The sequence below is a fragment of the Bos grunniens genome, chromosome 21 (genome assembly GCF_055505025.1).
Source record: "Bos grunniens cultivar Pamir isolate PY7600 chromosome 21, Bosgru_T2T1.0, whole genome shotgun sequence".
Lineage (NCBI taxonomy): Eukaryota > Metazoa > Chordata > Mammalia > Artiodactyla > Bovidae > Bos > Bos grunniens.
In genome coordinates, this window is record NC_141185.1 from 50,741,609 (window position 1) to 50,811,434 (window position 69,826).

General features: G+C 49.1%; 4 protein-coding genes, 2 long non-coding RNA genes and 2 pseudogenes across 10 annotated transcripts in view; 6 read left to right on the plus strand and 2 right to left on the minus strand.

Annotated features, from left to right (window-relative positions):
- Positions 1-4,403: 4,403 nt before the first annotated feature.
- Positions 4,404-11,999, plus strand: LOC147349720 (myeloid-associated differentiation marker-like). Of its 2 annotated transcripts, none has more exons than XM_086364648.1 (2): positions 4,404-4,538; positions 9,707-11,999. In XM_086364648.1, exon 2 carries the CDS (start codon positions 9,854-9,856, stop codon positions 10,838-10,840), a length of 987 nt encoding a protein of 328 aa, XP_086220774.1. In that variant the 5' UTR covers positions 4,404-4,538; positions 9,707-9,853; the 3' UTR covers positions 10,841-11,999. The 2 variants fall into 2 exon arrangements, with proteins under 2 accessions (XP_086220774.1, XP_086220776.1); XM_086364650.1 differs by lacking the exon at positions 4,404-4,538 and adding an exon at positions 5,363-5,434.
- LOC147349721 (uncharacterized) lies at positions 4,893-40,018 on the minus strand. The gene is made up of 2 exons (XR_015150090.1): positions 39,916-40,018; positions 4,893-5,206 (listed from the first exon to the last, which is right to left on the minus strand). It is a non-coding gene; the product is annotated as an uncharacterized LOC147349721 (long non-coding RNA).
- On the plus strand, positions 27,121-28,689 carry LOC147349722 (myeloid-associated differentiation marker-like; annotated as a pseudogene). The gene has a single exon (XR_015150084.1). The product of XR_015150084.1 is annotated as a myeloid-associated differentiation marker-like (transcript).
- A 386-nt stretch (positions 40,019-40,404) lies between the features above and the next one.
- On the plus strand, positions 40,405-42,537 carry LOC147349723 (myeloid-associated differentiation marker-like). 2 transcript variants are annotated; one of them, XM_086364644.1, is made up of 2 exons: positions 40,405-40,781; positions 41,044-42,537. In XM_086364644.1, exons 1-2 carry the CDS (start codon positions 40,700-40,702, stop codon positions 41,646-41,648), a joined length of 687 nt encoding a protein of 228 aa, XP_086220770.1. In that variant the 5' UTR covers positions 40,405-40,699; the 3' UTR covers positions 41,649-42,537. The 2 variants fall into 2 exon arrangements, with proteins under 2 accessions (XP_086220770.1, XP_086220769.1); XM_086364643.1 differs by having other exon boundaries at positions 40,405-42,537.
- Positions 42,538-55,106: 12,569 nt separating this feature from the next.
- On the plus strand, positions 55,107-56,297 carry LOC147349724 (myeloid-associated differentiation marker-like; annotated as a pseudogene).
- A 1,264-nt stretch (positions 56,298-57,561) lies between these two features.
- On the plus strand, positions 57,562-62,862 carry LOC147349725 (uncharacterized). Its single transcript, XM_086364641.1, has one exon. The coding sequence runs from the start codon at positions 57,680-57,682 to the stop codon at positions 60,728-60,730; it is 3,051 nt and encodes a 1,016-aa protein (XP_086220767.1). The 5' UTR covers positions 57,562-57,679; the 3' UTR covers positions 60,731-62,862.
- On the plus strand, positions 57,562-62,862 carry LOC147349726 (uncharacterized). Its single transcript, XR_015150089.1, has 2 exons — positions 57,562-57,609; positions 61,077-62,862. It is a non-coding gene; the product is annotated as an uncharacterized LOC147349726 (long non-coding RNA).
- A 3,236-nt stretch (positions 62,863-66,098) lies between these two features.
- The window catches only part of ISG20 (interferon stimulated exonuclease gene 20), a 17,271-nt gene continuing 13,543 nt past the window's right edge, over positions 66,099-69,826 (minus strand). For both annotated transcript variants that reach the window (XM_086364664.1, XM_086364665.1), the window contains 2 exons: positions 67,509-67,709; positions 66,099-66,313 (listed from right to left, as the gene is read on the minus strand). In XM_086364664.1, the coding sequence (XP_086220790.1) occupies positions 66,227-66,313; positions 67,509-67,709 (288 nt within the window). In that variant the 3' untranslated portion in view covers positions 66,099-66,226. The remainder of the gene's footprint in view (positions 66,314-67,508; positions 67,710-69,826) is intronic.

Here is a 69,826-nt window from a genome sequence, read left to right on the forward strand (position 1 = left end):
GTGAACACGACACATACGACCTCTTGTAACTGTTGTGTCCACAGCAGCCCCGCTGCAGCCCAAGTCCTCAGGGCCCCTTTCTCAGCCGACAGAACCTGTGACCTGTCACCCGAGGTCTCTTCTGGAGCCAGGCTGGGCTGGTGATGTTTGCCCAGTTGGTATTTTCTGGGTCTCCTTCTGACCAGGATTGGAGAAGTGGTGGGGCTGGGGGAGCTTAGTTCAAGCCCATCTCCTCACCCCCCACTCCAACCAGCATCTGATTCCATAAATCCCTCAAGTGCTTGGCCCATCAGCCCAAACCACTGCCCCCAGTAACACTCCCATTGCTAGTGTGGAACCACTTCTTATGCAAAACCCTTAAAAGAAAGCCTGGTGTTCTTTCTGCTACTTCGGGCAGGAAATGCTTCTTGAATAGTCTGTTCCTGGAACTTGTCAGAGGCTGGCAGGACCCCAGAACCCTCCATCATCTCTCGGACCCCCTGCTCCTCTCTCACAGGTTTTGGCTCCCCCATTTTCTACTCCCCCGATCACATGTACTCTGATCCAGCTTTGTTCATGTGTCAACCACAATGTGCTTAAATATAGGCACATAAGGACCTCGTCTTCTAGTATCTTCAAACAAATAGGATGGCTCAGCCACCAGCCCATTAGTAGGAAGTTGTTACTTTTGTACTGAAACAAGTCTGATATGTTAAGAGTATATTATTATGGGGTATTATAAAAAGGAATACAATATCCCACGTTTACTTTCATGGAAAACACGAGGCTTCAAAGATAAACTCTAGAATATAGATCCACAAAGCAGAGGTGTCTTGTCCTTTGTTCACTGAAGTTTTCCCAGTGCTGAGAACAAGGCCTGGTATGTTGCAGGAGTTTATTGAATAAGTATTAACAGGAGCTTACGACCTCAGGCTCCTTCCTGCCTGGACCTCCTGACCGGGATACATTTCATCCTTTCTGCTTTTAGGGGAAATGTTGAAGAATCAGTGATTCCTTTGTTTTCTCTTTTAATTCTCCCAACTTTCCCATGGCCTTTTATGATGAACATCTCCAGGGAGAACAATTGAGAACCTGAACTTCCGCCCACCTCATATTTGAGGATGTCCCCATCGTGTGAATCTTGATGAGAAACTGGGCCTCACCCTCAATAAGAAACTCGAAAGGTCAGGTAAATATTTGACCTGCCGCCATGTGAAGTCTGGACACACCTAAGGAGCAGGTGATACACAGACACCAGGTCAGATCGGATTCCTATTGCTGGGGCCTGAGTAGCATCCAGAGTCTGCTGCCAGGGGCCATGGTGGCTGGACCAGCTGCCCTTGCCTGTGCCCCAGCTGCCCAGCACCCCTCTTTCCTGGTCTAAGCCTGCTCTCAGGCCCGTCTCTCCCTAATAATTCTCTAGCAGCCTTCTAGGACAGTTGTTCTCTGCCTAAGTTGCTAGAGGTGTTTTCTGCAGGATGCAAACAAGAATCTTCTCCTTTAAAAACTGGTGCTATCTGTAAAGCAATTATCCTTTAATAAAAAATAAATAAATTTTTAAAAACTGGTGCTATTATCTCCATTTTCTGGATGAGGAAACTGAGGCTCAGAGTGACGTTGACTGAACACAAGACTACTATGTTCCAGGCTGAGTTCTGGTCTCCATTCAGGGTTGGGGTGTGTGTAGACATGTAGCAGGAAAGGCCTTGAGATGACCAAGAGGAACTGGAAGTAATTCTCAGTGACTGGAGGGAGGGAGGTGATGAAGCTAGAGAGGTAGAAAGGGGTGCAAACATACAGGGCTTTGCAGGTGATGTTGTGCGGTTTGAGGGAGCAAAGAAAAGCGGTCAAAGGTAACTTAGTTTGAGTTCAGCCCAGGCCGACTTTGAGGGAAAGAATGGAAATAGAGGAAGCAGTGAGAAGCTCATGAGGGGGCACAGGTGAGAGGGCTGGATGGATCTGGACCAAGATCAAGTGGATGCTCTAGAGAGGAGGAAGAGTGTGTGTGTGTGTGTGTGTGTGTGTGTGTGTGTGTGTGTGTATTCAAAGTATTTTGTGAAGCACATCTGTGAAGGTGGTGCCGTCAACTGAGATGGGAAAGACAAGGAAGGATCTGTGTGTGTTGGCGCTAGGGGGGTTCAGGAGATGGGAGCAGACATGGCGAGTGTGAGGCGTCCTGAGACATCCAGAGGGAGAGATCCGGAGGCAGTTGCATATGATTCAGGGTCTCTGTAGAGATCAGTCTGGAGGCCAGAATTGGGGAGTTATCATCATACAGCCAATTCACTTCACTCAGCTCCAATGAATCAGAATCTCATGGTGAGGGGTGGGTCACATCCATAGAGTGGCCTGACCTCCAACCACCTAAAATAGCAGCCTCGCCCATCCCTGCATTCCAATAACTCTCTTTTTCACCTGTTTTCCCTTTATCATAGTATTTATCACCCACTGACCTGATATTCCATTCTGAAGGAGATCAGCCTTGGGATTTCTTTGGAAGGAATGATGCTAAAGCTGAAACTCCAGTACTTTGACCACCTCATGCAAAGAGTTGACTCATTGGAAAAGACTCTGATGATGGGAAGGATTAGGGGCAGGAGGAGAAGGGGACGACAGAGGATGAGATGGCTGGATGGCATCACTGACTCGATGCACGTGAGTCTGAGTGAACTCCAGGAGTTGGTGATGGACAGAGTGGCCTGGCGTGCTGTGATTCATGGAGTCACAAAGAGTTGGACATGACTGAGTGACTGAACTGAACTGAACTGACCTGATATTACACATTGGTTCTCAGATTTTCCATCTTGTGTTCTAGAGGATAAGCTCCATGAGGGAGGAACTACTGGTTATCTTCTCTGCTCTCTGTCCAGTGTCTAGAAAACTGCCGGGCACACACTTGGTGCACAGGCATATTTGTCAACTGAGTGGAATCTTAAAGCCATCGGACTGGATGAGGACGAGAAGGAGTGAGGGTGGGTAGCTAGGCATCGGGCCTCTTTTTCCCGATAGAAGGGAGTTTATAGTACATCTCCCCTTTAAATAAAAAAAAAAAATTCTGAAGGTCACTGATTCCCAATGGGCAAGAGTTCTGAAGCAGAGAATTTGTATCCTGGGTCCCACCTGATGCTCAGCCTCACACTGGCTGCCTAGAGGGCATCTTAAAGGAATTTGGGATAACTTCCACCCCCAACCAATCTCTGGAGAATCAAAAAAGGAGCTGGTGAAGAACCCCAGGGACTTGAAGACACAACCACGAACGTAGGGCTGGCTGATGCTGATACTGGTGGGGGCTGCTGATGAAGGTGATAATGAGCCAGTCAGCATAGTTCTCTGGCTTCCTGAGCAGGCCTGGGAAGGCTGGCTTGAACCAGACCATGCCTCCAGGCTGGATATGATGCAGAACGCTTCAATGGCATAGAGTACAGCAGCCACGAAGGCGAATGTAGTGGCAGTGATGACTCTGTTTTGGGCGGAGCCTGGAGGCAAGAACTTGATGTAGGTGGTGCCAAGGATGATGGTCGTTGAGAGGCAGGAGATGGAGAAGTAAAAGGTGTGGGCGCAGAGAAAGCCGTCCCAGGAGAAGGGGAGGCGGGACCGGAGCCCACAAAACTCCCCTATGAAGATGGTGAGGGTCACGGTGAAGCAGACGCACCAGATGAACATGCACCAGTTAATTACGTCCCCCTTCAGAGTGTCCTCACTGGCCCCCAGCGAGAAGGGCACACAGGTGGAGAGCAGCTGCCCCAAGTGGAGGAAGAAGTCCACGATGGGCTTGGTGCCCAGGCCTGAGGTCGGGCACATGGTGATCATGGTGGTCAGGCAGGTCAGCAGCACCAGTTTGTAACCTTGCTTGTTTCTCAACCAAAGGCTTATGAATAGTTAAACAGAGTTCATTGTTTTCTAGTTTCAGTTTTGCTTTGCCCGTTAAGCTCTGTTTCTGCCTCAATTCTTTTTTCTCTAGAAAATAAACAATCACTGACCCATGGAACTGATGTGCTGATCTGAACAAAGCAAGAACCACATGTTCTCAGCCCAGAAAGGCTCCTGGTGGATACTGTAAAGTCCCCCAAAATAGAAGCACAGCGCACGCCCAGCATGCCGCCTACAGCCATTTCCTGCTTCCCTCCTCGTATAAATCCCGGCTGAGCCTTGCAGTGCTGGGAGTTGATTCTTCTGGGCAGTAAAACACCTTCTTGCCGGCTTCCTTAAGATAAAGCTACTTTGCTTAAACCCAAGACTTAGCTCTCTGTATTGGCTTCTTCAGCGACAAGCAGCTGGGCCTGACTTGGGGGACAGTGTTGAGCGTCCAGGCAGGAGTCAGGCCCCCAAGTCTCCAACCCCTCCCTTTCTTCCTAGAACAAGGTGCAAAGTGCCACTGGGAAGATAGGGTGGAGTGCCAGCTAGTCCCAGGAAGATCTATAGGTCTTTTCCAGCAGCTGCTGAACTTGCTAGTTTCAGGAACTAGCCCTGCCCCTCCCCAGGCCTTGCTCACAGGGTGCTTTCTCTTTCTGTTAAGAGAAGGAAACTGGCCTCTGAAGGAGCACCGAGCTCTTGACTGAGTGAGTAGAGGGGTGTGGGTCCCAGGAGCCCCCTTCCCACCTGTTCGTGTGTATTCTTTGCTGTTTGGAACTTTGGGGCCAGTTGGACACTGCAGAAGTGGGAAATGGCTTGTTTGTGACTCTGTACCACTCTCTTCCCAAGGAAGAATTGCTTGTTTGTTTGAAATCTGTTCTGGGGGAGCCAGTGAATTGGGGGGAGGGAACCTACATCCATCCCTTTTACAAGTCCACTGGCACGCATCTTGGCAGACTGGCAAAACTAGAGGTATTGTTTCAGGAGGAGGGTCCCTTTCCAGGGCCCGAAACTGTGCTCTTGTCTAACACTCGGAAATGAATTGTCCGAGGAGACACATGCGCTGACAAAGCAAGAGATTTTTATTGGAAACGGCGCCGGGGCAGAGAGCAGGAGGGTAAGGGAACACAGGAGAACAGCTCTGCCGCATGGCTCACAGGCTTGGGTTTTATGGTGATGGGATTAGTTTCCAGGTTGTCCATAGCCAATCATTCTGATTCAGAGTCCTTCCTGGTGGTGCCCGCCTTGTTCAGCCAGGATGGATGCCAGAAAGGATTGTGGAAGGTGGTCAGACACATGCTGTCTCCTTTCGACCTTTCCTGAACCCTTCCGGTTGGTGGTGGCTTCTTAGTTCCGTGTTTCTTACCGGGACCTCCTGTCGTAAGACAACTCATACAAGTGGTTACTAGGGTTCCTGGCCAGGGTGGGTGGTTGTGTCAGTGTGCTTCCCCTAACAGTATGACCTGTAATCAAGAAAAAAATGGTTTTCTACTTTTAATACAACCTTGCCCGTGTATGTCTTCAGTTGTGAAGAACATTGTTCCTGCATGGATCTCTAAGTTATTCCAGTATTTTGCAGTTGGAGCTCTTTTGTCAAGATCTGGTAAGTGGGAGGGAACTCCATGTGCAGGTCTCCTGTTACTCCATAATAAGGATTCTTCCAACAAGGGCACTAAATTAAAGGTAGAAAGGAAACGAAACTGTGAAAAGCCTGCCACGTTCACAGAGGAGTCTGCAGGCAAGGGAGGGAGAAGAGGGGTCAGCTTTTTAGGGAACTGAATCCAGCCCCAGCTCTGTGGTTCTGGTTCTGATGCCCGAGGCAGGTGCTGCCAGGGCATCTGCGCCCCCCTTCCCCCAACTCCAGTCCCCGGAAGGAGGAGGGGTTCTAGTGTGTTGGTGGGACACAGCCTTAGATCACCACAGTGTGAGGAAGAAAGGAGGTCTGAAGCAGTCTCTCCTTTTAAGACGGGTCAGATCACTTGATTTGGCCAGAGTGTGTCCCCTGGGGTGGGGGTGGGGTGGGGGCATGCCAAGGGTGGATTTCCACTGAGACGATTCCCTGCAGGAGCTTTCAGTGCAGGAGAAGAGTCAGGGGCTGTTATTGGACATACAATCTTTTTCTCACCTCAGACCTACTAAACTGGAAAAAACCAAATCCTCCAAGTTGATCCACAAAAAAAGGTAGAAATGTTTATTAGTATTTTTTTCAAACCACCGTCCAACATGGGCTGATGCACAGACGTGAGCGATGATTGTGTTCACAGTGGAGGAGCGGCACCTCGTCCCAAGCAAAGCCCAGCACTCATCTCTCGGTATTTGGCTTCTTGAGGGATGACCGGACAAGCCAGAGTTTAGTAACATGGGACAAGCTGAAGGGCCTCCAGAAGCTAAAAGACGCAAAGCGGGACCCTCCCCTGGGGCATCAGAGACAGCAGCCCTGCTGACACCTTGTTTCAAAACGCTGACCTCCAGAACTGTGAGAGAATATGTGTCTGCTGTTTTAAGCCGCCAGGCTTGTGATAATTTGTTGCAGATCTAGGAAACCAGATTTAATTTCCAGAAATGAAAAATATATTCTTTGTCATATTTTTTAAAAAATTTCTCAGAAAAACTTGCTGACCTCCTGCACCAGAGCATGGTGATCACTTGGATCCCAGGATCCCTTGTCCCATCCTATGTCCCGTGTCTGAGACTCACAGGGGAGGGTCCACTGATGCCCAAGGAGCCAGGAGGGAAGGAAATAAGGGGATGGAGAGCACTAGGATCCCTGGAGAGGACCAGCTGCACCTGTCTGGGGCGGTGCAAAAGCAAGATGCTCTGGGAAGACATGGTCTCATGTTGACAAAACAGGAAAAAGATACAGATATTCCCTACAAACATGTATGCATGTATGTACACACATGTCTACACGTGATTTCACTGCATTTGAAATGTATTGAAGGCTGAGGTTGAGGACATGGATGCTCCCTGGATGGAGGGGTGGACACTTCTGTGAGCAGGCAGGAAGCGTGGCCATGCCGAAGACGGGAAACCAATCACAGGAGAGATGATCATAGTCCTGCTTTATGTCAGTTATACATGAGAATGAGAGAAATATAGAAAATACTAAACAGAGATGAGGATGGAAAACAATATAAAGAAAAGAGGCTAGCAGCTGCTTATCTCCAGCAACATCACTGCCACGGGAACCAAACCAGGTGACACTGTATTTCCTGAGGCTTGAAAAGGAGCTGTAATCCGAATTGTCACGTGAAATTAAAACAATGTGCAGCCACCAAACACTCAGGGAAGAAATAGTAATGCTAGTGATACCACATATTTTTTCATGAAAACACTGTGATGGAAAACTGAACACATCAAGAGTTCACCTGCAGTGCAAACTGGTTTGCAGCCCCTGATCTGCAGCAAATCAAGCTGCATGTGCTGATGTCCAGAGCCAGGGCCTTCCGGGTCCTCTGTGAGGGGGGTAGGGAGGTAGCTGGCACAGATTGAGGGTTCCATGTGACAGGCCTTCTGATGAACCCGTCACATGCTGTTATTCATTTAATTGACACAAAGTAGGTATAGAGACATTGAACAGAAGGGGAAACTGAGGTTCTATTGAGTAGCTTGCCATGATCATCCAGCTATGAAGGCTCTACTCCTTGTCACTCTGAGTGTCCATCCCATCTCACCCTTCTCTGCCCTTCTCGCACCTCCTCGTTCCTTCCTCTGTTCTGGCCATGACCTTCCCAGCTCACTGTTTTCCAGTCCACATGCCTGGCTGCCTGGCAGGCAGGGCTCAGCCACATCGGCTGTGCTCTGACGGGGGCACCACATCCAGGCTCACAGATTAGAGTGGAGGAGGGGCTGCTGGGAGACTCAGATAAACTTCCACTTCCTGCTTTCCAGGGCACAGGCCTGACCCAGGGTCACGCGGTTGGAATCCCCATGCTTCCTCTTCTCCATATCCTCTCTCTGATGCATTCAATGGATTCAAAACATTCAAGTTGTCTCTTATCTTAGGTGGAATTTCAGGGTGACTTCAAGTAATTAAACTGGGATCAAACTGGGGTACAGAGAGCATGACACTCCCTCCCTCCCTCACCCCAGTAACCCTTCCCCACCCTGGCAGTGCCCACTAGGAGGCCAGCAGGCTCCAGGGCTCCCCTGCAATGGGGCTCAAGGAGATTTGTGAGTCCAGGGAGGTTCTCAGCTTTGCTCTCTATTTCTCTTTCCAGCCTCAGCTTGTCCCAGGGTTTATTATCAGCAAAGGCAACAAGGCCCCTGATGGCAGGAAGCTGGCTGGGGCTCAGGCTGCTCTCCCTTCAGCCCTGGGGACCTCTCAGCAAATAATCCCTTGGAAACAGGGCGGCTGTCCCTGTGGAGGGGGCGGGCTGGGAGAGGCCTCACTCCCCCCACACACGGGACCCAGGAGGAGGCCCTGTGTGAGCAGGACTGCAGCCCTGGCTGGAGGGACTGTCTTGGGTGGTGACCTGGGCAATTCCGTGGTCTCCAGGGTCCCTGCCACTCTGGCCACGTGTCCCTGTCACAGCCCTGAAACCCCTTCAGGCCCCTGTTCTCCTCTCTCAGTTCCAGCCCAGGACCCTCCTCCATGGGAAGGTTGGCTCCATGCCTGCATCCCTTCTGGGTCAGAAGACCCCTACTGGGCTGCCTCAGGGGCTCTGGGACCCTGGGATCCCCCCAGTCATCTCCACTCTGCCCCCTCACCCCCACCCCAACCCAGGCGCATCCTCAGGGCTGGCCTCTGCCAGGGGTCCTGCAGGGGCCTCCTCTCTTAGCTCCTGCCCTTAAAAGGATTAGATTTGCACGTGGATTGCTGCTTTGGAGCTTAAAAAGCTGGCATTTTAACATTTCGTTCCTTGGTTCCTCCATGACGCTCCACCTTGGAATCATGCTAGGTTGGGGTCCCCTGACCCAATGCAAAAGAGTCACATGTGAAGGCAAAATTGGGCAGGGGAGTCACAATAGTCCCTACTTCCCATTTCATCCTGTCCCCACGGCCTTGCTCTCACCCCATGGCTCCTCCCTGTTCACTTCTGAAGCTGCCCTCCTCCGGGTGGGGCTGTGTCCCCTCACATGGCAGCTTCTTCTAGTGATGGCTGCAGGGAGGAGAGGGCTGGATTCATGTATTTTCAGGTTGCTGTGGAAGGAGGCTGTGGCCCTGAAGGTGTGTTCTAGGCTTTGGTCCTGGGCTCCACCTAAGGGGATTTCTGCCATGTGTGCTGTAGAGCAAAGAGTTCATGCCCACGGCTTTGGTATATTTATCTGGGGTTCCAACTTCATGGTCATGCCACCTTAGGGAAGGACTTAATTCCCCTACCTTAGTTTTCTCATCTGTAAAATGGGGTTAGTCAAAAGGACACTCCACAGTCCCTTTTCTGAAACCCTTGGGTCAGATATTCTCTAGAATTCAGGATTTTCAGCTCCATACAGGTGACATAGTACGTCTACTCTACATGACATCACACCCCACTGGGGTCTGAAAGCACCTTGTAATCATACACATTAGTGTTTCGGGAACTGAACTTTTGAACAGTCACATTAAGTAAAATAAAAAAAGATCATAATTTGTCTCAAGTTTCTTTGGGTCGAATTTTGTTACCAATTTTTTAAATATTCATTTTCAATTTTGAGAGACTTGAAGGGTTGGGATTAAAGATAAGGACCATCCATCTCTGTGTCTCCATAAATAATGGCCAGCTTAGGGAGATCCACAATGTTCATGGTTTGAGGCTAGACCACAACCAGCTGGGAGCTTTGGGATAAGACAAGTCTCCTGACAAGGCCAAGGGTGATGGGTGGGGAGAACCATTCTGGAGCAGCTGTGCTGTTTGTTACCTGAGTGTCTGAGCCATTGGTTCCAACTCCACAGGTCCTGAGCTTCAGCCTTCACAGGGCCCTGAGCCTTTTCCAGGCATCTGACACAATCCACCTCTGGAACTGGATCTTTCTCTGGTGGGTCCTCAGGGAAGACCACTGCTGTACTGGTGACCGTGACCTGCCTGACCATCACAGCACCATGCCCACCCGGTGGATACACCCAGGCAGTGACTCCATCCTCTGTGTGTTCTGGTTCCTCCGCCTGCCACAGCTCTTCTCCACCTGCGTGGCCTTCTCGCTTGTGGCCGACATGGGCACTCTGAGAGGCGCCATAGGTAACTGGTCCATGTCCTTCTGGTGCGTCTGTTTCGCCATGACCCTCATCATCTCCATAGTCGACTTACGCAATCTCTATTATGATTTTCCTTTCTACTGGCATAACATCTGTGTCACCTATGCCTGCTACGCTGCCCTCATCTGCCTCTCGGCCTCCATCATCTACTCCATCACCTACGTCCAGTTCCTGCCTGATCATCCTTACCGGGACCAGGCAATCGCCGCCACTGCTTTCTCCTGCATCGCATCTGTGCTGTATGTCATAGAAGTGGCCGGGATGAGGGCCTGGTATGATCTTGAGGAGATCTTCTTTTATGAGCACACCATGTCAGCCCTGCTGAAGGTGCTGGAGACCTTCGTGGCCGGTGTCATCTTTGCCTTCCTCAGCAACACCTCCCTGTACCTGCACCAGCCGGCCCTGGAGTGGTGTGTGGCCGTGTACTCCATCTGCTTCATCCTGGCAGCTGTGGTCCTCCTGCTAAACCTGGGTGAATGGGAATATATGCAGCCCAGGCCCTTCTCCATTTTCCAGCTTTTGCTCACCCTGCTCTCCGTCCTCCTCTACGTCAGCTCTATGGTCCTCTGGCCACTCTACCAGTTCAGCGAGGAGTTCGGCGGAATGCCCCAGCGGTTCATGGACATGAGCTGCGTTGATGAGCTCTCCTACAACGTGTGCGACTGGGACCAGTGCCTGGCTGTGGCCATCCTGACAGCCATCAACCTACTGATGTACATGGTCGACCTGGTGTACTGGGCCCGCCAGGTTTCCATAGGGACTAAGGATGTCTCCAGTGCTCCTGATTCTGTCTGGTCCTATCCGGTGTCTTCACAGAGTGAAGATATCCTATGATGTCCTCTTCTTGGCTCCCTCTCTCCCTCCTCACATCCTTCCCCATTCATCTCACTCTCTTTATGTTTCCTTCCCTCCTTCTGCTGTGTCTCCTTCTTGTTTTGTTGCCCACATCCTGTTTTGCCTCTTTCCTTTGCTCCTCTCATCTTTTCTATATTTTCTGGTTTTCGCCCCTCTTGCATTCATCCTTGGCTTTCTCATCTCCTATGTCCTGACCACCTCTCCCCATTTTGCTTCTTCTGATCCATCACGACCTGAGACTCCTTCCTTCTCTGCCCACTGCCCCCTCCCACCTCCTAAGGTGCTGACTCCACAGCACACAGCCCTCCGTGCAGCTGTTCACACCCTGAGCCTCTGGAGGGGCCTCATTGCCGAAGCATGTCTGTCCCCCGGCAGTGCCTTAATGGTGTGGTTGGGAGAGTTTAGGGGATGTGGGCAGATAGGAAGGGATTGGGATTTTTTTCTCCCAGTGGAGCAACTGTACAGTGCACCTCCCCTCTAAGTTAAAAAAAGATCTCTGAAGGTCAATAATTTCTAGTGGGTGAGATTCTTGCATGAGATATTCTGGATTCCTGGGCCCCACTTCGTGCTCAGTCCTCCAAGAGATTGGCTCCAGAATTTTTGCAGGCTCACTAAACATCCATTTCTTAAAGGGCATTTTAGAGGAAGCCAGGGGTAAAGGCCTCCATCCCAACTACTCTCTGGGGTATCAAAAAAAAAAAGAGCTGGTGAGGAACCCCAGAGTCTTGAAGACACCTGTCTGCAGTGTTTGTGAGGGGCAGCGATGTGGTCCCCCTGACTCAGTGATCAAAACAGCAGATCCTGCCTCTGCAGGGAGAAGAGCATGGATGCTGCCAACCCTAACACTGTAGTTTGTCTGGGTGTTTTGTTTTGTTTTGTTTTCCATTTTCTTCTTCTGGTCTGGAGGCCAAAAATTACTGAGTGACTCTGTTCTTCAAGAGAAAGTTTCAAATTTTCTTGGGCAGGTGGTTTGTAGAGGGTGGGTTTGCTGCTTCCATTGTCAAAGGAACTGTATTGTTTGAATGTGAGGGGACATATACGTGTGTTTTTCTATGTCCGTTGCTTTTTGATGTTGCTTCCTGCTTCTCTGGGACTCAGGCATAATTTGAACTATATAAATGTGCACAATTTAAAAAGATTTTCTGGAGCTACTTATTCCTATCAGCACTGCTGACAATCATAGAGAATGGCTTTTTCTATTCTCCCACATTCATAATAACCTTTTCAACCTCAATATAAACATGAAAGAAAAGAAAGAAAGCAAAACAAAACAAAATCCACATACTCTACTTGCCGCAAATTTGCCTAGAGCTCAAAGGAGTCCCAATCAATTCCCACCCTCACCCAAACATAGGTCTCTGGGAGCCCCTCCCACTGGCTCCCCACCCAGGCCTGGACTAGAGCCTGGGAGTGTGGCCCAGCCTGTGACACTAGATGTTGGGCCCCACCCCAGTGCCCAGTATCCTGTCCCCTAGTTCTTAAAGGGGCCGTGACAGCATCTGGATGCCTCGCTATAAAGGTGTGTGCTTGTGTGCATGCTCAGTGCACTGTGTGTACATGTGTATGCACCCTTGTGCTCCCCTGCATTGAGATCAGCAGGCCTTTACAGTAACTGGTGGCTGTGAAGGTCCCACAAGTCTCCTGTTGTCAATTACAAAGCCTCAGAGCCCAGCATCCTGGCGTCACCAGGACCAGAGGGGCTGGCAAGCAGAGCTGCGGGGGAGGGGAGGGGAAGGACCCCCTCTGCTGCCCCTCACTCCTGAGTGGGATGAAGCGTGTGATCTTCACCCATTGGTAGGGGGCTACAGGGGGAGGGCTCCCAGAAGTTCATCCTAATGCAGGCAAATCTTAAGAGGGAATGAAATAAAATTTTTATTTTAAGGCAAGAGAAGAAAAATTTGCAAATAAAATGTTTCTCTGCCCATTTGGGCCTCTTCTTTCCTTGCTAGTGTGCATTGTGCATGAATCTGACCTCCTTAAGAGCAGAAATATCTGCTCCACCATAGAGATCAATTTTTCTAGCCCAAGCCATGGAACTTCTTAGAAGATAACACTGCTTACTTACTTACGACCTTACTGGGGTCACTAGATGTATTGCTTGTGTTCTGCCCATTTTACAAGATTCTTGTTTCTTGAGTCAATGATGAAAAAAATTAGATAACTAGGCTACTTGAACCTGCCTGCAATGCAGGAGACCGTGGTTCAATTCCTATGGCAGGAAGATCCCCTGGAGAAGGGATAGGCTATCCACTGCTGTACTCTTGGGCTTCCCTGGTGGCTCAGTCAGTAAAGAATCGGCCTGCAATGTGGGAGACCTGGGTTCGATCTCTGGGTTGGGAAGATCCCCTGGAGGAGGGCATGGCAACCCACTCCAGGATTCTTGCCTGGAGAATCCCCATGGACAGAGGAGCCTGGAGGGCTGCAGTCCATGAGGTCTCAAAGAGTTGGACACAACTGAGTGACTGAGCATACATAAGCACTGGCTACTTGAAATGAAATATATAGTTCTCTAAGATCCATGATTGTAGTAGTGTGATTCTAGACATGAGAAGAAGCAACAAGTGGAAACCATCTCCTGGAACTGAGAGACTTGTAAGACTTGTAAGACAGGTGGTCCAGCCGTCTTTTAGCTACTGTTGCCAGGACAGAGTGAGTAATAGCATGTGAGTGGCCTATCAGTGAAATCCCCATCTGACCTGGGAACGAGCATTCCTAGCACCCTGGGACAAATTGGTGAAAAGTGTCTCCTAAACCTTGGCTGAAATTAAGACAGAAATAAAGGGAATTGTGTAATAAAGAATGTTGCCGACCACCCAGTTCTACAAGAATCAAGCCAGGACTTCCTTGGTGGTCCAGTGCCTAAGACTGCACTCCCAATGCAGGGGCCTCAGGTTTGATCCCCGGTTGGGCAACTAGATCCCACATACTGCAATTAGGACCCAGCCTAGCCACATCCATAAATAAAATATATGCTTTTGAAAAAGAGAAACAAGTCATTAGCCACTGCAGTCGCTGATCTACAATCCACCCTGGAAGGAATTCAGGGTGAAAATCAGGATAAAGTACTTCTCTGGGACAAGTGTGAGAACCAGACCTCAAATAGTTAGATATTTTCAGGAAAACTTTTTTATGAGCCCAGTTTTTTGCATCTTCCCATATTCAGAAAAGCACTAAAACCATTACCCAAGACATCTGGTCCTCATGAAGAGCGGTAACCTATACCAAGCTGTGGGTCTCCAAATCACATACATCCTGCCCTCCTTCTTACTTCTCCAGACAGGTCTCAGAGCTTCCTGAGAGACTGTCTCCCCAGTTACACTTCTCAGATTGGCTCCAATAAAACTTCTATTTCTTTCTTAAGTTGACTATTGATTAATTTTTCATTGACAAACACATTGATACACCCAAGTTTTTGTGCAGGAGTATCATATTCTTATATTTCCTGAATCAAATGGAACACAGCCCTGGGACCTCACTTCCCAGGAGAATGGAAATGTCTCTGTGCTTTAGTAAAAGAATCACCCAGGGTGGGCCCACCTGAGGGGCTCACTGTCCAAGCCTCATGGTTCATGAAGGCGGCTGCTCCATCCCCCCTGCTGGGGGGTTAAGGGTCATTTGTCACAATTCCAAGGCGGTCCAGTCCCCTCACTGTGGATCTCAAAAGAGAGTAGAAAGGTCCTCTGCTTAGTCCAACCCTCTTGTCATAGAGGAGGAGCAGATGGACCTCAGGGAGGGGCAGGACGTGTCCAGAGTCACCCTGCGTGTGGCAGAGTCAGAGTCAGGACCAGGTGCCCTGTCCCCACGCCAGCTGTCCATCCATGGCCCCACGCTGCTTGTGACAAACATGGCTGCAGCATGCTCCAGGCTGGGATTCTGCCCCGTCCACCCTCATTCTGCATAAACCTGCCCCGTCCCCCTGAGGAGGGCACTCACTGCTGCTGAGTCAGTTTCCTCATCTGCTAGATGGGGGAGGGGTGCCAGAGACCCTGGTCCTTCCCAACGCCGCCTTTCCCTGATCTTTTCTGCTGGGAGTACAAAGGGACTGATCTGAAATAGTAGAAGAGGAAATGGAAACCCAGACTGAGAAAGAGGTAGATTGGGGTCCACAGTCACATGTGGTCCTGCCTCCAGTCAAGTGGCCCCAGAGCCCTGGTCTGGTCTCCCTGGAGATGAACCATGAGTTGGATGGAGAGCAGAGCCCAAGAGATCTGGTTTCTGGTTTCAGTTCTGCCACAGGATAACTCATGAGCATGGATGAGTCTCATCACTGATCTGAGCTCCAGTTTCCCGTTTATAAAATAGTAAAATGAGGCTAAAATGATGGTTTTTAAGCTATGTCCTCTGGAGACCTTGGTTTCTAGTGAGATGGTGGGGTTGCAAGTAGGGTGTTGGCCCACCCCGCATTTTCTCGAACCAGAGCAATCTGGCTTGAATCAGACTCCCACTCAAGATCTCATTTGAAAATAAGATTGGAAAGATTGGAAGTGATTCATATGTTCATCTTTAGGATGGTGGTTAATAAACTATTGTGTAGACAGAAGAAGGAATACTAAACAGTATGAAAAAATGAGGATGCTCTCAAATAATGATAAGGATATTTCCTTCTTATATACAGTATATTTCCTCCAGTATATACAGAGTAAAAACAGTAAGATATATAGTATGCTATTTTAAAATGTATAATAGGGAGAGAAATACAAATAAAAATAAAGATATCTATATAATTGGTTTGCTTCAAGAAACACAGAAAGGACCCCCATGAGTTCAGTGGAGCAGATGCCTGGTCTTAATCAGGAAGAGGAACGGAAGAGAGAGTAGATGGAGCCACAGGTAGAAGTGAGGTTTCTCAATATATGGCTTTTAAAAGAATATTTTTATTTTGAACCATGTAAATATATTACCTTTTCAAGAAAATAAAATTTAAGTTTGAAAACTATACCAACTGGAGAAGAAGGGTCAGGGGAGGGATAGTTGGCAAATGGTTTCCATGTTCCCTTCAACTTTGATGGACAGTCTGGGGGAGGAGCTGAGAGATGCCCACACAAGCCTGTCTCCAAAGGCAGAGGGAAGGGAGGTGCCTTGGGTCCAGGGGCTGGAGAGGGGGAGCTGTGGCCCCCAAGCCCACCTGCTATGACCAGGACTCCCCCAGCCCTTTAGCACACACAGTTGATGGAGAAGCCCCATGGTGCCCAAGCCTCAGGCCCTACCCTTGCTCCCTGCCTGGCCTGGGCTCTCTGTCTCCCGAGGCAGTAGCCAGAGGCTCCCTCCTCAGCCGGCCAGCCAGAGCCTCCTCCAGGCAGCGTGACTCCAGCTGATGCCCCCACTCCCCAAGACTGGCCTGAGCCACATCCAGATCAGAGCCCGGGGCACAGATGTTCCCATTCTCTGGCTCTGCAGCAGCTTCTTGGAATAATCATGGAGCTAGCCTTCCCTAATTTACCTTTGAGTGGAGAGAAGAGGATTTCTTCTCTCCGGGGCATCAGGCACCTGGTTATCTGCCCTGGGAACCAGTGCAGGATGCCAGTCCTGGTCCTTGTCTGTGTGTTTGTCTCCTGTCTCAAGGTGGGTGTAGGGAGGCAGATGAGCTGAGAAGGCAGGGTCTAAGGTCTCCACGCTCTCTCTGGCATTTTCTGGCTGCCTCGTCAACAGGAAGTGGTCTGGCTGAGATGAGGGCACTGCTGCAGGACCTCTGCTTGGGGCACTGCAGTTAGACCAGGACAGACAGGAGCCCGGAGATTATTCCGGGACCCAAGAGAAGAGGGAAGGGGCTCAGCCGTTCCTGAGGTTCTAGTACCTGCTGAGTTTTGCAGGAAGCCAGACTTGAACTCCAGGCTCTGACGTGGAGCAACTGTGTAACCTTGAGCAAAAGATATAATGTAGTTTTGGGGCCTCAGTTCAACATCTATAAAATGGGGATGACAATAAATATATCTCTGAAGATGAAATAGAAATAAGTCACCTAGTCAGAGTGTTGTTGCTGCAGAAATGGCTACTCCATTCCTCCTGGGTCTAAGGTACAATGCCAAATCCAGGGAGAGTTTAAGATCTTGAACCAAGTATCTAGGCTCAAATCCCAGCTCTGCCACTTCCTATCTGTGTGATCTTGGCCAGTTGACCTTTCTGTGCCTGTGAAAATGGGGACACAGAGTGCATAGTTCAGGGGCTGCTGGGAGGAACAAATGAATCCACAGCAGAGCTTGATCTGCAGTGAGCACAACATGTGTGACCTCTTGTAACTGTTGTGTCCACCACAGCCTTGCTGCAGCCCAAGTCCTCAGGGCCCCTTTCTCAGCCGACAGAACCTGTGAGCTGTAATCTGAGATCTCTTTTGGAGCCAGGCTGGGCTGGTGAGATTCTTTTCTGAATCTGCTTCTGACCAGGGGTTGGGAGGTGATGACAGGAGCTCTGTTCAGGCCCATCTGTTCAACCTCCACTCCAACCAGCATCTGTTTCCATAAATCCCTCCAGTGCTTTGTCTGGAAGAAGAGTGAGCTTCCTCAGGCAACAAAGTTCTCAGAAACCATCCATCTGGGCAGCTCACAGAGTGGGGCTCCCTCTGGGCATCCTCCCCTCCCTACATTGACCCTGACAAACCTTAGGACAAATGACACCCTCTCAGCACTACAGCCAAGGGAAGGCACTCCCCTGGTCCCAGCTGCAGCCCACCTGACCCTCGGGCTCCCAGCTGCCCACTGCTGCCTGAAGCACGCCATCCCTCAGGTCACCAGGTGACTGCAGTGGTCCATGTCCCTGCTGAGCCAGGGCCAGCTGCCCATCAGCCCAGACCACTGCCCCCAGTAACACTCTCGTTGCTAGGCTGGGGCCACTCCTTATGCTAATCTCTAAGAAGAAAGAGCTTGTGTTTCTTTCTGGTGCTTCAGGCGGAAGGAGGGATTCCAGAATATTCTGTTCCTGGACCTTGCAGAGGCTGGCAGAGACCCAGATCCCTCTACCATCTCAACCTCTGCCCCCCACCACAGGACCCTGGCACCCATGCTTTCTCCTCTTCCCGCTCCACAAACTTGTTTGAAGCTTTGTTCTTGGTGTCAAAAAGTTGCTCCTTACAGGCATGTAAGGAAACAGGGTTCTGTGTCATCAAGCAAATAGGGGGACAGAGTCCCCAGTCCATTTGTAGGAAGCTGTTATTTTTTTGCTGAAACAGGCCTGATATGTTATGTGTATAATATTATGACCTATTGTAAAATAGAATGCAAAACTCTACATTCAGCTTCAAGTTAACTCTGAGGCTTCAAACATAAACACTACAATATAGATGCACCAGGAAGAGCATTTACCTCTTTCACTCATGACTATATTCCCAGCACTGGACTGGGCTGACACAGCAGTATTTGTTGAATGAATATGACTTTATAATATAGGCTTATGAATATTACCTCACAGCCTCACGATCCAGGTTGAACCTCCTGACCAGGTTACATTCTGTCTTTAGTGGAAATGTTACAGAATCACTAGGTTTTGTGTTATCTCATTTAATCTCCTAACAACATCACGGTCATGTATAATGGACATCTCCATGAAGGAGAATCACTGAGAATGTGAACTCTCCACTATATTAGAGGATGTCCCCGCCATGTGAGTTTTGGGGAAACACTGGGCCTGAACCTCAATAAGAAAGATAAAAGGGCAGGTAAATAATAATTAACCTGACACACCTGGGCTTGGACACACACCTAAGGAGCAGGTGACAAACAGACACAGATCAGATCATTTCCTTCTGCGGGGCCTGCAATAGCATCCAGTGTGTGCTTCCAATGGCCATGGTGCCTGGACCAGCTCCCTTGGCTGTGCACTGGCTGCCTAGCTCCTGCCTTCCTGGTCTGAGCCTATTTCTGAGCCTGGTCCCACCCTAATAATTCTCTAAGCTACCCAGCAGCTCTCTAGTACAGTTGTTCTCTGCTGAAGTTGCCAGAGATGTTCTCGCAGGTCTGATCAAGAGCCCATCATGTCCAAAAGCAGGTGTTAATTATCTCTATTTTCTGGATGATGAAACTGAGGCTTAGAGTATCATTGACTGAGCACAGGACTGCCATGTTCCAGGCTGAGCTCTGGTCTCAGTTCAGGGTTGGGGGATGTGTAGACATGTCAATGGAAAGGCCCTGAGATGACCAAGAGGAATTAGAAGTTCTCAGTGACTGGAGGGAGGGAGGCAAAGAGGCGAGAGAGGTAGAAAGAGGTGTGAGCTTGCAGGGCTTTCAAGGTGATATTTTGGAATGTGTGTTTCACCTGAGGGAGCCAAGAGAAGCCTGAAAACTTTTCTTAGTTAAGTTCAGTCCAAAGCAGACATTGAGGTAAAGAATGGAAACAGTCATTAGCAGGAAGCTTATGGCAGGAGAGCAAGTGAGGATGGATGGACCTGGACCAGGTGGTGACTCAAGATGAAGAGAGGATGGATTCACACGTATTTTGTAAAGAGCATCTGTGAAGCTGCTGCCATTGACTGAATGAGAAAGATGTGAAAGGATCAGTGTGTTTTGGGGGTGGGAGTTTCAAGAAGTGGGATTGGACATGTTGAGTGTGAGGTGCCATGCATGATTCAGAGGGAGAACTCGGGAGGTAGCTGGAGCATTCAGGAGGTAACTCTACTCTAGTACTCAGTAGAGATTAGCTCTGGAGGCAGGAATTGCAGAGTTGTCATCATTCTGCCTATTTACTTCATTCAGCATCTTCTTAAATGTCACATCCATGGAGCAGTCTTATCTACTCCCCACATTCCAAAAAGTGCCTCTTCACCTCTTTTCCCCTTGTCATTATATTTATTACCAGATAACATGCTATTATATATTTGTTTGCATATTAGTCATCTAGATAAGTAGGATTCGTGAGGGAAGAAACTATTGGTTCCATTCTCTGCTCTCTGTCCAGTGCCTAGAACACTTAAAGCCATCTGACTGGATAAGGACTAGAAGATACACAGAGAAGAGGTGGTCGAGGCTGGAGTCCTGAGGACCTGAGACCCTCAGACAATGGAAGAGGAGGAGGAGGGAGAAAAGGACGGATGGGAGGCTGAGGAGCAGGGGGACCATCACTCCAGAGAATCGTTCTTGGTGAATTGTGGGCAGAGAGCCATTTCTTAATAAACTTCCTCCCTCTAGAAGCACACGAGCCGGGCCTCAGGTGCAGGTGGAGGAACAGCACGTGTATCTGGAGGGGCCTCAAGGAAACGAGGAGGCAGGAGCCCAGGCCGCCTCCTTGAGCTCCGGCTGGTTCCCTCTTTCTTAGCCTCCCTTCCCAGAGCACACTCAGTGGGTGGTGCCCAGAGGGAGGGGCGAGGCGCTGGGAGCACCTGGGACGGAGCCTAAGATGCTAAGAGAGCAGAAGAGAGAGGTGAGGTTACAGCTGTCCCTGGGGCATCAAGTGTCAGTAATCATGGCCCCTCCCCTCATCAAGACCAGTTGAATGTTTGCTCTCAAATATTTCATAAATCTGCCCCTGCCCTCCACCCCTGAAGTGTCTTTGCTCAAGGCCCATCATCCCATATGTGGGCTCTACAATCAGCCTCCAAACTGGCCGTCCAGCTTCTTGGCCAACCTCCATCCCATTTTCCTCCTACAGCCAGAGTGTCAATTCCAAGTGGGCCTCTGATGGATCAGCCCCTCCTTAGAGAATGTCAGCAAGGCCTCATCACTTACAGATAAGATCCTACTTGTGTCTCTGGTGTCCAGGTCCATCTACACTGAGCCCTGTCTGCTGCTCCTGCAACACCTCCCTTCCTCCCACCTCACCTGTTGTGCTCACGTGAGACCCAGGAGCTGCCCACATCAGATTACTTCCCAGAAGTGTCACTCTGGAAGCAATCGGAGATGGAGTTGTTGGAATCAAGGAAGACCTCCTGGAGGAGGTGATTAAAAGTCAAGTCTTAAAGGACATATAAAAAGGTTAACAAAGCAGAGAAGTGAGGAAGAGTTTTCAGTTATATGATTTGCTCAAGGATCTCATGAAGTTTCAATGGCAGATTGGATGTGACTGCTGCTTGTGTGTGGGAGGAGGGAGAAGAGAGAATTGACCCTGGCCAACTGGAGGCTGGTCTATATGCCCACTTGGGTCAGGAATAAGGTTTGGGGTGGCAGAAAGTAACGAGTTGGAGCTGAGACACTTCCCTAAAGACACGACCACATTCTTCACAACCTCAGAGGTAGAGTAGACAAGGAAAACCATGCCCTTCAGCAAGAGGAAAGGTCAAGGCTAATACCCACCTTGACAGGAGTTTTGGATTTTTTTTTAAGTCTCCACAAGAGAAGCAAAATCTAAGTCTTCATTTCTGGTGAAATGGGCCCAAATATACATGACCTCTGAGGTCAAACAATGCCAACCTGGAAATTAACACAATTGGCACCCAGCAGGTGTTTGGCCTGGAGGGTCCTGAGCAGAAGCAAATGCAGTTATTCTGGGTGAAGCTTCCAACAAAGGTGTCAGGACCCTCCCAGAAAAGCGAGTCCTGTAAAAGGGGGCTCACAGTTTAATGACAAAGTACATGAGGGATCAACCTGCTGTGAGTCCCAGGAACTCCAGTGAATACACACCGATATGAAATACTCAGCAAACCAATACACTTTGAGAAACAAATACACTAATGATAAACACATTAGAAAAAGACACCGTGAAAAAAAAGACAGGAAGATAGGAAAGAGAACTGTAATGAGTTGAAGAGGGTCCTCCTGAAACTCATGTCTACTCAGAACCTCAGATCGCGGCCTTATATAGAAGCATGGTGATGCAAACATACTTAACTAAAGATTTGGGGATGGAAATCATCCTGGATGGAGGGTGGGACCACAGTCCAGTGACTGGTGTCTTTATGAGAGAAAGGACGCAGAGATTTACACACACAGAGTTGAGAGAAGATGAGCACATGAAAACAGAGATGGAGTTAAGGGGGGGTGCAATATAAGGGATCTCCAGAAGCTAAAGGAGGCAAGGACGGATCCTCTTGGAGCATCACAGGCAGCACAGCCCTGCTGACACCTTGATTTCAGACTTCTGACCTTCAGAACTGTGAGAAAATAAATCTCTCTTGTATTAAACCACCAAGCTCATGGTAACCTTATGCAACAGCCCTAAGAAATAAAAATAAATAAAAAATTGGAAAATATAGTCTCTCATTATTTTTATAAATTACCAGAAAAGCTAGCTGACCTACTCTAGAGCATGGTAGTCACATGGATCCAGGTCCCCTTGTTATTTCCTGTGTTCCCCAGCATCTGAGACTCACAGGGGAGGGTCCACTGATCTAGAGAAGGGGAGTCAGTCCAAACGCCCACAGGAGCCAGGGGGGAAGGAAACAAGTAAAGGGGATGGAGAGGACTAGGGCCCCTGGAGAGGACTAGGGCCCTTGGAGAGGACCAGCTGCACCTGTCAGGGGTGGTGGAAAAGAAGGAGGCTCTGTTCATGACATACTTTCACGTGTATAAAATGGAAAAAAAAACGCAGATATGCCCTACAAACATGTGCATTTATGTACACACATGTCTACATATTTCAGAACATATGAATTGTGTTGAAGATTGTACATGAGGTTGAGGACACAGATGCTCCCTGGATGGAGGGGTGGACGTTCCTGTGAGCAGGCAGGAAGCCTGGTCATGCCCAAGAGAAGAAATCAGGACATGTGAGATGATCATAGACTTGCTTTATGTCAATTACACAGGAGAATAAGAGAAATATAGAAAACTACACGAAGATATGAATGGAAAACAATATAGAGAGCATAGCCACATCAGCTCCAGCGCCCCCCACCCAGCCCCTCAAGGACACACAGCCCGGTGACACCAGACCTCCTGAGGCTTCCAAAGGAGCTGGGAGTCTGAATTTTCATGCGAAATTAAAACACTGCCGCTTCCAAATCCTTAGGGAAAGAAATAGTGATTCTATATCATTTCTTCATAAAAACACTGTGCTGGAAACTGAACACATCAAGAGTCCACCTGCAGTGCAAGCTGGTTTGCAGCCCCTGATCTGCAGCAAATCAAGCTGCATGTGCTGATGTCCAGAGGGGGCCAGGGCCTTCCGGGTCCTCTGTGAGGGGGGCGGGGAGGGGAACAGGTAGGGGACATGGATTGAGAATGCCCTGTCAGAGACCCTCTGAGGAGTCCTTCATGTGCTTCTATTCATTTAATTGACACATAGTAGGTTATAAGCCCAGTGCACAGATGGGGAACCTGAGGCTCTGATGAGTAAATGGACAGGATCATCCAGTTATGAGATGTCTTATCCTTGTCACTCTGGTGTCCATCTTCCCTCTTCCTTCCCTGTCCTTCCAGCACCTCCTCCTTCCTTCCTTTGTCCCGGCCATGACCTTCCTGGCTCCTTGTCTTCCAGTCCACACGCCTGGCTGCTGGGCAGGCAGGGCTCAGCCATATCCAGGCTGTGATCTCTCTGGGGCACCATGTCCAGGCTCACAGATTAGAGTGGAGGAGGGGCTGCTGGGAGACTCGGGCAAACCTCTTGCTTTCCAGGTGGGGGAACTGAGGCCCAGAGAGGGCACAGGCCTGACCCAGGGTCACACGAAGGAATCTCATCCTCTCCTTCCCCAAACCCTCCCTCTGTGCCATTAAATGGATCCAAAGAGATGGGAATACCAAACCACCTGACCTGCCTCTTAAGAAACCTATATGCAGGTCAGGAAGCAACAGTTAGAACTGGACATGGAACAACAGACTGGTTCCAAATAGGAAAAGGAGTATGTCAAGGCTGTATATTGTCACCCTGCTTATTTAACTTATATGCAGAGTACATCATGAGAAATGCTGGGCTAGAAGAAGCACAAGCTGGAATCAAGATTGCCGGGAGAAATATCAATAACCTCAGATATGCAGATGACACCACCCTTATGGCAGAAAGTGAAGAGGAACTCAAAAGCCTCTTGATGAAAGTGAAAGAGGAGAGTGAAAAAGTTGGCTTAAAGCTCAACATTCAGAAAACGAAGATCATGGCATCTGGTCCCATCACTTCATGGGAAATAGATGGGGAAACAGTGGAAACAGTGTCAGACTTTATTTTTGGGGCTCCAAAATCACTGCAGATGGTGATTGCAGCCATGAAATTAAAAGACGCTTACTCCTTGGAAGGAAAGTTATGACCAACCTAGACAGCATATTCAAAAGCAGAGACATTACTTTGCCAACAAAGGTTCGTCTAGTCAATGCTATGGTATTTCCGGTGGTCATGTATGGATGTGAGAGTTGGACTGTGAAGAAATCTGAGAGCCAAAGAATTGATGCTTTTGAACTGTGGTATTGGAGAAGACTCTTGAGAGTCCCTTGGACTGCAAGGAGATCCAGCCAGTCTATCCTAAAGGAGATCAGTCCTGGGTGTTCTTTGGAAGGACTGATGCTAAAGCTGAAACTCTAGTACTTTGGCCACCTCATGTGAAGAGTTGACTCATTGGAAAAGACTCTGATGCTGGGAGGGATTGGGGGCAGGAGGAGAAGGGGACGACAGAGGATGAGATGGCTGGATGGCATCACCCACTCGATGGACATGAGTTTGAGTGAACTCAGGGAGTTGGTGATGGACAGGGAGGCCTGGCGTGCTGCGATTCATGGGGTTGCAAAGAGTAGGACATGACTGAGCTACTGAACGTAACTTAAAGTTGTCTTTTAGCCTTAGATGTAAATTGCAGGGTCATTTTGTTGAGGTAAGTTGGGAACAGCTTCAGGGACAGATACCCCCATCAGCCCTCATGCCAGTACCCCTCCCCACCCCTGGCATGCCCACTGGGAGGCCAGCAGGCTCCAGCGCTGCCCTGCAATTGGGGCTCAGGGAGCTTTGTGAGTCCAGGGAGGTTCTCAGGTTTGCTCTGTGTTTCTCTTTCCAGCCTCAGCTTGTCCCAGGGTTTATTATCAGCAAAGGTGACAAGGCCCCTGATGGCAGGAAGCTGGCTGGGGCTCAGGCTTCTGGCCCTTCCACCCTGGGGGCCTCTCAGCAAATAGTCCCTTGGAAACAGGGCAGCTGTCCCTGCAGAGGGGGCGGGCTGGGAGAGGCCTCACTCTCCCAACACACTGGACCCTGGAGGAGCCCCTGTGTGAGGAGGACTGCAGTCTTGGCTGGCGGGACTGTCTTAGGCAGGTGACCTGGGCAATTCCGTAGTCTCCAGGGTCCCTGCCACTCTGGCCACATGTCCCTGTCACAACCCTGAAATCCCTTCAGGCCCCTGTTCTCCTGTCTCAGTTCCAGCCCAGGCCCCTCCTCCATGGGAGGGTTGGCTCCATGCCTGCATCCCTTCTGGGTCAGAAGACCCCTACTGGGCTGCCTCAGGGCCACTGGGACCCTGGAATCCGCACTCGTTCCCCCACTCCAGTCATCCCCAGTCTGTCACCCAGCCCCTACTCCAGTCCTGGTTGCCTTCTCAGGGCTATCCCCTCCTAGGGGTCCGGCAGGTGCCTCCTCTTTTAGCTCCTGCCCTTAAAAGGGGGCCAGTCATCGGTCCATCCCCACCCCCTCCCTGGGATGCCCTGAAAGACTTCACATCAGAATCAGACACAGCATCCTTGTTCATTTCCAATCCCTTCTTCCCAGCTTGGAAGCTGCTAACCAGTCTCCCAGGCCAGGAGAATCCTCACTCAGGTAGGACTACCTCTAGATATTTCCAGACTCGCATCTGGATGGCAATTTTGGAGCTTAAAAGCTAAACATTATGTTAATTTATTCTGTGGTTCCTCCGGGACACTCCACCTTGGAGTCATGTTGGGTTGGAGTCTCCCTGCCCCAGTGAGGAAGAGTCACATGGGAAGGCAAAATGCGGGGGAGGGGATTCAGAACAGTTCCTATTTTCCATGTCATCTTGTCCCCATGGCCTTGCTCTCACCCCATGGCTCCTCCCTGTTAATCTCTGAAGCTGCCCTCCTCCGGGTGGAGCTGTGTCCTCTCAAATGGCAGCTCCTTCCAGTGATGGCTCCTGGGAGGACAGGCCAGGACACGTGTCTCCAGGTTGCTGTGGAAGGAGGCCATGGCCCTGAAGGTATGTCCTGGGTCTCAGAGCCCCGAGCTTTGGTCCTGGGCTCCCACTCTGGCTGACCTGCTGAACTGTAGAGCAAACACTCAAACCTACAGCTTTGGCATTTTCATCTGGATTTCCCACTCCTATGTAAGGGGCAACCTCAGGGAAATACTAAACCACCCAGCTTCAGTTTTCTCATCTGTAAAATGTGGTTAGCAGTACAATCCAATATCCCATTTCTGAAACCTTTGGGTCTGCTCCAGAATTCAGAATTTTTCAGCTTTAGAATTCAGAATTTTTCAGCTCCCGATAGTGACATGGTGCATCTACTCTGAGATATCACACTCACTGGGGTCTGAAAGCACCTTGTAATCAGATACAGGAGTGTTTCTGCAACTGAACTTTGGAACATAAATTGTCTCATGTTTGTTCAGGTCAAAACTTGTTACCAAATGAGTTTTTTCAAAATTCTTTTTTCAACAAACACATGAAAAGATGCTCAACATCACTCATTATCAGAGAAATGCAAATCAAAACCGCTATGAGGTACCATTTCATACCAGTCAGAATGGCTGCGATCCAAAAGTCTACAAGCAATAAATGCTGGAGAGGGTGTGGAGAAAAGGGAACCCTCTTACACTGTTGGTGGAAATGCAAACTAGTACAGCCACTATGGAGAACTGTGTGGAGATTCCTTAAAAAACTGGAAATAGAACTGCCTTATGATCCAGCAATCCCACTGCTGGGCATACACACTGAGGAAACCAGAAGGGAAAGAGACACGTGTACCCCAATGTTCATTGCAGCACTGTTTATAATAGCCAGGACATGGAAGCAACCTAGATGTCCATCAGCAGATGAATGGATAAGAAGGCTGTGGCATGTATACACAATGGAGTATTACTCAGCCATTAAAAAGAATACATTTGAATCAGTTCTAATGAGGTGGATGAAACTGGAGCCTATTATACAGAGTGAAGTAAGCCAGAAAGAAAAACACCAATACAGTATACTAATGCATATATATGGAATTTAGAAAGATGGTAACAATAACTCTATGTACGAGACAGCAAAAGAGACACTGATGTATAGATCAGTCTTATGGACTCTGTGGGAGAGGGAGAGGGTGGGAAGATTTGGGAGAATGGCATTGAAACATGTATAATATCATGTATGAAGCGAGTCGCCAGTCCAGGTTCAATGCACAATACTGGATGCTTGGGGCTGGTGCACTGGGAGGACCCAGAGGGAGGGTATAGGGAGGGAGGAGGGTTCAGGATGGGGAACACAGGTATATATAATGGTGGGTTCATTTCGATATTTGGCAAAACTAATACAATATTGTAAAGTTTAAAAATAAAATAAAATTTAAAAAAAATTCTTTTTTCAATTTTCATAGCCTTGAAGGGTTGGGATTGCAGATAAGGACCAGCCTAACTTCTGTCTCCATAGATAAAGGTACACAGATCAGAGAGATAAAATATTCATGGTTTGAGGCCAGACCAAACATGGCTATAAGATTTGGGATAAGACAAGTCTCCTGACAAGGCCAAGGCTGATGGGTGGGGAGAAACATTCTGGAGCGGCTGTGCTGTCACCCGAGTGTCTGAGCCATTGGTTCCAACTCCGCAGATCCTGAGCCTCAGCCCTCACAGGGCCCTGAGCCTTTTCCAGGCGTCTTGACTCCAGAGCTGGATCTTTTTCTGGTGGGTGTCAGCAAAGACCACTGCCGTATCGATGACCTAGGCCTGAACAACCATTAGGACCTCCACAGGATCGTCCTCAGGCCTGGGCTCTCTGACCATCATCATGGGCTACTTTCTCCGCCTGCTGCAGCTGCTCTCCACCTGCGTGGCCTTCTCCCTGGTGGCTGGTGCAAGCACTTTGCAGGTGGCTGCAGGTAACTGGTCCATATTTGTCTGGTGCTTCTGCTTCATCGTGACCCTCATCATCCTCATAGTCGAGTTGTGTGGACTTCAGTCTTGCCTCCACCTCTCCTGGGATGGCTTTCTCATCACCAGCGCCTCCTGTGCCACCTTCTTATGTCTCTCAGGCTCCATCGTCTTTGCCACTGCCTGTATCCAGTTGCTGCCTCACAGCCCCTTCGGTGACCACGCCATTGTGGTCACTGCCTTTTCCAGCCTTGCATCTGTGGCTTATGCCACTGAAGTGGTCTGGACCTGTGCCCAGTCTGGAGAGTTCTCCTGCTCACCTTGCCAGCCCTGCTTCACAGGCTGGAGATCTTCGTGGCCTGTGTCATCTTCGCCTTCATCAGCAGCCCCCACCTGTACGTGCACCAGCCGGCCCTGGAGTGGTGCGTGGCTGTGTATTGCATCTGCTTCCTCCTGTCAGCCGTGACCCTCCTGCTGAACTGGTACAACTGGGACAACAGGCTGCCCGTCCCCGTCCCCCTTGTGCATTTGGGGCTGACCCTGCTCTCCGCCCTCCTCTATGCCTCCGCTGTGGTCCTCTGGCCACTCTACCAGTTCAACAGGGAGTTCGGCGGACAGCCCCAGAGGTCCAGGGACGTGAGCTGCCGTGATAAGCTCAGCTCCTACGTGTGCACCTGGGACCAGCGACTGGCTGTGGCCGTCCTGACTGCCGTCAATCTGCTGGTTTACGTGGTGGACCTGGTGGACTTGGCCCGCCGCTGTTTTTATCAGCTTCTGAGGCTCTGCACCAGGCCCCCCGGTTCCCTCTTATTGTCAGTGGAGGCATCTTCACCAAGCTCAGTCGTTCTCTGATGTCCTCTTCCTGGCTCCCTCTCTCCCTTCTCACATCCTTTCCCATTCATCTTGCTCTTTCCTGTTCCCTTCCCTCCTTCTTCTCTGTCTCCCTTCTGTCTTGTGTGCTTGCCCATAATTCTGTTTTGTCTCTTTCTTGTGTTGTTCCATCTTTTCTACATTTTCTGCTTTTTGGCCCTTTTCTGTTCTTCCTTGGTTTTCTCGTCTCCTGTGTCCTGACCACCTCTCCCCATTTTCCTTCTTCTGATCCATCAGGACCTGAGACTCCTTCCTCCTCTGCCCTCCCACCTCCTAAGGTGCTGACTCCACAGCACACAGCCCTCTGTGCAGCTGTTCACACCCTGGGCCTCTGGAGGCTCTGGTTGTCTGTCACCCTGGCTGTGTCTTAGTTGGTACAGATGTGTGGAGTGGGGTGAGTGTGGGTAGCTAGGAATTGGACCCCGTTTTTCCCAGTGGAGGGAGTTGTAGAGTATTATTGTTGTTCAGTGTCTCAATTGTACCCGACTCTTTGCGACCCCATGGCCTGCAGCACACCATGCTTCCCTGTCCTTCACCATCTCCTGGAGCTTGCTCAAATGCATGTCCATTAAGTCAGTGATGCCATCTAACCATCTCATCCCCTGTCACCCCCTTCTCCTGCCTCCAATCTTCCCCATCATCAGGGTCTATTCTAATGAGTCAGCTTGTTTTTAAGTTAAAACACAATCTCTGGAGGTCAATAATTCCCAGTGGGTGGGAGTCTTGAAGCAGAGTCCTTGGGTCCCTGGGCCCCATCTGGTGCTCAGCCCCACCGGAGATTGGCTCCAGAGTTTTTGCAGGTTCACTAAACACCCACTGCCTAGAGGGCTTCTTAGAGGAAGTTGTGATGATTTCCATCCCAATAACTTTCTGGACATCGAAGTAGGAGCTGGCAGAGAACCCCAGGGTCTTGAAGACACCTGTCTGCAGTGTTGGTGAGGGGCAGCGATGTGGCCCTCCTGCCCCAGTGATCAAAACTGCAGGTCCTGCCTCTGCAGGGAGAAGAGCATGGCCCCTGCAGCCTTATGTGATGCTAGCCTCAGATTATTTTTTTCTTTCTTTGTCTATCTTCTGGTCAGGACGCCAAAAATTATTGGGTAACTTGTTCTTAAAGAGAAAGTTTCTTTTCAGAATTTCTTAGGCAGGTGGTTTGGGGGTGGGGGTGGGTGTGGTTGCTGCTGCTTCCATTGCCAAAGGAATTGCATTGTTTGAGTGTGAGGTGACACGTGTGTGTGTTTCTGTGTACCTGTTGCTTTCTGCTGCTGCTTCCTGAGTTTCTGGAATCAGGTAAAATAAATATATAATTAAAAATTTTTTTCTAGATCGTTTTGTTTCCTTCAGCCCCTGCTGTCAATCATCGAGAAAAGCCTTGTACTTTTTCTCACACACATAATGTACTTTATAATCTCAGTATAAAGATAAAGAGCATCGTCCATGGCTCAGCAGTAAAGAATCCATGGGCAATGCAGGAGACAATGCAAGAGATGCCAGTTTGATCCTTGGGTAAGGTAGATCCCCTGGAGAGGGTATGGCCACCCACTCCAGTACACTTGCCTGGAGAATCCCATGGACAGCAGAGCCAGGTGGGCTACAGTCCATGGGATCACTAAGAGTTGGACATGACCGAAGCCACTTAACATGCATATAAAGATGAGAAGGAAAAAAGCAAAGAAACAAAAAGCCCAAAACAAAATCCACATATTCTAATACCCAAATTGACCTAGAACTCAAAAGAGCCCTAGTCAGTTTTCACCCTCACCCAAATCTATGTTTTTGAGAATCACTCCCACTGACTCTCCACCTCCATCTGGGCCAGAGCCTGGGGATGTGGCCCAGCCTGTGAGGCAAGAGGTTGGGCCCCACCCCAATGTCCACATTCTGCCCCCTACCTCTTAAAGGGGCCATGACAGCACCTCAAGGCCTCTCTTTAAAGATGTGTACTGGTGTGGATGTTCAGTGCACCTGTGCGTGTACATGTGTGTGTGCTCATGTCAGTCAGTCAGTTCAGTCGCTCAGTCGTGTCCGACTCTTTGTGACCCCATGAATCACAGCACGCCAGGCCTCCCTGTCCATCACCAACTCCTGGAGTTTACCAAACTCATTTCCATTGAGTCGGTGATGCCATCTAACCATCTCATCCTCTGTCGTCCCCTTCTCTTCCTGCCTTCAATCTTTCCCAGCATCAGGGTCTTTTCAAATGAGTCAGCTCTTCACATCAGGTGGCCAAAATATTGGAGTTTCAGCTTCTACATCAGTCCTTCCAATGAACACCCAAGACTGATTTCCTTTAGGATGGACTGGTTAGATCTCTTCACAGTTCAAGGGACTCTCAAGAGTCTTCTCCAACAGCACAGTTCAAAAGCATCAATTCTTCGGCGCTCATCTTTCCTTATAGTCCAATTCGCACATTCATACATGACCACTGGAAAAACCATAGCCTTGACTAGACAGACCTTTGTTGACAAAGTAATGTCTCTGCTTTTTAATATGAGGTCTAGGTTGGTCATAATTTTCCTTCCAAGGAGCAAGCATCTTTTAATATCATGGCTGCAATCACCATCTGCAGTGATTTTGGAGCCCCAAAAAATAAAGTCAGCCACTCTTTCCACTATTTCCCCATCTATTTGCCATGAAGTGATGGGACCAGATGCCATGATCTTAGTTTTCTGAATGTTGAGCTTTAAGCCAATTTTTTCACTCTCCTCTTTCACTTTCATCAAGAGGCTCTTTAAGTTCTTCTTCACTTTCTGCCATAAGGGTAGTGTCATCTGCATATCTGAGGTTATTGCTATTTCTCCCAGCAATCTTGATTTCATCTTGCTTCCTCCAGCCCAGCGTTTCTCATGACATACTCTGCATAAAAGTTCACATGCCGCCCTGCGATGACACCAACAGCCCTATATAGTAACTGGTGATGAGAAATGCACCACAAGCCTTCTTCTCCTATTCGCAGCTACAAAGTCTCAACCCCAGCATCCTAGCGTCACCAGACCCAGAGGGGCCAGACAAGCAGAGCTGCGGGGGAGGGGAGGGGCCCCACTGCTGCCCCTCACTCCTGTACTGGGGTAAAGCGTGTGATCCTCACCCAGGGGCTGGATGGATGGAAGGGAAGGACTTCCAGGAGGTGGTCCCTGTGGCAGGTAAATCTTAAGCAACAATGAAATAAAATTCCTACTTTAAGACAAGACAAGAAAAATTTAAATTGAACATTTTTGGTCTGTCTGTTTCAGATTCTTCTCTAGTGTGCATATTTCATCTGCATTGTGCCTTAACCAGACCTCTTCAAGGGAAGAAATACCCATTTCACCACAAGGGTGACATTTTCTAGAGGAAGCCATGTAACTCCTTAGAAGACAGCACTGCTAACTTACTTAGGACCTGATCAATGTCTCTAACTGTATTACTTGTGCTCTGCTTGTTTTAAAGATTCATGCCTTATTTCTTGTATTAACAAATGTGTGATAATGTGATGAAAAAATAATGGTGACTCGGCCTCTTGAAATGATTCATATAGTATATATAGTTTTTTAAGATCCAGGATTGTAATGCAGTGACTATTCCCATATGGCTCAGTGGTAACGAACCTGCCTGCTAATGCAGGAGACTAAGGTTTGATTCCTAGGTCTGGAAAATGCCCTGGAGAACGAAATGGCAACGCACTCCAGTATTCTTGCCTGGAAAACCCTAAGGACTGAGGAATCTGGCGGGCTACAGTCCATTGGTCTCAAAGATCAGAGATGACTTAGCATCTAAAACACAACAACAGCTACAGATACGGGAATAAGCAACAGGAAGGAACCATCTGCTCAGGACTTGGACCCAGACCACGTCTTTTCTGGGAGCCTTTTTTGTCGTCATTCAGTCCAATGACTTTAAGATTCCACTCATCAATAAATATTCTTGTTCCCCAAGTGTGTGTGCCAGGCCCTATTCTAGACTCTGGATAGAGAGCAGAGAACAGAACCAAGGGTTCCGGCCTCATGGAGCTTGCACTCTAGTACAGGAGACGTGCACATCAATACATAACATCAGTCAGTGGGCTATTAATGCCACGATAAAGGGAACACAGGTAAGAAGGGTTATTGGAGTGCCTGTTGGCGGCGGGGGGCAAGGGTGCTCCATGGATGTGACGTTTAAGAAGAAACTGAAAGAAGAGTGTAGGCTGAGGGAGGACAGCTCCCCAGTTCTATCTCCGGAGCCAATCTCTACTGGGATCCAGAGTCATATACACCTGCCTCCTGATCTCCCCTCCGGATGTCTCCGGACACGTCACACTTAGTATGTCCAGTCCCACCTCTTCAATCCCCCACTCCCATAACACGCTGATCCTTCCTCATGTTTCCATCACAGTCAATGGCACCACCTTCGCAGATGCTCTTCACAATATGCTCCTGAACCCACCCACTCTTCTTCATCTCTAGACCACCTGGTCCAGATCCATCCATCCCCTCACCTGTATTCCTGCCATAAGCTTCTAGATGCTTCCTCTATTTCCATCCTTTCTCTCAAAGACTGGTTTGGAGTAAAGTCAAAGTACAATACTCTGAAGATTTCTGTTTGCTCCCTTAGGATGGAACACAGACTCCACAACATCACCCACCTGCAAAGCCCTGCAAGATCTGACCCCTTTCTTCCTCTCCAGCCTCCTCCTCTGCCTCCAGCCACTGACAACGGTTTCCAGTTCTCTTGGTCATCTCAGAGCCTTTCACCTTATATGTCTACACACCACCCCCCAACCCTCAACTGAGACCTGAGTTCAGCCAGACTCACAGCAGTCCTATGCTCAGTCTATGCTACTCTAAGTCTCAGTTTGCTAATCCAGAAAATGGAGACAATAGCTCCTGCTTTTAGTCATAAAGGCTGTTAACTGCACCCTCCAGAGACATCTCTGGCAACACAAGAAGAGAACAACTGTACTAGAAGGATACTGGATAGCTTGCAGAACTGCTAGAGAGGGACCAGCCTGAGAACAGGCTCAGACCAGAAATGAGGGTTCTGGACAGCCAGCTCACAGCCAAGGGCACTTGGTCCAGGCCCCATGGCCACTGGAAGCACACTGGATGCTCTGCAGGTCCTGCAGAAGGAATTCTGGTCTGTCTTTGTTTCCGTGTATACCTGTTTTTGTGTGTCCAGGCCCCAGTTGTGGGGCAGGTCCAGTACTTATCTGGCCTTTCTTTCTTGAGGCTTCCCTGATGGCTCAGACAGTAAAGCATCTGCCTGCAATGTGGGAGACCTGGGTTCGATCCCTGGATGAGGAAGACTCTGGAGAAGGAAATGGCAACCCACTCTAGTATCCTTGCCTGGAAATCCCCATGGACGCTGGAGCCTGGTATGCTACAGTCCATGGGGTCACAAAGAGTTGGCCACGACTGAGCGACTGCACTTTCCTTTCCTTTTCTTTCTTATTGAGGGTCAGGCCCAGTCTCTCCCCAGGTTGCACACATTATGGAATTGTCCTCAAATATGGTGATGAGGTCAGATCCTCAGTGATTTCCCTCCTTGGAGATATCCATCACAGAAGGTCAAGTGTTGTTAGGAGGATTAAATGGGACAAAACATGACTCAGAGATTCTCAAATATTCCCCCAAAAGGCAGAAGGGATGAAATGCATCCCAGTTGGTAGGTCCAGGCTATAGTCTGAGCTGTAAGCACTTGTTGTATTCATTTCAGAAACATTTGCCATGGGCCAACAAGGCAGGTATTGAAAAAAAGTTAAGAGAGGTGTCACACACAGCACACACTGCAGGTTAACCACTGTTCTGGATGTTTTGTTCCTCCCGGCAGCCCTTGAACTATGCACTCAGTGTCCCCATTATCACAAACACACAGTGGGTAACTAGACCAAGATCACACAAGTAGGAAATGGCAGAGCTGGGATTTGAACCCAGTCATGTGGGTGCAGGATCTTGTACTCGGATTGTCATTAATTTGTACCTTGTATTCCAGAAAGATAAAACAGCCAATATTTTTTAGCACCACAGTCCAGCACTTCCTTGGTGGCTCACATGGTAAAGCATCCATGCAATGTGGGAGACCTGGGTTCCATCCCTGGGTCGGAAAGATCCCCTGAAGGAGGGCATGACAATCTGCTTCAGTATTCTTGCCTGGAAAATCCCCTTGGACAGAGGAGCCTGGAGGGATACAGTCCAAGGGGTCCCACGGAGACGGACACGACTGAGCGACAAAACACACCACCAATCTGACTAGGTGACTTATTATCTCTATTTCATTTCATTTTCAGGGATATTATTATTGTCATCCCCATTTAAGAGACGATGAAAGTGAGGCTCAGAGAGCATGTTATGTTTTTTCCTCAAGGTCACACAGTTACTCTCTGAGAGAGCCTGCGTTCAATACAGATCTGTCTCCCGCAAAGCTCAGCAAGAACCTCAGGAAATGCTGAGCCCGTTCCCTCTTCTCTCAGATCCAGGTATAACCTCCTGGCTCCTGTCTGTCCTGCTCTGGCTGCAGTACCTCATTCAGAGGTCCTACAGCAGCACCCCTGTCTCAGCCAGACTACCTACTTCCTGTTGAAAAGGGAAGTAGCCAGCAGAAAAGTCCAGAGACAGCAGGGAGAAACTTCACAGGGGTTGATTAAAGCCCCCTTGTTTCTCCTCAGCTCCCCTGCCTCCCAACAGGCACTTTTAGACAGGAGCCAACCACACAGACAAGGGCCTCATGATCGGCCGTCTGCACGGGCACCCAGGGCAGATAACCAGGTGCCTGAGACACAGGAGGGAATGGCCCCAACTCTCCCCACTCAGAGGAAGACTGAGGAAGGCTGATTCTGTGATTTTTCCAAGAAGCTGCTCCAGGACCAGAGAACGGGAACATCTGTGCCCCAGGCTGTGTTCTGGATGCGGCTCAGGCCATAGTCTGGGGGCATCAGCTGGAGTCACCCTGTGCACAGGAGGCTCTGGCCGGCTGAGGAGGGAGCCTCTGGCCACTGCCTGGGAGACAAGAAGCCCAGGCCAGACAGGGAGCAAGGGAACGGCCTGAGGCTTGGGTAATGGGAGATCTTCTCCATCAACTGTGTGTGTTGGAGTTCTGGGGGAGGCCGTGGTCACCAAGTAAGTGGGTTTTGGGTCCCCAGCTCCCCCTCCCAAGACCTCTGGACCCAAGTCGCCTCCCTTTTCTCTGCCTCTGGAGACAGGCCTGTGTGGGCATCTCTCAGCTCCTCCCCCAGCCTGTCTGCTTTGGAGTCAGAGCAGATGTGACTGTGAATCCAGTCGCAGACCCCAGATCTGCCTCTCTTCACTCTGGGCTTCTGTTTCATCTTCCCCTGCTTATGGTCAGCCCTCTATATGCCCAGCAGGAAGGAATTTGCTTTTCCTAAAGGAAAACAAGCTCCCTAAATAAGGCAAGAGCATTCTGGCTGCTGAGCTGGACTCTGAAAAAATGGAAAGTCAAGAATGTGTGGGAGCAAGGAAGTCTGGGAGACCTCAGACTGTGGGGGTGCCTAGAAGCAGTTTGTGTTTTTGACAAGAATCACTGGAGAGTTGGACCCCTGGAAAGTGATTAAGGAAACTCATGTTATGAAAGAGAAGCATGTTCCCCACCAGGCAGAGGTCATGGGGAAGGAGGGTGTGTTTAGTCAGGAAGGATGTGACCAATAAACAGGACCCAGAAGCCAAGAAGAAACAAGCAGAGAGGGTGGAGAAGGTGGACAGAGGGGAGGGAGCCGGCTCCATCTCCACGTCTGAGTCTCCAGGACTGGCAAATCCAAGGGCCCCGGGAAGAAGGGGCTGGGAGGGACCAGGGGTCTCTGGCACCCCTCCCCCATCTAGCAGATGAGGAAACTGACTCAGCAGCAGTGAGTGACCTCCTCGGGGGGACGGGGCAGGTTTGTGCAGGACCTGCGTGGACGGGGCAGAATCCCAGCCTGGAGGATGCTGCTGCCACATTGATAACAAGCAGCATGGGGCCGTGGACAGACAGCCGGCCTGGGGACAGGACACCTGGTCCTGACTCTGACTCTGCCACACACAGGGTGACTCTGGACAAGTGCTGCCATCCCTGGGGTCCAGCTGTTCCTCCTCTATGAAGAGAAGACTAAGTGTATCTCACTCAGTCATGTCTGACACTTTGCGACCCCATGGACTGCAGCCCACCAGGCTTCTCTGTCCATGGGATTTCCCAGGCAAGAATACTGGAGTGGGTTGACAACCCGTCTCCAGGGTATCTTGCCAACCCAGAGATCAAACCCAGGTCGACCTGCATTGCAGGAGGATTCTTTCCCATCTGAGCCACCAGAGAATACCCTAAGACTAGAGGGTTGGACTAAATACAGGATCATTACACTTTCTTTTGAGGGCCACAGTGAGGGGACTGGAGCAGCCTTGGAATTGTGACAAATGTCCCTTAACCTCTCAACAGGAGGATTTGACCAGCTGCCCCCATGAACCACGAGGCTTCGACAGTGAGCCCCTCAGGTGAGCCCACCCTAGACAATTCTTTTACTGAAGCACAGAGACATTTCCATTCTCCTGGGAAGTGAGGTCCCAGGGTTGTGTTCAATTTGATTTAGAAAAATATAAGAATATGAGGTTTCTGCACTGAGACTTGCGGAGGTCAATGCATACTTGCTTTGGTGGATAAAAAATTAGCCAATAATCAGACAACCTAAGAAAGAATTGGAATTTTATTGGAACCAACCTGAGAAGTTTAACTGGAAGATAGTCTCTCAAGAAGCTCCAAGAGCTGTTTTGAGGAGATCAGGGTTGGAGGTCAATGTTTAAGTGATTTGGGGAAGGCCATGAAACCAGACCATGCCTTGGTAGAAGGTTGCTTCACTCAGGAAGAACAGATATCATGGTTCATGCTTTTAGTGCTTCCTAAGCTTGGATATATGCAGGAAACTGGGTTCATAGAAAAGTCTCCTGAAAATATCCAAGTATGTGAGGGCAGGTTCTGCCAGTTTTCTCAGAGTACAAAGTACAATCCTGACCTTTTTTACGACTTCTTTCCAGAGTGGATTGCAGGTCAGTGAATTGCAGCAGCCAGTGACTTGATTTTGGAAGACCTCAGTGGTGGGCAACATTCTTTATCACACAATCTATTTGTTCCATCTTAATTGCAATCAAGGTTTGGGAGGAATTTTCCCAGGTCAGGGGAATATTCCATTGATGGGCCACTGGGTGTGCAATTCTTCTTCTAGTTCTGGTAACAGTAGCCAAACTCCTCTGGAACAATTGTCTCACTTGTCTGTCAGGCTCTCAGAAATGGTTCCCTCCTGTTGCTTCTTCCCATATTTCGAGTCATGGATCTTATAAAACTGTATGTAAGGTCACCTGGTCATCGCCATGTTTATCAGAGGCTCAATGACACATTTGTTAATGTGAGAAACAACACTCTTGTAAAGTGCTAGACAAGAGTAATATGGCGAGTGACATTAATAAGGTCATAGGGAGGCAGTGTCATGTAAAGTCACAAGGCTGAGGTTAGAAGAACAAAATGGGTCTTTATATTGGGTCAGGTATTTCTGCCCTTCGGAAGGTCTGGTTAACACGTACTGCAGATGCACACTGCACACTTCAGGGCAGGGAGGAGGTCAAAAGAGGGAGAAAAGAACTTTGTTTAAATTTTTCTTGTCTTGACTTAAAATATGAATTTTATTTCATTGCTTCTTAGGATTTGCCTGCCATGGGAACCATGTCCTGGAGCCCTCCCCATCCACCCCACCCGCCCCCGGGTGAAGAACTCATGCTTCATCCCAGTACAGGAGCGAGGGGCAGCAGTGGGTTGCTTTCCCCTGTCCCCCTTACCGCCCCCACCACAGCTCTGATGCTTGACTCCTCCAGTCCTGGTGACTCCAGGATGCTGGGCTCTGGGGCTTGTGGCTGAGAAAGGAGACTAAAGACAATAATGGTGGCTTCCTGTCCACCGGTTATTATAAAGGCTGCTGGTCCAAATGCACCTGTGAGCACAGACATACAGGCACATACACAGGCAAACACGCGCTGGGCGTGCACGCAGGGACACACCTTTAAATACAGTTCTCCGGGGTCTGGTCCTTTAAGAGCTAAGGGGACAGAAAGTCTAGTGTTGGGGACACAACTGCTAGTTGTCTTGGGCTGGGCCATGCCCCCAGAGCCCGAGGAAGATGCGAGTGGGGAGACATTGGGAAGGGCTCCCAGAGATGGGGGCTTTCATCAGAATAAAAATCTGCTCCATCCTTCCCAGCTCTGAGAAAATTTGGGGCAATTAGCATATGTCAGGTTTGTGGGTTTTTTCTTTTATCTTTGTATTGAGGTTAAAAAGGAACATTAAAGTTGTAGGAGAAAGGGCAAGGCTTCATCTATGATTGATAGCAGGGTTGATGGTATCCAAAAATTCCAGAGAATTAAAAAATCCATGTATATTTACATCTATTTAGATCATATTATGTGTGGGTCCTGGAGAAGCAGGAAGCAGGATCAGAAAACAGCTGACAAATAGAAACACATGTCTGTGCAGCACAAACTCAAGCAATTCAGTTTCCTCAACTGTGGCATCAGCAATACCCACCCATCCAACACCACTCATCAACAAAACTTTGAAAAGAAACTTTCCATGCAAAAATATAGTCACCCAGTAATTTTTGTCCTTGAGACAATAAAAATTAAAGAAAAATAAAACACGCAGGCTAACATCACCTTTAATGCTGCCAGTGGCGATGCCCTTCTCCCTGCAGAGGCAAGACCTGCTGTTTTGATCACTGAGGCGGGAGGGCCACATTGCTGCTCCTCACCAACACTGCAGACAGCTGTCTTCAAGACTCTGGGGTTCTTCACAGTCCATTGTTTATTCCCCAGAGAGTGGTTCAGATGGAAAACACAGGCCGAGGCCACCCCAGATCAATAGCATTAATGTAGTGCCCTTGTTGGAAGAACCTTTATTACAGAGTAACAGGAAAGCTGCCCATGGCATTTCCTCCCACTTACCAAATGTTAACAAATCAGTTCTAACTGCAAAAGAGTGGAGGAATTGAGAGACCCATTCAGGGGGTACACAGTTCTTTAGACTAGAAAACATACATGGGTTAGGACGTATGAAAATTTAAAACTCATTTTTCTTCTTGGTTACAGAGTCATACTCTAGTTTTGCCAATTGGCCAAGATGCGTCCCAGTGGACTTCTAGAAGGGATAGATATGGCCCCCTCGTTTCACTTTGCTTGCTCCCCCAGGACATATTTCAAATAAACAAATTCTTCTTCAAGAAGAGGCACACACAGGGTCATAAACAAGCCACATGCCACTCCTGTGGTGTCCAAACTGACCATAAAGTTCCAAAGGGCAAATGCTTTGCCCAAACAGGAGGGGATGGGGGGCTCCCGGGGCACACACCCTCTACTCACTCAGTCAAGAGCTCAGCTGCTCCTTCAGAGGCCAGTTTGCTTCTCTCAACAGAAAGTGAAAGCAGGCTGTGAGCAAGGAGTGGGGAGGGACAGAGGAAATTCTGGAAACTAACAAATTCAGCAGCTGCTGGCTTAACCCTGTAGATCCTCCCCAGCCTTCCAGCTGCACTCCTCTCCTCGTCACAGAAGGAGTTGGAAGGGCTGGAGCACCAGGGACCTGACTCCTGCCTGGATGCCCAACACTGTCCCCCAGCTCAGGCTCAGGCTGCTCTTCACTGAAGAAGCCAATACAGAGAGACAAGCACTGGATAGAAGAAAGGTAGCTTTACATTAAGGAAGCCAGCCACAAGGGGAGAAGGCGGATCACTGTGCAAGAGAACCAACTCCCAGCACTGCAAGGCTCAGCCCCCATTTATACAAGGAGGGGGGCAGGAAACGGATGTGAGCTACACCCTGAGGGTATTGGAGACTTGACATTAACCACCGGGAGCCTTGCTGGGGACTGAGAACGTGAGTACGGTCCTTACTTTGTTAAGATAAGTGCATCTGTTCTAAAGATCAGTGGTTGTATACTTCTGAAAAATCAAGGACAGAGGGAGAGCTGAACCGGCCCAGTGAAAGAGGAAACAGAACATCCAACTCCGGAGCCGTGTTTAACTCTTCACAAGACTTTGGGTGGAAAGCAAGCAAGGTTACACACAACACCGCAGCCCGTGACCTGCCTGACCATCAGGAGCACTATGAGCTCGTCCTCAGGCTGGAGCCTCTTCCTCTGCTCATCCACATGCCTGACCCTCTCCCTCCGCGTGGGGCAGCTGCTCTCCACCCTCCTGCCCATCTTGCTGACCAGTCAGGACACTCTGAAGGTGGGTGTAATCAACTGGTGCCTGTTCATCTGGTGCATCTGCTTAAGCCTCACCTTACTCGGCTTCATACTGGAGTTGTGCAGTCTCTTCGGACTGCCATTATGTAACATCCAGTCCCTCCTCCGCTTGTCTGATAAGTTCCAGTACCACCTCCGCTTGTCTTGGGATGGCGTTCTTCACGCCTTTTGCTCTTACTTCGCCGTCGTCTGCCTCTCAGCTGCAGTCATCTTCGGCCCTACCTACATCCAGGTCTTTCCTCCAGGCCCTGCCCGGAATCGCGCCATCACCGCCACCGCCTTCTCCTGCGTGGCTGCTCTGCTTTATGCCATCGAAGTGGCCTGGGTCTGTCGACGACCCGGTGGAATGTACTGCTTTTGGCCAACCTTCCCAGGTGTGCTCAGGAGGCTGGAGAACTATGTGGCCAACATCATCTTCGCCTTCGTCTGCAACACTGACCTGTACCTGCACCAGCCAGCCCTGGAGTGGTGTGTGGCCGTGTACGCCATCTGCTTCATCCTGGGGGTCGTGAACTTCCTTATGAATGGGTGTGACTGTGACAATGACAAAAAGCTTCCCCTCCGCTTCCCCTGGTTGCTGCGGGTGCAGACTGTGCTCTCTGTCCTCCTCTACGTCACGGCACTGATTCTCTGGCCCCTCTACCAGTTCCACGAGAAGTGGGGGGGGCAGCCCCAGCGGTCCAGCGATATGAGCTGCGGTGATCATCTCAACGTCTTTGTCTGCATCTGGGACCAACGACTGGCTGTAGCCATCCTGACAGGCATCAACCTGCTGGTTTATGTGGCTGACACGGTGTATTTAGTCCAAGAAGCTTTTGTAGGTGGCTCAGAGGGTAGAGAATCTGCCTGAAATGTGGCAGACTAGAGTTTGCTCCCTTAGTCATCAAGGTCCCTGTGAGAAGGAAATGGCAACCCACTCCAGCTTTTTGCCTAGGAAATCCAACGGACAAAGGAGTCTAGCAGGCTCCAGTCCATGGGCTCGCAAACAGTCAGGCACAACTAAGCGACTAACACCTTCACTTTAACACAAGGCTGGCCCGGGGACACTTAATTCTCTTCACTGCAGTTTCTCCACCAATTTCTGACATCCCCTAACACCCGCTTCCTGGCTTCCTCTCTCCTCTCACATCGTTCCCCATCATCTCATGCTCTTTTCTCTTTCCTTCCCCTCCCAGCCCTGCCAGTGCCCCTGGGCTTGTCGGTCCTGGAGATTCAGACGTGGAAATGGCAGCTGGCTCCCTCCCCTCTGTCCACCTTCTCTGCTTGTTTCCTTTTGGCTGCTGGGTCCTGTTTATTAGTCACACCCTCCTGATTATGAAACAGACTGGGACCTGAGATCCTTTGCTGCAATGCTTGTACATGGACACATGTCTCCTCCAGCAACAAAATGCAAAGAAATTTGTGCTTGTGCACTTGGGGCCAACTCCAGACAAAGATACAAAGAGACCAAAAAAGAAAAAAGAAAAACCCAAGGGCCACTTGTGAAGAGCCTGCAAAAAGAAGCACTTGGGAGAAAAGCAGGGTTTTGAGCATGCCCCCTGCACACACCACCACCCAAGGGGTGGGCAAACCACCTCTGCCACCCCTCCATCCTGACCCCTGGACACACCCCTACCCTCACCGCATATCAGGAGCAAGCTTTCCCCACCTTCTCTGCCTCATGGAGCGAGCAAAGGAATCTGTTACTTGTTCTCACTTCCCCCTGTTTCTACAGGGCCTCCAATAAAGTCTTGCCTGAATTTCTTGTCTGGCCTCTAGTCAGTCTCCATTGATTGAAGGGGCCAAGAATCCTGGTTGGTATATATTTTGTGGCGCCCAATGTGGGGCGTATGTCCCCTTCTGGGGAGAAGATTTGGCACCTCGTAGACCACTGAAAGCAGCTTCCCTGTGGGTGACAAGTGGCCATCTGACCCTCCTGTTTCAACATCACTGAGTTTGGTAAGTTTGTCCCTGGCCCTGGGGGCCTTCAGTTCCCTCATTCAGGCAACTCTCTCCCCCTCCCCTTTCCCTTTCCCTCTTTTGAGATCTCTCTACTTTTCTCTCTGCTGGCTCCCATCTCTGTCCTGTGGATATCAGGCAGCTACAGCTGCCTCAGCTCCATTCAGTCATAAGACCCGCTCCCTCCAGCCAGCAACCGCTCACCTTGACAGGTGATTAAGAGAAAGTGGGAGAGGCTCACCGCACACCATGCAGACGGTGCTCCATCGGCTCTGCCTGACCGGAGACTGCTCAGAGAGAGAGAGAGGTTAGCCCCTCACGCATGTCGTGGCTGGAAGTCTGATCATCTCACTCTTCTCCCCTTTATTTTCCTGCTGAGGCAGGAGAGAGATAGGCATTTATGACTGGTCTCCAGTTTTCTTAAGGACGAGAACAAGTTGAACTTCAGGCTGGACACTTACAACCGGCCTCCTGTTTGCATTTCCTGAGACAGACGTTAGGTGGGCTCCAGGCTGGCATTTACCATCAGCCTCCTGTTTGCTTTCCGAAATGGGAGTAACAACAGAAACAGAGTAAGCAGCTTTGTCTCCGGTGGACACCTGAAGGTAATAGTCACAGCAGGACCAGAGAGGGGCTAAACCTTGTTCGAGTAAAGGATCAAGAGATTTTCCCCCTCTTTGGAGCTAGAGAGATACTACACACGTGCAGAAAGGTTCCTTGGGGGCCAAAAGTCAGGGGACGGTGCCAGGCCATAAAGAGTCTTGCTTCTCCCAGAAGCCCTCTTGGTTGAGAATTGTGTGCACACCTAGGGGCAAGGTTCTGAGACAAATCAGCCAGGGGTCAAAGCAGGATGTCTGGCCAGAGGGAAGACAAAGACCTGCCTTACAGAACTGATTGAACTGCCTCTTTCCTGTGCTCCTCTTCTCTAGGGGGCACGCCGACACCCTTTCTCTCCGAGCGTTCATCTCTGCCTTGCTTCTGTCTTAGTTAAACTAACAGTTTCTCAGTGTCCTCTTCCACTTCTTGCTCTTCGGTGTCTCCGATAATAAACTTTGTACCTGCATTTAAGATTTTTGCTTCTATGAGAAGTGCATTTTTCACTCCGGGCAAGAGCCAGGGGAAAATAGCTTTTAGCCTCTAGCCCTTGCTGGTCTGGAGGCTAGGATTCCTGGCTTTCATCCAGGCTGTGTGTGTGTGTGCGTTCAGTTGCTGACATGTCCAACTCTTTGCAACCCCATGGATTGTAGCCGCCAGGCTCCTCTGTCCATGAGATTTTCCAGGCAAGAATACTGGAGTGGGTTGCCATTTTCTACTTCAGGGGAACTTCCAGGGGATCGAACCAGTGTTGCTTTCATCTCCTGCATTGGCAGGTGGATTCTTAACCACTGGGAAGCCAGGCTACTCAGGTTCAATTCCTGGGCAGGGAATTAAGATCTCACTTCACACCACTTCTCACTGCTGCCTCACTGAGATCAGAATTGTGTGACAGGCTGACTGTGAAGTTCCTGAGGATAGTCCAGCTGGACAGCTTAGGAGTTTAAGAAGAGGCTAGTGAATCATGAGGCTTCCCAGGTGATGCTAGTGCTAAAGAACCTGCCTGCCAATGCAGGTAGACGTAAGAGACGCAGGTTCAATCCCTGGGTAGGAAAGATGCCCTGGAGGAGGGCATGGCAACCCACTGCAGTATCCTTGCCTGGAGAATCCGATGGACAGAGGAGCCTGGTGGGCTACCGTCCGTAGGGTTGCACAGAGTCAGACACGACTTAACTGACTTAGCATGCATGCATGCAGTGTCATCTCCTAAAGGAATAATTGAAGTTACCGACATGAGTACAATTTCCCAGAAAGACGAGGCAGCGTGAGAAGCAGAGATGGTTGAGAAGGGAGAACTGAGAAAACACTGGTATTTAAGCAGCAGGCAGAGGAGGAATCTGCCAAGAAGTAGGCAGGATCAAGAGGAAAAGATCAAGAGGCTCCTGTCATTCAAATAATAATAGAGAAGAGAGTGTCAGGAGGATGTGGTCAACATGGTTACATGCTGCGGAGGTTAGCAGAGTTCATGTGGGATCAGCACTGAGAAGTGTTCATTGGATGTGAGTATTTGAAAATCTTTGAGAGCCTCAGGACAGAAGCCAGTGCATTTGAGACTGAGAATGAGAAGGAAAGACTGTAAATACAGGTTTCTCCTGGGGCAGCTAGTGTCTGTGAGGGGAAGGAGAGATAGGGTCATAGTGGACATGAGGGAACGGTCGAGGGAACGGTCAAGAGAACTTACATGATAAGCTTGCAGAAGGACATTTACTACAGGTTAACTTCAACCCAATGGAACATCCAAATACTGATCCAAGGTCCAAAGGGGAAAATATTTTTTAAAGCCCAAAACATGACAAAACATGAATCATAGGGACAGTGGATGAAATCTGCTAGTAAATAAAGAATATGTTATTGAATAGTGTGAACATTCAACTCTTCTCAAGGCAAAACAGGAGATGAGAAAGAAGACGGTAAAAGTTATTACTGTGGCGAGACCCATGGCTACCACCTCAGAGTCACCCTTCTTGTTTCCTTCATAAACCCAGTTCTGAGCGGAGCATACTGATATTCCCAGATATTGTCACTGCTGTATGTATGTCACCTCACAGTTCTTCCAGTTCTTGTTTTATCCACATTGTTCAATATATTAATAGCAGCCAGTAGATATGTTTGGCTACTTCACTTTTAATTAATTAAAATTAAGCAGAATTAAAAATTCAGCCCCTCAGTCCTACCAGCCACATTTCAGTACCTATTCCCACATGTTGTTAGCAGTTTCTATATGGTACTGGAGGAGGAAATGGCAACCCACTCCAGTGTTCTTGCCTGAAAAATTCCATGGACAGAGGCCTGGAGGGATACAGTCCAAAGGGTCGCAAAGAGTCAGACACAACTGAGCGACTGAAGATGCACTGTGCTGGACAGGGCAAGTGTTGGACTCTTCCATCATTGTGGAACGTTCTCCTGGGCTGCCCTGCTGCATACATTTCGAGGCTATGTTGTCAGATTCATATATGTTTGTGTTTGTCATATCTTCTCCATCTATCTTCATTTTGTCAATATTCATAAAATATTTCCTTATCCCATATGATGTTTGTGATCTTCAATTCTATTTGTCAAAATTTAAATTTGTAACCCAGGCTTTAGTTGATTTCAGATCGGATCAGATCAGTCGCTAGGTCATGTCCAACTCTTTGCGACCCCATGAATCCCAGCATGCCAGGCCTCCCTGTCCATCACCAACTCCTGGAGTTCACTCAGACTGACGTCCATCGAGTCAGTGATGTCATCCAGCCATCTCATCCTCTGTCACCCCCTTCTCCTCCTGCCCCCAATCCCTCCCAGCATCAGAGTCTTTTCCAATGAGTCAACTCTTCGCATGAGGTGGCCAAAGTACTGGAATTTCAGCTTTAGCGTCATTCCTTCCAAAGAGATCCCAGGGCTGATCTCCTTCAGAATGGACTGGTTGGATCTTCTTGCAGTCCAAGGGACTCTCAAGAGTCTTCTCCAACACCACAGTTCAAAAGCATCAATTCTTCGGCACTCGGCCTTCTTCACAGTCCAACTCTCACATCCATACACGACCACAGGAAAAACCATAGCCTTGACTAGACGGACCTTTGTTGGCAAAGTAATGTCTCTGCTTTTGAACATGCTATCTAGGTTGGTCATAACTTTCCTTCCAAGGAGTAAGCGTCTTTTAATTTCATGGCTGCAATCACCATCTGCAGTGATTTTGGAGCCCAGAAAAATAAAGTCTGACACTGTTTCCACTGTTTCCCCATCTATTTCCCATGAAGCGATGGGAACGGATGCCATGATCTTCGTTTTCTGAATGTTGAGCTTTAAGCCAACTTTTTCACTCTCCACTTTCACTTTCATCAAGAGGCTTTTTAGTTCCTCCTCACTTTCTGCCATAAGGGTGGTGTCATCTGCATATCTGAGGTTATTGATATTTCTCCCGGCAATCTTGATTCCAGCTTGTGTTTCTTCCAGCCCAGAGTTTCTCATGATGTACTCTGCATATAAGTTAAATAAACAGGGTGACAATATACAGCCTTGATGTACTCCTTTTCCTATTTGGAACCAGCCTGTTGTTCCATGTTCAGTTCTATCTGTTGCTTCCTGACCTGCATACAAATTTCTCAAGAGGCAGATCAGGTGGTCTGGGATTCCCCTCTCTTTCAGAATTTTCCAGTTTACTGTGATCCACACAGTCAAAGGCTTTGGCATAGTCAATAAAGCAGAAATAGATGCTTTTCTGGAACTCTCTTGCTTTTTCCATGATCCAGCGGATGTTGGTGATTTGATCTCTGGTTCCTCTGCCTTTTCGAAAACCAACTTGAACATCAGGAAGTTCATGCTTCACATATTGCTGAAGTCTGGCTTGGAGAATTTTGAGCATTACTTTACTAGCATGTGAGATGAGTGCAATTGTGCGGTAGTTTGAGCATTCTTTGGCATTGCCTTTCTTTGGGTTTGGAATGAAAACTGACCTTTTCCAGTCCTGTGGCCACTGCTGAGTTTTCCAAATTTGCTGGCATATTGAGTGCAGCACTTTCACAGCATCATCTTTCAGGATTTGAAATAGCTCAACTGGAATTCCATCACCTCCACTAGCTTTGTTCGTAGTGATGCTTTCTAAGGCCAACTTGACTTCACATTCCAGGATGTCTGGCTCTAGGTCAGTGATCACACCATCGTGATTATCTGGGTCATGAAGATCTTTTTTGTAGAGTTCTTCTGTGTATTCTTGCCATCTCTTCTTAATATCTTCTGCTTCTCTTAGGTCCATATCATTTCTGTCCTTTATCGAGCCCATCTTTGCATGAAATGTTCCTTTGGTATCTCTGATTTTCTTGAAGAGATCTCTAGTCTTTCCCATTCTGCTGTTTTCCTCTATTTCTTTGCATTGATTGCTGAAGAAGGCTTTCTTATCTCTTCTTGCTATTCTTTCGAACTCTGCATTCAGATGTTTCTATCTTTCCTTTTCTCCTTTGCCTTTCGCTTCTCTTCTTTTCACAGCTATTTGTAAGGCCTCCCCAGACAGCCATTTTGCTTTTTTGCATTTCTTTTCCATGGGGATGGTCTTGATCCCTGTCTCCTGTACAATGTCACGAACCTCATTCCATAGTTCATCGGGCACTCTATCAGATCTAGGCCCTTAAATCTATTTCTCACTTCCACTGTATAATCATAAGGGATTTGATTTAGGTCATACCTGAATGGTCTAGTGGTTTTCCCTACTTTCTTCAATTTAAGTCTGAATTTGGCAATAAGGAGTTCATGGTCTGAGCCATAGTCGGCTCCTGGTCTTGTTTTTGCTGACTGTATAGAGCTTCTCCATCTTTGGCTGCAAAGAATATAATCAATCTGATTTTGGTGTTGACCATCTGGTGATGTCCATGTATAGAGTCTTCTCTTGTATTGTTGGAAGAGGGTGTTTGTTATGACCAGTGCATTTTCTTGGCAAAACTCTATTAGTCTTTGCCCTGCTTCATTCCGTATTCCAAGGCCAAATTTGCCTGTTACTCCAGGTGTTTCTTGACTTCCTACTTTTGCATTCCAGTCCCCTATAATGAAAAGGACATCTTTTTTGGGTGTTAGTTCTAAAAGGTCTTGTAGGTCTTCATAGAACCGTTCACCTTCAGCTTCTTCAGCGTTACTGGTTGGGGCATGGACTTGGATTACTGTGATATTGAATGGTTTGCCTTGGAAACGAACAGAGATCATTCTGTCGTTTTTGAGATTGCATCCAAGTACTGCATTTCGGACTCTTTTGTTGACCATGATGGCCACTCCATTTCTTCTGAGGGATTCCTGCCTGCAGTAGTAGATATAATGGTCATCTGAGTTAAATTCACCCATTCCAGTCCATTTCAGTTCGCTGATTCCTAGAATGTCGACATTCACTCTTGCCATCTCTTGTTTGACCACTTCCAATTTGCCTTGATTCATGGACCTGACATTCCAGGTTAGTTGATTTACATTTACCCAAAGAATCTTCTCTACATTGCTTTATTCCCTGCCACACCTGAAATTTTCATAATCTACACAAATGTTCCAGGTTTCTGGCCAATTGAAGGGATAAGGGAATCACAGAAACTGAGGGGTTTATTCACACAAAATGGAGCCTATCAACTTTGCTGAACAAGTCCACTAAGAAATTCATGCTTGTTGATTCAAGTCAGTTTCACTTTCAGATTTATACAGTAATTTCTTTCCTGTTTTTGTTGATTACTGAATGTCCCCGTCCACTGGTGAATAGTGAGAAAATATACTGTTTCCTTAAATCCCATAAGTCCCTCTTGTAGGCTGAAAAAAAAAAAATATTCTCCAGAGAGATTTCCATGTCAAATTCCTGTACCTTGTGAAAGTTACTTTATTTGGGGGAAAGAATATTGCAGATCTGATTAAGATAAAAATCTTGAGCTAAGAAGCTAATCCTGGATTTCTGGGTGAGCCCTGAATGCGATAATAAGTGTCCTTATCAAAGAGATGTAGGACTCTCCCTGGTGGTCCAGTGGTTAAGGCTCTGTGTGTCCACTTCAGGAGGCACGGGTTCAATCCCTGATTGGCGAGCTAAGATCTGGCATGCCTCAAGGTGTAGCCAATAAAGAAGGAGGTCATAGCCCAACACACACGGAGGAGACGGTGGTGTGAAAATGGAGGCAGAGATAGGAGTGATGTTGCCAGAAGCCCTGGAACACTATGGAAGACCAGCAGCTACCAGCAGCTGGAAGGACAAGGAATAGATTCTTCCTCAGGTTTTCCAGAGGAGTGTGACCCTGCTGATACCTTGAGTTCAGATATCTAGCCTCCTGAACGGTGAAAGAATAACTTTCTGCTATTTTAAGCCATCGAGGTTATGGTAACTTGTTTCAGCAGCCCTAGGAGACTACAGTAAGTCCCCTACATATAAATGAATTTTGTTCTGAGAGCACATTTGTAAGTCCAATTTTTTCGTGAGTCCAGCAAAGTTAGCCTAGGTACCCAACTAACACAGTCGGCTATATAGTACTGTACGGTAACAGGTTTATAATACTTGCCACATAATCATACATAAAAACCAAACATAAAAACAAACATTTTAAATCTTACAGTACAGTATCTTGAAAAGTACTGTAAAACTTGAAAAGTTCAGTAAGACGGCTGGTATTAGAGAGGCTGGCATCGACTGAACAGTCAAGTACCAGCTACATCTTCACTGCGTTTACGCTTGCTTCTGGACATCCTGGACTTGAAATAAAGATAATGTACTACCGTACCTTGGGTTTCCCTGGGGGCTCAGCAACAAAGAATCCACCTGCCATGCTGGAGACTCAGATTCTATCCCTGGGTCGGGCAAATCCCCTGGAGGAGGAAATGGCAACCCACTTCAGTATTCTTGCCTGGGAAATCCCATGGACAGAGGAGTCTGGCAGGCTACGGTCCCTGGGGTCGCCAGAGTCTGACATGACTTAGCCACTAAACCACCAGCAACTCCACTACTGCACCCTGTGCAGTACTATACGGTAAAGTACACAAAAGCACAGGCCCTTGGAGAGGATGCAAGCACGTGACGCTGTACACCAGACAATGAACGAACTTTTGTAAACGTGCGTTCGTATCTTTGAGTTCACAACATAAAGCTTCATATGTAGGGGGCTTCCTATAGTATATTCCCATAACTCTCCTATCTTCTGCTGAAACCCAGAACTACAGCTGTATTCCTGCAGCGGGGTTTGTAATTTCTCAACTTCTCCCAACTATAATTCAAAATATCTCTGTATCTCCACCTTTTCTAAATCCTCTTCTTTTGACGTGGTCGTAACTGTTCCTCCTTCTGTCCATGATTGACTTCTGTATTTTTATGCTTTGCCCTGTCTCCTACACTCCACAACCCTGGACTTTCAGTTACCCTCTCTGAACAGCATCACTTACTGATGCTGCTTAATAATAACCATAAAATATTTTAGATATTCAGAAGCATATAAATAATATATCACTTGTGTACCTGTCACTTTACAAAGGTGAAGCTCCCTGTGTCTCTCTTTCCAGTCCAATTTACCTATCTGCCACATTGCACTTTAAGTTCTTCTAAAAATAACACCCAAACAATTTTTTTAAGTAAATAATGTACCAAAGCTTATAATAGAAAACCATTGTTCCCCAGGCCAAATCCCCCCGTCCTTAACAATTGCTACCCAATGTAGGCACTTTCAGCTCACTTAGTTCTCTTTTATGGTTGTCACTGCTATATTTCAATACAGCATGCTTATATTGGTGCTTGTTTCTTTTCTTCTTTGGAATATTTTTTACTGACTCCTTCCTATGAAATGTAAAGATAAGAGGTAAGGACTTCCCTGGTGGTCCAGGGACTAAGACGCCCACACACCCAACACATGGGCCCAGGTTCAATCCCTGGGCAGGAAACTAGATCCCACACGCTGCAACTAAAATTCTCAGGCTGCAATTAAAATCTCCTGGAGATGCAGTAGAGCTCCATGGCTGCCCTGGCATCTTCCACCGAGTTGTATCCCAGGACGCTGTACCACACACACGGCACAGAGAGGGGACTGGGGACTGAATCCAGGCACCAGGTGACCTGGGCCTTCCCTGCCCACACCCTGACATCCAGGGCTGAAGTGGGTCAGGGGTGAGTCTCCCGGGCCCCTGACACCCTGGACTCAGCAGGTGTCTGGAGCAGGCCAGGCTTCACCCATGAGCCTGGGGCCCAGGCAGGGCCAGGCACAGAATCCAGGTCCTGAGGCCACGTTTGCCCTCCAGGGGCTCCCATCTGCTGCGTGGGGGTGGGACACTGCAGGCTTGGCCTCAGACCCAGAGGGGCTGGAGCAGTTCTCACAGGGACCCCAGGGGCCGGGGAACAGGGACAGAGATGTTTCTAGAGTACTCCTTGCTCAACACGTTGAGAACAGGGCTCTTCAGTGAGTCTAGGAGCTGACATTCTGTCTGGGTCCCTGGTGCCCCAAGCCTTACAGAGGGGCCCAAACTCAGCACCATCCACCACCTCCTGCACATTCCTGCTCCCCAGACAAGCTGCCCCCCAATCCTCAGGCTGGGCCCCAGGTCTCCCCTCCCCGGCTCCCTTCTTATGTCCTTTTCCAATAAGACACACCCTTCACCCTCCACTCACACCTGGTGTCCTGCCTGCTCTCCATCCTCCATCTCTGCTCCAGACACCTGCCCTCCCTCTGTGGACACACCCCGCAGATGTGCTGATGGTCAGTTCGTGGCCCTACCTCCCTTCAACCAAGAGTTTCTTAAGGACCTGCCTGGCATTGCTCACCTGGGTCCTCAGCTTCTGGTCCAGCCTGGCCCCGAGCAGGTGCTTCACAAACATCCACTGAGCTGGAAGCCCCATGTGTGGCCACAGCTCCCAGTGTCCAGCCCACCTCCCGGGGCCCCTCCATTCTGGTGAGCTCCCCGCACCCAACACATGCCTGCCACTTCTGTGGGGTGGTGGAAAAGGGGGCTGCTGTTGGGCCTGTGGGTTTGAGTTCAAGGTCCTTCTCTCATTTTTTTGAAATGTTTCTCATTGGGTATCTACCACTTTCCTATCTGAAGGGAAATTTCAGAGGCTTTTTTCTAAGTGACTGCTACTCCTGTGGGTACATCTCAACAATGGCTTTCTACTGAGGTCCATATAGTTAAAGCTATGGTTTTTCCAGTAGTTATGTATGGCTGTGAGAGTTGGCCCATAAGAAGGTTGAGTGCCAAAGAATCGATGCTTTCAAATTGCAGTGCTGGAGAAGACCCTTGAGAACCCCTTGGACAGAGAAGTGTGACCAGTCAATTCTAAAGAAAATCAACCCTGAATATTCATTGGAAGGACTGATGTTGAGGCTGAAGCTCCAACATGTTGGCCACCTGATGTGAAGAACTGACTCACTGGAAAAGACTCTGAAAGATTGACGGCAGGAGGAGGAGGAGACAGAGGTTGAGATGGTTGGATGGCATCACTGACTCAATGAACATGAGTTAGAGCAAGCTCTGGGAGTGGAGAAGGACAGGGAGGCCTGGTGTGCTGCAGTTCATGGGGTTGGGAAGAGTTGGATATAACTGAGCGACTGAACAACAACAACTCAAAGGCATCTGCCATCTGCCTCTGGGGAGGCTGAGTCCTGTGCTGCTGCAGCTGCTGACCTTTGACACTCCCTGGTGAAGGACAGGAAAGCCTGACATGCTGCAGTCCATGGGGTCGCAAAGAGTTGGACACGACTTAGCAACTGAACAATAACAATGACCTGCAATCCCACTCCTGGGCATATATGCAGAGCTGACTCATTGGAAAAGACCCTGATGCTGGGAAAGATTTAAAGCAGGAGGAGAAGGGGACCACAGAGGATGAGATTTGGGTGGCCCCACCAACTAGATGGACATGAGTTGGAGCAAGCTCTGGGAGTTGGTGATGGACAGAGAAGCCTGGCGTGCTGCAGTCCATGGGGTCGCAAAGAGTCAGACACGACTGAATGACTGAACCGAATATTCACTGCAGCACTGTTTACAGTAGCCAAGATATGGACGCAGCCTAAGGTGTCCCTGTCACAGCCCTGAAACCCCTTCAGGCCCCTGTTCTCCTCTCTCAGTTCCAGTCCAGGCCCCTCCTCCGTGGGAAGGTTGGCTCCATGCCTGCATCCCTTCTGGGTCAGAAGACCCCTACTGGGCTGCCTCAGGGCCCCTGGGAACCTGGGATCCCCCCAGTAACCTCCACTCTGCTCCCCGCCCCCACCCCAGTCCCGGGTGCATTCTCAGGGCTGTCGCCTCCCAGGGGTCCTGCAGGGGCCTCCTCTTTCAGCTCCTGCCCTTAAAAGGGGATGATCAACCGTCCATCCCCACCCCGTCCCTGAGATGCCCTGAAAGGCTCCACGTCAGCCTCAGACACAGCGTCCTTGTTCATTTCCAATCCTTTCTTCCCTGGAAGCTGCTGACCAGTCTCCCAGGCCAGGAAAATCCTCACTCAGGTAGGACTTCTCCTAGATCTTTCCAGACTCCCACCTGGATGGCAGCTTTGGAGCCCAACACTATGTTAATCTATTCCGTGCTTCCTCAATGTGGCCCCACCTTGGAGTCAGGCTGGATTGGGGTCTCCCCTCAATGGGGAAGAGTCACATGTGAAGGTAAAAATGGGTGGAGAGGCTTCACAACAGTCCCTACTTCTCATGTCTCCATGGCCTTGCTCTCACCCCAGGGCTCCTCCCTGCGCACCCTTGAAGCTGCCCTCCTCTGGTGGGGGCTGTGTCCCCTCACACAGCAGCTCCTTCTAGGGATGCTGCAGGGAGGACAGGCCAGGACACATGTGTCTTCAGGTGCTGTGGAAGGGGGCCGTGGCCCTGAAGGCATGTCCTGCATCCTAGAGCCCAGAGCTTTGGTCCTGGGCTCCCATCCACGGGCCCTGATGTGTGGGCTGAAGTGCAAAGTGTTCAAAATCACAGCTTTGGCATTTCCATATGGGGTTCCCACTTCCAGTCTTTTGACTTTAGGGAAGGCACTTGATTCACCAAGCCTTAGTTTTCTCATCTGTAAAATGGAGTTAGCAGCACAATCCACAGTCCCTTTTCTGAAACCCTTGAGGTCAGATACTCTTTAGAATTCGGAATTTTTCAGCTTCAGACAGGTGACATGGTACATCTACTCTCTATGACATTAGACCCCTCTAGGGTCTGAAAGCACCTTGTAATCAGACACATTAGTGTTTCTACAACTGAACTGTTGAATAGTCGCAAGTGAAATAACAAAGATCATAACTTGTCTCATGTGTCTTCTGGTCAGATTTTGTTAAAAAACAATTTTTCAAGTATTTGTTTTCAATTTTGAAATACTGAAGGTTGGGATTTTTAAATATTTCTTTTCAGTTTTGAAATATTGAGGGTTGAGATTTGAAGGTTGGGATTAAAGACAAGGACCATACTACCCTGTGTCTCCATAGAATACGGCACACACAGCCCAGAGAGAGACAAAAGGTTCATGTTTGAGGCCAGACCCAGCCCAGCTGGGAGGTTTGGGATAAGACAAGCCTCCTGATGAGGTCAAGGGTGATGGGCGGGGAGAATCATCCTGGAGCGGCTGTGGTCACGGCAGTGGTTTAGTCACTCAGTCGTGTCCAACTCCTGAGATCCTATGGACTGCTGCCTGCCAGGCTCCCCTGTCCATGGGATTTCCCAGGAAGGAATACTGGACTGGGTTGCCATTTCATTCTCCTGGGGATCTTTCTGACCCAGAGATCAAACCTGCATCTCCTGTGTCCCCTGCGCTGGCAGGTGGATGCTTTACCACTGAGCCACCCGGCTGTTACCCGAGTGTCTGGGCCACTGGCCGGAACTCCACAGATCCAGAGCCTCAGCCATCACAGGACCGTGAATCTTTTCCAGGCGTCTGACTTTTTCCACCTCCAGAGCTGAACCTTTCTCTGATGAGTCCTCAGTGAAGACCACTGCTGTACTGGTGACTGTGACCTGCCTGACCATCACAACACCATGTCCACACAGTGGACATCCCCAGACCCGGACGTCATGGCCATGATGTACCTCTGCCTCCGCCTGCTGCAGCTGTTCTCCATGTGTGTGGCCATCTCCCTGGTGGCCAGCAGGGCCACTGAGCAGGGAGCCGCAGGAAACTGGTCCATGTCCATCTGGTGCTTCTGTTTCACCATGACCCTCACGGTATTCATTGTTGAGTGCTATGGGTTCCATTCCCACTTTCCGTTTTTCTGGTTCAACTTCCCGTGGCCTATGCCTGCTACACCACCCTCCTCTGCCTCTCAGCCTCCATCATCTACTCCATCATCTATGTCCACTTTCTGCCTGATGGTCCTTACCAGGACTGGGTCATCGCCGCCTCTGCCTTCTCCTGTGTCACATCAGTGCTGTGTGCCATAGATGTGGCCTGCACGTGGGTTGCCTATGGGTTCAAGGAGATCCCCTGCTGTGTGCTCACCGTGCCAGGCCTGCTGAAGGTGCTGGAGACCTTCGTGGCGTATGTCGTCTTTGCCTGCATCATCAACACCTCCCTGTACCTGCACCAGCCGGCCTGAGAGTGGTGTGTGGCCGTGTACTCCATCTGCTTCATCCCAGCAGCCCTGGCCATCCTGCTGAACCTGGATGAATGGGAATACAGGCTGCCCAGACCGTATCCCATTTTCCAGCTAGTGCTCACCCTGCTCTCCATCCTCCTCTATGTCAGTGCCCTGGTCCTCTGGCTGCTTTACCAGTTCAGCGAGGAGCTCGGCGGGCAGCCCCAGAGGCCCAATGATGGGAACTGCAGGGACGAGCTCACCCACGACATGTGCGCCCAAGACCAGTGCCTGGCTGTGGCCGTCCTGACAGCCTCCAACCTGCTGGTTTACATGGCCAACCTGGGGTACTGGGCCCGCCAGGTTCTGTAGGGACTGAGGACCAGCCCAGGGACTCCTGATCCTCTGCTCACAAAGGTATCCTCACCGAGCTCTGGTGTTCTCTGATGCCCTCTTCCTGGCTCCTCTCTCCCTCCTCACATCCTTCCCCATGCACCTCACTGTCTTTTCTGTTTCCTTCCCTCCTTCTGCTCTGTCTCTTTCCTGCTTAGTGTGGTTGCCCAAGTCCTGTTTTGCTTCTTTCTCTTGCTTCTTTCATCTTTTCTACATTTTCTGCTTTTTGCCCCTTTTCTGGTCATCCTTGGTTTTCTCATCTCCTGTGTCCTGACCACCTCTCCCCATCTTCCTTCTTCTGATCCACAGTCTTCCTTCTCTGCCCACCGCCCCCTCCCATCTCCTAAGGTGCTGACTCCATAGCACACAGTCCTCTGTGTGATTCGGCCCCCACCTCCCATGGGAGGAGAGTATACAGGGCACCTGCCCTTTAATTTAAACTAAAATCTCTGGAGGTCTATAATTTTCAATGGCAGGAGTCTTGAAGCAGAGACCCTGGTCCCTGGGCCCCACCTGGTGCTCCAGGTGGGGTACTCCAGCCCCACCTGAGATTGGCTCCAGAATTTTTGCAGGCTCACTAAAAACCCGCTGCCTAGAGGCCATCTTAGAGGAAGCCAGGGGTAGATACTGTCCATCCCAGCTACTCTCTGGGGAATCAAAGTAGGAGTTCGTGAAGCAACACAAAAACTTTAAGACAGCTGTCTGCAGTGTTGGTGAGGGGCAGCGACGTGGTCCTCCTGCCTCAGTGATCAAAACACAGGTCCTGCCTCTGAGGGGAGAAGAGCATGGCCACTGCAGCCTCAAGGTGTGTTAGCCTGGGACTTTTTTTCTTTTCTTTTTTTCCTATCTTCTGATCAGGAGGGCAAAAATTACTGGGTGACTCTGTTCTTAAAGGGGAAATTTCTCTTTAAGTTCTCTTGGGCAGGTTTCTTTGTAAAGGGTGGGGGTTGCTGCTTCCATTGTCAAAGAAACTGCATGGCTTGAGTGTGAGGGGCACACACATGTGAGTTTCTATGTGCTGACCGCTTCCTGCTGCAACTTCTTGATTCTCTGGGACTCAGACACAATGTGATCTATAAAATACATATAATTTAAAATTTTTTCTGGAGCTTCTGGTGCTGTCAATTGTAGAGAAAACCCTCTTCCTTTCTCCATTTACAATATCCTTTTTAACCTCAACATAAAAATGAAAGAAAATATAAACCCCCCAAAACAAAATCTGCTCTAATTGCCCAGATTTGCCTAGAGCTCAGAACAGTCCTAGTCAGTTTCCACCCTCACCCAAACTCGGAGTCAGCCCCTCCCACTGACTCCCACCCACCCCGAACCAGAGCCTATGGGTGTGAGCCAGCCTGTGACACAAGATGTTGGGCCCCACCCGAACAGGGACTCGAGAATCCGAGCGCAACAACGGCCGCTGCCCGTCAGGATTGAGGTAAGCAACGAGGAATTCCTAATTATTTGAAGTAAGGGGCAGGGAGTTTTATTGTCGAGAGTAATAAATCATGGGACAAGGCAGTAGCCACCAGTTATTTGTACATATGTTGAAAACTTTGTTAAAAGGCAGGGGAATTCATGTAAATAAGTTACAGCTAGAGAAGTTTTTACTTTTTGTAGAAGAAGTTTGTCCTTGGTTCCCAGAGGAAGGAACAGTTAGTCCGGAAACTTGGAAGAAAGTAGGAAAACAATTGCAGACATATTATTCCTTACATGGTCCCAATCGTGTCCCTGTGGATGCTTTTTCTTTGTGGACTCTCCTAAGAGACTGTCTGGATCCTGAACATGAGGGACATAAGATTCAAACGGCCCTCCGGGATACCACAGAACCCGAAGTTGCAGAGCCTTCCACCCCTCCGCCTGAGCCGCTTTATGCCGTGCCTGAGGGAACAGCTTGTAAGGCTAGAAGGAATGATGATGTGTTAAGCTCTGATGAACAGGAAGAGTTAAATGAACAAGCGGCTCAGTACCATAGAGAGGATATGCCTTGGGAGATGATGGTTAGCATGCAACCCTCCTCGGGAAAAGGGGAATTAAAGCATTCAGGGCTTTCTGAAGAACAGCTGGAGAATTTAATTCAGAAAATTGTTATAGCAGTAAAAAAGGATGCACAGGGAGACTCCCACTCCAGCCAGCCTGCGCCTCCAGCATATCCTCCCTCGGTTCTTGCTGGACTTGATCCACCTCCGCCTTTCGTAGAACCGCGAGAGCTTATATCTATCCCTGCTTCTTTGCCCGGTGAAAACATAAAAACTAGAAGTGAGAAATTATTATCTCCTCTTCAACAAGCGATTAAGCGAGCTAATGATGAAGGAGAACATATTCCCGGGTTTTCAGGAATCTATCCAGTATTTGAAAATGCTCAACAGCAGAGGTATTATGAACCGCTACCCTTTAAGCAACTAAAAGAGTTAAAAATGGCTTGTGCACAATACGGTCCGACTGCGCCGTTTACTCAGGCTATTATAGAGGCTTTAGGAAATCAAAATCTGCCACCTAATGATTGGAAACAGGTTGCTCGGGCTTGTCTATCTGGAGGAGATTATTTACTATGGAAATCTGAGTTTGCTGAGCAGTGTGGGATCACAGCCGATATCAATCGGCGACAGGGACTGAACACCACTTATGAAATGATGGTGGGAGAGGGGGATTATCAAGACACTAATAATCAACTTAATTATTTGCCTAGAGCCTACCCTCAGATTAGTGCTGCGGCTCTACGAGCATGGAAAAAATTTCCAAATTCTGATAAAAAGACCGAAGATTTATCTAAAATTCGCCAGGGGCCAGATGAACCATATCAGGATTTTGTTGCCCGCCTGCTTGAGGCAATTAGTAAAATGATGGGGGATGAGCAGGCGGGAATGGTGTTGGCTAAACAGCTTGCTTATGAGAATGCCAATTCGGCTTGTCAAGCTGCCCTGAGACCTTACAGGAAAAAGGGAGGCTTATCCGATTATGTACGGATTTGTGCCGATATCGGCCCTTCGTACGTTCAAGGCATAACTTTGGCCGCGGCATTACAAGGAAAGACAGTCAAAGAAGTACTGTATCAGCAACAAAAGCGGGATAAAACTAGTGGTCAGCCTCGAGTCCTTGGCCCTCTGTGGGAGAGCGCACGTGGGCCCCTGGCCTCGCGCCCGCACAGCCTGGCTAAAACTCAACAGGACTGGCTGTTTCAGTTTAGCGACAACTGGGATATTGCTTTAGCTGGCTTTAGTGGATGGCTTGATAATCATTATCCCTCGGATAAAATTTTGCAATTTGCTCACTATCACCAATTTCTCTTCCCAAAAACCGTTGTTTCTCAGCCCCTTGCCGATGCCCTAACTGTATTTACTGATGGCTCTTCTAATGGAATAGCTAGTTTGATTATACAGGACAATACTGCCACCTGGCGTACTAATTATAAGTCTGCTCAAGAAGTAGAACTATTTGCTGTTTTTCAGGCTCTATTACACATCTCTGCTCCATTTAATTTATATTCCGACAGTCAATATATCATAAGAGCCTTAAACACTATTGAGACTGTTCCATTTATTGGTACCCTGAATTCTACTATCCAAATTCTTTTTCGTGATATACAACATTTAATTTCCTCCAGAGTTAATAAATGCTATTTCGGTCATATTTGTGCTCACTCTGGGCTTCCTGGACCATTAGCACGAGGCAATGCTTTGGCTGACAAAGCTACACGTATGATATTTCCTTCCTTGGAACAAATGGCAAAAACTTCCCACAGCTTACACCATCAAAACAGCAATAGCTTAAGACTTCAATTTGGCATTACTCGAGACGCTGCCAGACAGATTGTTAAGCAATGTCAAACATGTCCTCAATTTTTTAGCGTCCCCCATTATGGAGTTAATCCCCGAGGATTGTTGCCAAACGACATATGGCAAATGGATATTACCCATATTTCTGAATTTGGTAAACAAAAATTTGTTCATGTTACTATTGACACCTTCTCTGGCTTTTTACATGCCTCTCTACAATCCAGAGAAGCTAGCAAACATTGTATAGCTCATTGCATTAAATGTTTTGCTGTTATGGGAACCCCTAAGACCATAAAAACAGACAATGGTCCAGGATACACTGGAAAAAATTTTCAACTATTTTGTATGCAATTGTCTATCTCACATAAAACGGGTATCCCTTATAATCCTCAAGGTCAAGGAATCATTGAACGGGCACATCAAACTCTCAAACATCAATTGCAAAAACTAAAGAAGGGGGAATTGTATCTCAATACCCCCTCCAACTCTCTAAACCATGCTTTATTTGTTCTAAATTTTTTACAATTGGATATATGTGGCCGTTCAGCAGCACAGCGATTTTGGAACTTTGATGCGCAAACAATAAGACCTAAAGTCTTTTGGAAAGACCCACTTGTGGGAAAATGGTATGGACCAGATCCTGTAATAATTTGGGGACGAGGGCATGTTTGTATTTTCCCACAGGATGCCGAAGCGCCGCGCTGGCTGCCGGAAAGGTTGGTACGCACGGCGGAGATGATCGCTAGTAAACCAGATGAGGAGATTGACGATTCAAGAGCATGATGAATTACCATCTCGGCAACAACTCCAACAACTCTCGCATTGATGCGAGAGGCACAGAATCGTGTTGCTGTGCAGGGTGATCCGATATTGCCTTTAAGCTTCCTGATAACCTTATTAATTATCTTGAATCAGATTAATACTGCACATTCTGAAGAATATTCAAATGCTTACTGGGCTTATTTTCCCGACCCTCCCCTTCTCCAACCGGTGGGCTGGGAGGATCAGTCCATTCCCATATACACTAATGATACTGTGGCTTTGGGAGGTTTTTCAGATAAACATATTATCCCTAATCAAGTTAATTTCTCTTATCATGGAATGTTTGATCGTTTACCTATTTGTCTAGATATTTTAATTGAACAGGATGCCTTTTTGCTGGGGAGTCAGGATATGCTGATTATGACAATGGTTGGAGCCTATATATTCCTGGAGTAACGAAAGAATCTGGAATTCCTCAACGTCGTAATGGAACTGGTCCTTTACATATCCCTTTCTGCGACTTTGGAACAAGGGGAAGAGTCACTGCTGCACCATGGAAACTGTGTCGAAATGAGACTGCCACGGTTTATAACATATTTGGGACAAATGAGTCATTGTGGGACTGGTCTCCGGATTCGAACAGAAACCCTGGAGCACAAGATAATAGAAAGTTTGCATCCCGTATTTGGAATTTGGGCGGCTCTGAAGTGTTCCAAACAGAAATCTGGAAACTAGCTGCCGCCCTTGGATGTGAGGGTTCCTACCTTCAGGTGGGATCGAAAGTGAGACACGGTTATTTATGGAATCTCACCATGAGGTACCCTCGAGCATGTGTACCTCACCCTTGTGTTTTATTAGTAGGATCTATAAATATACAACTTGGGTCACGAAATTATAATGTAACTTGTAACAATTGTACTTTGACTAACTGCATCAGGGGAATTACTAATCAAACTAGGGTTCTAGTCTTAAGACAGCCTGCTTTTGTTATGATTCCTGTAAAGATTAAAGGGTCTTGGTATGATGAAAAAGGACTTGAGCTTTGGAGAGAAGTAGAGGGTGCTTTAATGCGTTATCGTAGGGGAATAGGGTTAATAATTCTGGGATTTGTAGCTTTGGTAACCCTTATTGCCTCCTCGATTACTGTAGCCCTGTCCCTGGCACAATCAGTGCAAACTGCAACTTTTGTTGATAATCTGGCACAAAAATGTATCCGTTACCCTGAGGACTCAAGAAGATATTGACAAAAAGCTAGAGGACCGATTGAATGCCCTTTATGATGTTGTAAAATTTTTAGGCGAAGAGGTTCAAGGTATAAAGTTGAGATTACGGGTACAATGTCATGCCGATTTTCGATGGATCTGTGTTACCCAAAAAAAAATATAATGGTAGTATAACTGCTTGGGATAAGGTGAAAGCTCATTTAGAAGGTATTTGGCATAATGAAAATATTTCCTTAGATTTACTGCATCTATATCAGGAAATAATGAACATTGAAAATGCACCCAGACCTGATTTGGATGTTGCAAAAAGAGCTGAGTCTTTTGTTAAAGAACTTTTTCGACATGTACCTACCATCAATAGTATTTGGCACTTGGGAGCAGCCATAGGAGGACTATTCTGAATAATTTTAACTGTTTTATTTCTTGCACCTTGTTTAATTAAAAACCTGATTGATGATCTATGGGTGATAAAGGCTTCCATCTATGGAAATTGTCTGCAGTTAAAGGAACATAAGCGTGTGCCTATATAAAAAGAAAGGGGGAGATGCGGGGAGCTGCCCATGAGAACGGGGTCCTTTATCTAAAGGACACAGCCCTGGGAGCTGCCTCAGTCCTTGAGGGTTTGCTTGCAAACATAGCTCTCTGTCCCGCCACCCCAGAGATTAGGCGACTATTAACTGCAGACACCTGGAGTTCTGGACAAACTTCTCACGCACAAGGAAATGTTATCTGGTGTAAGAAATAATAACAGGGTGCCATTCCCATGCTCTCAAGATTTCTTGTGACTTTTTGTAAGATGTATAGGTCAGCCAAGAAAAATGTTAACTGTCTTGTTTTTCTCTTGCTCTCCTATATAAATATAAGATGCTGAATAAAGTCATGGTCAGACCGCTTCCCTTTGTGGAGACGTGTCTGATCCTCTCGACCCCATCTTTGCTGTAGTATTCTTTCTCAGCCGCGTCGTGCACATTCTCGGGACCTGATTGACTTTGCCGGCTGGCTCCGGCAAGACAGGAGAGGGAATACTATACAGCTGGAAAAATATAAGGATGCTCTCAAATAATGATCATAAATATCTCCAGGATATGCTAAATAAAAGGAGTAAGATACAAATCTACGTGCAGTATGCTATTTCCTATGTAATAAAAAAGGAAAAAATAAAAATAAATACAATTGTATTTGCTTGATTTGTATTAAGAAGCTTGAGAAGGACTCTGGAGAGTTTAGTGGAGCAGTGGTCCTGGAGGGGTAGGGGAGATGAGGTAGAGTGGATAAAGCCACAGGTAAACCCAGGTTTCTCAGTGTGTGGCTTTTTAAGAATATCTTTATTTTGAAACATGTCAATATATTATATTTTTAAAAAAACAAAGCTGAAGTTTGAAAAAATGTACCAAGTGGAGAAGGGGAAGGATGCTTGGCAGATGGTCTCCATGTTCTCTGCAGCCTTGATGGACAGACTAGGGGAGGAGCTGAGAGATGCCCACACAGGCCTGTCTCCAAAGGCAGAGGGAAGGGAGGCAACTTGGGTCCAGGGATCTGGGGCAGTGAGGGGCGCTGTGGCCTCCAAGCCAAGCCAAGGCCTTGGTGACCAGGGCCTTCCCCAGCCCTTCAGCACACACATTTGATGGAGAAGCCCCCAGTGCCCAAGCCTCAGGCCCTTCCCTTGCTCTCTGCCTGGCCTGGGCTCCCTGTCTCCCGAGGCAGCAGCCAGAGGCTCCCTCCTCAGCCGGCTAGCCAGTCAAACCTGGGATGGGACTTGTGCTGCCGCAGAAGGAGAAGGGATTTGATTTGCCAGTTCCCTACATGACTAGAAATTTGCAAGCGTCTTTTCCTCTAATAGTATTCAAGTCTTAGACCTATCACTTAATCCCTGTATGACTTGGCCAAGTTATTCAACCTCCCTGTACCTCAACTTCCTCATCACGAAGTGAGCAGAATAACAGCCCATACTACACACAAGATCACACATGTGGAGCACCTAGAATGGTGCCTGGTGCCCCAAGAGCCCTGATAGATGCCGGCCACTGTCACTTGGTCCTGGTGCTGTGCTGGGCTGTGTGACTGGCATCGCTCAGGGAAGGAGGGGAGCTCGAGGAGGAGGATGCTGAGGTCAGACATGAGATGTCTTATTCCAGCATTTGGTAAGAATGGATTCATCCCGCCTTCCTTCCTTCCATCATTCCATCCATCTCCTCACTCACTGGCAGACACCAGGGCCTGCGGCAAGCTCTGGGGATAATGAGATCACAGTGGAGCAGCCCTGACCTCAAGGATCTCACAGGAGAGTGAGGAGGAGGAGAGAGAAATCCAGCCAGCACGACCACAGGCGTGTGGGGACCCAGGCAGGTCAGGGGTCCAGAGGGCCCTCAGGAGCGGCTCTTCCTTTACTAGGACCAGCGGTGACAGTGCTGTTCATGGGTCCCCCTCCCCCAGCCCGATGCCGGGCACCCTGTCTATGGGGTCTCAGTCCCCTTCTCAGCCCTTTGATGGACGAGACCCTCATCTCACAGAGGGAGACACGGAGCCAGGTGGGCTGACTGAAGCTGGGGTCTCTCTAGAGCATCAGCCTGTCCTTCCTCATGACTGGGCTTTGTCCACTGAGAGCTGGCTGTGCAGGAGGCAGGGGCCAGGGGTGGGGGCGGGGCCACAGCACATGCTGTCCTCTGGGGTCTTGACCCTCACCTCGGGTCCACCTAGGAGGTAAGCCCCCCAACCCAGCTCTTTCCTCCCCTGGGGCATCCAAGCCCCAGAGCCGGAAGCAGGACGTCAGGTTAGAGATTTCCTTTGGGAAAGCTTTTCCTCTGGAAATCCTGGCTCCTCCTCTTTCCAGGAAGCCTGAAGCCCTGGAAGGACTCGGGCTGGTAGTCACGGAGCCTGGGGGTCACCTTCCAGGCCAGGCAGCACCACTGCCCCGGTTGCCCTGAGCCTCAGCTCAGGAGCTGATGAGGGCATCTAGAGGGTCCCTGGAGCCGCCCTCCATCCATGTTAAAGACCCAGTCCCTCACACAGCCTGCCAGAGGGTCCCTCAGGCTGGTTCTACCTACAAGTCAGTAAAATGGTTCAAGGGCTCCATCTAGTGGCCACTCACAGGCAGACAAGCAGCTGCACCCAACAGGTTCCAAAGTTCATTAACGATCAGCAGAGGTCTGGACTCCAAAACGCAGGAGACAAGGTAGGGGAGAATCCAGACAGATCAAACTCAACTTCCCCCTCGCCTTCCCTAGCCAGGCTTTCAGAGGCCAGTGGCACAAACGGGAGGCTGCCATTGTAAAACAGACTGAGTGTAAAGCCCCGGAGTTTGGAGTCAGATGGGCCTGGATTTGAATCCCTTGGGTTTAACCTCACCTGGAGCCCCTCATCCCTGCAGTGGGCTACTGAGGACACATTCAACACATTTACTCTCTGCATGAACAGGCAGCCAAGAGACTTGGAGGGGGTGAAGCTGGACCAGTGACCACAGTCCCCCTGGTGGTACTCAGCCCTTAGGCCAGTGGCTCATCCTTGGCTGTACAGCACAGTCGCCTGATGTGGGAAGCGCCTCAAAGCATGGTCCCTGGATCAGCACAAGACATCAAGGGGGTACTTGTTGGGAATGCAGATTCCTGGGTTTCCCCCACCCAGCCCTGCTGAATCAGAAACTCTGGGATGGGGCCCAGCAGCCCCCATGTGATGCTCAAGTACCAGGGTGATGAAAAGGTACTTTATGTGACTTGAATGTCTTACACATCAGAATCACCTCTGGAGGTCAAAATACTAACAGGTGCCTACCCCCCCACCCCACCCCCACCCCCCACATCCAGGGATTCTGGTTCAGTGAAGCTGAAGAGGAACCCAGTCAGGGATTAAAATAACGACTCTGCAGATGATTCTACTGCATAACGTTGGACCTGGGTGTTATGCTCAGGAAACAGTTCCCCCTTCTGGGTATAAATGCAGCTAGAAAGGCAGGTGGAGGTAATTAATTGTGTTGTCACAAGGACTTCTTCGCAGACTCGCAGATTCAAGACGTTAAGGAAACTGACACTCCTTGACATTGACACCTCTTAAGTGATGGGAACACTTGAGCCTCCATCCCAGTTCATGTTGGCTGCCCTCTCAAGTGCTGGGTGGGATCCACCAATGCCCAGTTCAGAGAGAAGAAAGAAAAAGAAGAGGATCCAAGGGAGTAGAGAAAATATAGAGCTATTTTACTGCTAAAAATGCATTTTACAAAAGCAACAAAGTTTTTGTTCTGAAGAGACAAAAGGCCTCTAGTCCTTGGGGAGGGGGCTGGACTCCACCAGGCATGCAGCCCTCACTGCTCTCGAATTCTCCTGGAGATGCGGTAGAGCTCCATGGCTGCCCTGGCGTCTTCCACCGAGTTATGTCCCAGCACGCTGTCCTGCAGACACAGGACAGAGAGGGGCTGGGGGCTGAATCCAGGCACTATGGGACCTGGGCCTTCCCTGCTCACAGCCTGAGTCCAGGGCTGAAGTGGGTCAGGGTGAGTCTCCATAGCCCCTGATACACAGACTCAGATGGTGGCTGGAGCAGGCCTGGCTTCAAGCAGTTCTCACAGGAGCCCAGGGCCCGGGGAACATGGACACAGATGTTTCCAGAGTGCTCCTTGCTCAGCACATTGAGAACAGGGCTCTTCAGCGAGTCCAGGAGCTGACACTCTGTCCTGGATCCCTGGTGCCACAAGCCCTGCAGAGGGGCCCAAACTCACGCCCATCCCCTGCCTCCTGCACATTTCTGCTCCCCAGACAAGCTGCCCCCCATCCCTCAGACTGGGGCTCAGGCTCTCCCCTCCCCAGGCCCCCCTCTCCTGCCTCCTCCACTAAGACATATCCTTCACCCTCCACTCAGACTTGGTATCCTGCCTGACCCCGTCCTCCATCCCTGCTCAGGATGCCTGCCCTCTCTGCTCAGATGTGTTGATAGACAGGTCATGGGCCTCCCTCCCTTCAACCAAGAGTTTCTCAAGGACCAGAGGGATCTTCCTCACCCAGGTCCTCAGCCTCTGGTCCAGCCTGGACCCGAGCAGGTGCTTCTTAAACATCCGCTGAGCCCAAGTGGCCGCAGTTCCTAGTGTCCAGCCAGCCTCCCTGGGCCCTGGTGAGCTCCCAGCATGCCTGCCCCTGCCTGGGGCTCGGAGTTAGGGCCCCGAGAGCAGTATCAGCCGCGGCCTGATGGGCGCTGTGTGTAAACAATGCGGCTCCCTGGGCACACCCGAGGTCTGCGCTATACACTGTTTCCTGAGGTGGGCTGGAGGGTGAAGCCTCAGTTACCCACAGGGAAACTGGCCTGACTGAAAACAAACTAAATCACTTTGATGGGCTGCCTTCCCTTTCCTGGCCCTCGGCCTCACCCTACAGGCTTCCCAGGTCAGCTCTCAGATGGACGCGGTGCCCGCCCTCCTTCTGGGGAAAGCCCATGTCTCTCAGAGCACACAGCCTCTCAGGACTACGTGGGGGAGTTGGGGTGAGCAGAACATCTCTGGGGCTGCATATGTGCTGTGGAGGCACTGGGGGACTTTAGAGTCCTGCAGGGAAGGCCAGCCCCCCACCCCCGCCAGGTAACAGGGTGGCCCTCACCTGGATGCGCCGCCCGAGGAGGCGCTGGCTCAGCACCCGCAGGGAGACCCGCCGGCAGTACTGCAGGCCAGCCTCGCGCCACAACCGCCGGTCGGCAGCCGTGTCATAGATGGCGTAGTCGCTCATGTTCTCCTTCAGCGCCTTGAAGTCGTGCTTCAGGTCGTGGCCCACCACCAGCTTGCCCTTCAGCACCTGCAGGATCTGGCCAGGAAGACAAGGGCCCCACACGTCACCCAGGGCCCTTCCAGGTGGGTCTGGGGCAACTCGGTGCCATCAAGGGGGCGGGCCTGGAGCAGCCCCTCCTGGACTTGCTGTGTGAGCATGAGCAAACCACCATCCCTCTCTGGGCTTGGGACATATCTATCAGGGAGAAAAAGAGGCTGGAGCAGGCCCTTCATCACCTTCAACTGTTTAGTTCTGCCCGAAGGCCTATCCCAGCTTCTTTGGTGGTTGCCTTGGGGGTTTCCCTGGTGGTTCAGACGGTAAAGAATCTGCCTGCTAATGTAAGAGATGGGGTTCGATCCCTGGGTTGGGAAGATCCCCTGGAGAAGAGAATGACAACCCACTCTACTGTTCTTGCCTGGAGAATCCCATGGACGGAGGAGCCTGGAAGGCTACAGTCTGTGGGGTCACAGAGAGTGGTACACAACTGAGCGACTAATAGTTTACTTTGAATAATAGCAATGCCAATGGTCCCATGAGCCAGGCACTCACTGATATTCATCACATACATTATGTTATTTAATCCTTTCAACAATCCTCCTGTGGCAGGTGGAATAATAACCTCCCAGAGATGCCCACTTCCTAATCCCCAGGACCTGTAAACATGTTACATGGCAAAGGGAAATTAAAGCTGCAAATGAACTTCAGGTTGTTAATCAGATGACCTTAAAAGAGGGGGAGTTTCTGAGACTTCTCTGGTAGTACAGTGGTTAAGAATTCAACTGCCAAATGCAGGGGACACGGGTTTGATCCCTAGTCCAGGTACTAAGAGAAAGCCCACATGCAGCAACAAAGACCCAGAGCAACCAAAAATAAAGGTAGGGAGAGTTTTGGGATGATTCAGAGGGGCCCAGCATAATCAATCCCAAGGTCCTTTTATGTGAAGGTCAGAGAGATCTGACTTGAGAACTTGACAGTCTGCCGCTGGCTGTGGAAGTGGAGGAAGGGGCCGAGAGTCAGGAACACAAGAAGCTAGGAGCTGGGAAAGACAAGGAAATGAATCCTTCACCAGGCCTCCTCTGGGGTTTCCCTGGTGGCTCACAGGGTAAAGAATCTACCCACAATGCAGGAGACCCGGGTTCGAGCCCTTGGTCAGCAAGATCCCCTGGAGAAGAGAATGGCTACCCACTCCAGTATCCTTGCCAGGAGAATTCCATGGACAGAGGAGCCTGGTGGGCTACAGTCTATGGGATCACAAAGAGTCAGACGTGACTGAGCAACTAACACACATCGGAGGCTCCAGAAATGAATACAGCCCTGTGGACACTTCAGTCTCAGAAGAATGACACCCCCATTGGGTTTCTGAACCACAGAACTGTAAGATTATAAATTTGCATTATTTTAAACCACCAGTCTATGGTTTTGTTATAGCAGCTGTAGAAAACCAGTACAGCTATGAGGGAGGGCTGTGTTTAACTGAATTTTGCAGTTGAAAAACACTGAACTATCAAGAAGTGGAGTAATTTACTCAAGGTGATTCTGATGATTTTTAAATGTTTGCAGATTCCTTGACACTCCTCTCAGAACAGACAGAGCCTAGGACTTCCTTGGTAGACTAGCGATTAAGAATCTGCCTGCCAATGCAGCGGACATGGGTTCGATCCCTGGTCTGGGAAGATCCCACATGCTGCAGAGCAGCTAAGCCAAGGCGCCCCAGCTGCTGAAGCCTGAGTGTAGAGCCCGTGCTCTGCAACAAGGGAAGCTGCAACAATGAGAATCCTGGGCACCACAACTGGAGAGCAGCCCCTGCTCATCACAACTAGAGCAAGCCCACTCGGGAGGCAGGAATGAAGAAGATCCAGCTCAGCCAAAAATAAGTCACATTTTTAAAAGAAAAGAAAACATGCCATCTGGTTCCCTTCACCTTGAATATGAGCCAGGCTGTGTGATGTCTCACCTCCCGATGGAGCCAGTGTCCCAGGATCCCTGAGTCTTCCTGAAACCACCATGCTGCAGAGACCACCCTGAGTTACAGAGTTGTGCCCAAGGAGCCCCAGCCACACGACAGGTGGGTGAGTGACCCATCCCGTGATTCCAACCCCGGGCCTGCCAGGTGCCTCAGCCGATCAGCTGTCCCTGTCCGAGCCCTGCCCAGA

Excerpts from the sequence above, each read along its gene's own strand:
- LOC147349720 (XM_086364648.1), top strand. The coding sequence starts at position 9,854 with ATGCCCACCCGGTGGATACACCCAGGCAGTGACTCCATCCTCTGTGTG.
- LOC147349723 (XM_086364643.1), top strand. The coding sequence starts at position 40,656 with ATGAGCTCGTCCTCAGGCTGGAGCCTCTTCCTCTGCTCATCCACATGC.
- LOC147349725 (XM_086364641.1), top strand. The coding sequence starts at position 57,680 with ATGGGACAAGGCAGTAGCCACCAGTTATTTGTACATATGTTGAAAACT.